General features: G+C 34.0%; 2 protein-coding genes and 2 pseudogenes across 9 annotated transcripts; 2 read left to right on the top strand and 2 right to left on the bottom strand.

Annotated features, from left to right (window-relative positions):
* Positions 1 to 5,846: 5,846 nt before the first annotated feature.
* On the bottom strand, positions 5,847 to 28,538 carry LOC146959508 (myosin). 4 transcript variants are annotated; one of them, XM_085741052.1, is made up of 18 exons: positions 28,017 to 28,538; positions 27,772 to 27,932; positions 27,585 to 27,660; positions 27,392 to 27,433; positions 27,240 to 27,302; positions 24,546 to 24,595; positions 24,436 to 24,463; positions 18,332 to 18,406; positions 18,148 to 18,258; positions 18,007 to 18,067; positions 11,302 to 11,418; positions 11,011 to 11,132; positions 10,741 to 10,810; positions 7,452 to 7,493; positions 7,310 to 7,350; positions 6,902 to 7,028; positions 6,368 to 6,435; positions 6,164 to 6,315 (listed from the first exon to the last, which is right to left on the bottom strand). In XM_085741052.1, the coding sequence occupies exons 1-18, from the start codon at positions 28,329 to 28,331 to the stop codon at positions 6,253 to 6,255; spliced, it is 1,632 nt and encodes a 543-aa protein (XP_085597178.1). In that variant the 5' UTR covers positions 28,332 to 28,538; the 3' UTR covers positions 6,164 to 6,252. The 4 variants fall into 4 exon arrangements, with proteins under 4 accessions (XP_085597176.1, XP_085597175.1, XP_085597177.1 ...); XM_085741050.1 differs by lacking the exons at positions 7,310 to 7,350; positions 7,452 to 7,493 and having other exon boundaries at positions 5,847 to 6,435; XM_085741049.1 differs by lacking the exons at positions 7,310 to 7,350; positions 7,452 to 7,493; positions 10,741 to 10,810 and having other exon boundaries at positions 5,847 to 6,435.
* An 11,478-nt stretch (positions 28,539 to 40,016) lies between these two features.
* On the bottom strand, positions 40,017 to 42,701 carry LOC146959507 (exocyst complex component EXO70C1 pseudogene; annotated as a pseudogene). Its single transcript, XR_015024963.1, has one exon. The product of XR_015024963.1 is annotated as an exocyst complex component EXO70C1 pseudogene (transcript).
* Positions 42,702 to 44,527: 1,826 nt separating this feature from the next.
* Positions 44,528 to 52,974, top strand: LOC146959506 (serine/threonine-protein kinase PBS1-like). Of its 3 annotated transcripts, none has more exons than XM_085741048.1 (6): positions 44,528 to 44,587; positions 44,794 to 44,963; positions 45,226 to 45,452; positions 45,544 to 45,733; positions 51,641 to 52,032; positions 52,137 to 52,974. In XM_085741048.1, the coding sequence occupies exons 2-6, from the start codon at positions 44,834 to 44,836 to the stop codon at positions 52,614 to 52,616; spliced, it is 1,419 nt and encodes a 472-aa protein (XP_085597174.1). In that variant the 5' UTR covers positions 44,528 to 44,587; positions 44,794 to 44,833; the 3' UTR covers positions 52,617 to 52,974. The 3 variants fall into 3 exon arrangements, with proteins under 3 accessions (XP_085597174.1, XP_085597173.1, XP_085597172.1); XM_085741047.1 differs by having other exon boundaries at positions 44,528 to 44,615; XM_085741046.1 differs by having other exon boundaries at positions 44,528 to 44,626.
* A 3,487-nt stretch (positions 52,975 to 56,461) lies between these two features.
* On the top strand, positions 56,462 to 59,406 carry LOC146959505 (uncharacterized; annotated as a pseudogene). Its single transcript, XR_015024965.1, has 4 exons — positions 56,462 to 57,287; positions 57,415 to 57,557; positions 58,556 to 58,714; positions 59,024 to 59,406. The product of XR_015024965.1 is annotated as an uncharacterized LOC146959505 (transcript).
* Positions 59,407 to 66,151: the final 6,745 nt, after the last annotated feature.

Raw genomic sequence — 66,151 nt, 5'->3', positions numbered from 1 at the left:
CTAGTGTTAATACTAGCGTGAGTTAAGTTGCGCTAGTGTTAATACTAGCGTGAGTTAAGTCACGCTACAGATTCTAGGCATGGCCTCAGTAACGTGACTAAAGACACGCTACGTGACTTAAGTCACGTGATATTTTGCACTAGCGTAAGTTAAGTCACGCTACGTGACTTAAGTTACGTACATTTTGTACTGGCACATGTTAAGTTGCGTAGGGGTATATTAGTAATTTACTTTGGGAATGAGCAGAACGGTTTGGGTAAAGAGCAGGATTCTTCCTAATTCTCAAGCACATGTTGCATGTGTGATCATATAATAATGATAAATAATCCATGATATTGTAATTTTATCTTCACTGCCCAACACTTTAAAATATGTCACACCTTCATTATATCATCTAGTCATTGACCATAGTAATAATAGACACTAATACATACTTGACTCAATAAATAAGAAAATGACAATTTATTTTAAAATGACTATAAATTAAATACTAAACTAATAAAATAAATTAAAAACTTAATTAAAATGACTCTAAAATATGGAATGACGGACTGTCATCAGTTTGCATATTCAAAAACGCTAGTGCTAGTAGTCAATATAATAAACATACAAACATCATTAAACACAAAGTAATATGAATTAAAACTAGACTTTCATTGAAATTTAAGGGAGTTCATACATATACAAATTAGGTTTCAATAAAGCTACATCAGATTCATCTATGTCTCAACCACAAGGAGCTTAACTACTCATGTTCATAAAAATAAATCGAGAGTTCTGTTGTTGCCTCCTGAACTTTCTTTCAAATCGATGTTCTTATTTGGCATGTCGTAGCTCCCAAAACGTCAATTCTCTCCAAGAACCGTGTTCCAAAACGTGATGATGCTGCTCTTTCTGGCTGTGCAATTCCTTTTATAATGCTCTAACACAATTGTTTCTCAGGTCAACATAATTGGGTCAAAAACCCACTTAATTATTTGCTCCTTTATCCCTTATGCACCGGGTCTGGTTACGGTGCATAAGGATTTTCCTTATGCACCCTGCATAAGGATTGCTAATATGGCCCATTAATCTGTAGCCCAACAAATTTGCTTCCTACACCCCCCATTCCTTCATTTCGTACTTTCTCAGAGTAAAAAAGAAAAACACGAACGAAGAAGAAAGAGAAGAATCTTGTCGTCGTTGTCACCGTCGCCGTCGTCATGGAGTTCGGAGCAACCACCTCAACACTAACAAAGAAGCACTCCAACAGCCACTCCGCCACCGGAAGATCTGCTTACGACGGCGTTTTCGCTACTCCAATCAAGCTAAGAACTCCAAGCTTCTCTCAATTCGACGATTACAACGAGGTTTGCGGTTGCTCAGATGCTTCTTCTTCGATTCCGATTCTCAAACTTCCGGAGCTCAAGGAAAGGAGAATGGTTGAAGATTTTCAACGTTCAAACCTCGATTACTCTAAGGTCTTCAGCGGTTTCTCCGAATTCTTCAGCCTGTAATTTTGTTTTGGAGGCCCATTCCTTCAATTTTGATATAAATTGGGAAACCATGAGGATGATCTTGTCAATTGTTTCGCTGCATTTTCCTCTGACATCTGCACCCATTCGTTTGAGCTTCTCCAATAAGCTTTCCTCTAACATATGCTTAATTTCTGGAAATGGTTTCATAATGTTTAATTTCGAATTGGTTTAATTTCTGGAAAATCAACTCAAATAGTTTAATTTTAGGAAATGGTTTCATACTGTTGGTTTGTTTCTTATTATAGTATGTTTTGTTTAAAAATCATATAGAAAACCATTTTACTCTGAAAACCAATATGTTGTGTAAATGGTTTTAGCAAGTTTTACTCTGAAACCATTTTGTTGTGGAAATGGTTTCAGAGCGTTGATTTGCATTGGAACTGTTTTTAACAATTTCTTTGTTTGGTTTAGAATCTAAGACTTGATATTAATCAGTTTAATTGCGAAACCAAACTAATTGTCTAATGGTTTTAGTTATCACCAGTGGCTCGATTCTAGGAAACCATAAGTATGGTTTAATGGTTTTGATAGTCATGTATGTGAAACCAAAATAATTGTGTAATGGTTTTTAATGAAATTATTATTGTTAGATGATTTTGAATAATGATTAAGATGTTATACACTGAAATTATTACTGAAACCATAATTATGGTTTAATGGTTTTGATAGTCTTCTATGAGAAACCAAAATAATTGTCTAATGGTTTTGCTATGGGTATGGTTTCTGTGAGTTGTACTCCAAAACCATTTTGTTGTGGAAATGGTTTCTGCGAGTTGTACTCCAAAACCATTAGATGTACTTAATGGTTTTGAATTTTCTTTTTCATCAATTCACAACAATTGAATAATTTAAGAAATGAATTGAAGTTGTATGAATCTCTCGCCGTCGTGTGAATTGAAGTTGTTGATCTTTCGAATCGAACCATCAACAAACAGAGAGAGACATGCATCTCTCCCAATTGTTTGCAAGTTATGTGACCATGTTGCCATTTCTCCTCTTCCACAGTAACTAAAATCAATAAATTTTGCACAAATCAATTGTAGTTAAAAAAGAAAACTGAGCAAAATTCCCAAATTAAGGAAGACCAATTTATGAACGAATGGTATCAACCTATCACCCAAAATACAAACATGATATCCATCACTTTTCATCTTGCTTGAACCAAAATATTCACCAATTTATTGTTTGGATGGATGTAGTATGGATCTCTGTTTGTTAGAAGAGGAATTAGGTTTCGAGGAAGAAACCTTCGCCGGAGAAGACAGAGGAGACGATGCATGTCTATTACATTGTAGAGTTGTTATTAGATGCAGCACTTTAATCAAAAATAACAAAACAATGTTGAGCATTGGTGGTTAATGAAAATGAGATCCTGCAGGTTGAAACACTCCCAGCAGAAAACTATGACAGAATTACTAGCTACTAGGGGGCGCATACCCCTGCATCACAACCCAAAAACGCCAAAAAAGAAGTTAAAAACCACCCAAAAACCGGAAGACAGCTGCTGCACCAGCAGCTACAGCAGTGCAGCACCCTCCAAACAGCAACCCAGGCAGCATAATTGACAGCAAAAGCCCAATATCTGCAGACTCGTGGCATTGCCGAACCTGTCAGCACCACAAAACTCTGCTGAACCAGAACAGAACAGCAAGAAAACCTGCTAAAACACACAGCTGAACCGAACAGAACAACAGAAAAACCTGCTACAACCCACACTGCCAACGATGGAATTAGTGCACTAAACAATCCCTCGAATTCCACGACCATTCATAAAAAAGACACGGCTTTATATTGATGATGAAAGAAATACTACTTAAGAATATTAAAACTTGAAGTACACAAATCGATGTTCCAACACTTTTCATTCATTGATATGTATAACATAGACAAGAGTAATATATTACATAACATGGATAGTCTTAACACAGACTTCCTAAAAGCCAAATGCTCTCACTATTAATTTTTCTCTTTTTCCTAAAGATCAAAAGGTCCCCCCTTTGTCTATTGTCTCTACCATAAAAATAAGCTTAAACAAATTTTCCCTAACTAGAAGATTGATTTAGACAATACAATTGATTTTGAACCCATTCATTATAATCTTGTAGCATCTGTTCAAGCAGCGGTGACACCGGCATGTCGACCACAGCGTGCATCATTATGTTTCCAAGACCCTCTAGTGAACAACCCAAATAGGCATCATGGTAAATGAGTGTGTATATCTCAAGTGTGAGATTCAACTTGACACCAAGTTCCAAATTTGATTCAGCATAAGCATCACCCCCATGTCATGTGATATTAGGTAGTTCCAAAGCCATTTGAACCAAGCAAGCAATATTTATCAATTGAGGAAGTTCCAAAGTCATTCATTCAACTATTTGTAAGGCTTTTGGTACCAGATGCGGATCATAATCAATATCCTGTAAACAAAAGCATATTAGAGCAAAAAAGAACAGGAAGAGATTTGATCAAATGTATTTTATAGGAACATATGAAGCACGAAACAAACATCGGAAACGACACAACCACGTCGATACCAAAAATAATTTTAAAAAATGATATAATTCAATGTAATTGTGTGTGTCGGTGTCGAGTGTCGGACAACGACATCCATCACGGAGACACACCACACCTAATACTTCTTAGCACAAAACTTATTGCATAACAATATCTAGAAGCTAATCCATCTAAACAGGACTCAAACAACAAACTGAAAGAAGAAAACGGAAGTTGGGATTTTCCAATTTTGGGGTGGTAAGAGCAATTGGAAAACATGGAAAGAATACGAAGAAGGAGAAGATGTGTGTCGAAGAAGGGGAAACCTTCTCCGGAGAAGACAGAGGAGACGAATCCGCTGAATCAGAAGCAAGAGAAGAAGGCTCCATTGAAATTGAGCCAAAGAGAAAGAAGGCAGAGGACAATGACGGAGGTGACGGCGGTGGGGAACGGAGTTGACGGCGGTGGAGAAACGGAAGTGACGGCGATGGGGTGGACGGAGGATGGAGGGTGTGGTGGAGGTGGTCGGTTGAGAGAGGAAGAGTTGAAGCTGCGTGATGCAAAACAATGGAGTTGAAGCTGCGTGATGCAAAACAATGGTAAAGAGCTGAAGCACAAGATTATAACACGTGTCCCTGATCTGACGGTTGTGATATGTTTATGCATGGTGCATAAGGAAGGACTTATGCACCATAACTTTTGCCTTATGCACCACGTTGCTTATGCCACACGTGTTCTCTCTTTTTCAAGGCCAAAGAAACATTTCATATTCTTCTTCTAATGGTCTGTCACTTGTGGCTCTTTTTGTTGGTCATATAGCCATTTATTCTTATGACTCTAAAATAGACTAAAAACTAAACATATAAAATAGACTAAAAACTTAATTAAAAGTGACTCTAAAAATAATGTATGACTGATATAGCACTGTTGTAGTTATAATATGGCAAATTATATATAACGATGCTTTTTCACACGAAGAATTTATATACTCCCTCCCTCTGTCCCTCTATATAAACACCTATTTGTAGGGATGTCGATGGGTATCTATGGATACGGATAGTATGATATTCATCCCTGATCCGTTGGATAAATATGATACTCGTGCCCGTCCCGTACCGCATAGGTACCCACTATACGGGTAATTGAGCTATATCCATGGGTATTCATGGGTACCCATGAATTTTTTTAATTTTTGGTAGAAAGAATAATTTTTTTTAATTACCAAAAAATTTCAACTTTTAAACTTTCATACATAATCCATTCAAATTTCATAAATCATACATAATTCATACAAAATTCATGATTCTTACATCGTGCATTTCAATTTACGAAGGAACGAAATACATGACATAAAAGAAAAGTAACCAAGACACAGAGAAATTACTGAACAGAGAAGTGGTGAATTTTTTCAAGAAAAATTCTCAGTTTAACACACAGATTCAAGAAAAATTCTCAGTTTAACACACAGATTAAATCGATTCCCACATAGAAATTAGAAACAAATTGAAATATTCATGTATTCATCTAAAATTAGAAAGCTCTAAAATTAAAAACAAATGATCATGCTAAGAAGGAAAAAAAATGAGAAGAAGAAAACCTAGGTGCACCAAAATGGAAGAGGAATAGAAAATTGTGACGTAAGAGAAAAGTTGTCGTACAGTAGTATAATATACAAGGAGAGTATCATCAAATCCGTGTCCACATCCATAAAATAATGGATAGTTAAATACCCGTTTATTATACCCGTGGATATTTGTTTAGCTATCCGCCCCGTGCCCGTGACGGATTTTATCCGCGGGCATGGGTATTTTTGCCACCCCTGCCTATTTGACTAAATTTTGTCCATAAATAAAACTCATTTTCAAATTACTAAATGCATTTATTATTATTTTTCCTACACATTCCTTAATTAATACGACTAATTTCTCTTGAAATATAAAAAGTCAAATTTAATACAGATACAAACAAAGAACAATCTAGTGACACATTAATTGAACTACCAACTTTTCTTAAGAAATATGAAAAAAGGGAGTATTATTTATGCCATCCGAAGCGCATAAACCTTCTACAAAACAGAGAAACAAGAGAGCTAGAGTTTGATCAGTTCCTAAATTCAATACAGCTATTATAATAGCTACCAAAAGACGACAATATGGGTAGCCTCGCTTGAACACAGTGGAATGCGACCGTCTTCAGAAGGAAAATGAAACTCACAATTCATATTGCATACATGGAAAATGTCTCAGGCACAAACTTTAGGTCTAATACTCAATTTCGGTGCAATAGTGAAGTCTTGATCAACTTCATCTATGGATCCTCCCCAAAGTCTATGTTCAATCCCCATTTTGATCAACTTCTTTTCTGGATCCTTCCCAAAGTCTATGTTCAACCCCCAATTTCCGCAGCTCCGAAAGCCCTTGTTCAACTGAAATTTGAAAATCTGTATAATTAACTGGATGAAAAAATTTCTCAAGAATATTTAACAATTCATCCCTTAGCATAGTTATAGTCATTCATTACATCTGGTATTTAATCATTTTGAAGTGCAATGTGTTGTCTGAAATATTCACCCAAAAAAATGTGGTCAGAAACAAGTGGCTTATACAAAGTCTGGCGTAAACACACTCCTGAAAGTGTGTCAATGCATTTTATCAACAAAGAAAACTCTCCATAATACTCTCCATAATACAGTGCAATATGTATGCTTATTTATGTTATTCAACTATCTTTCATGATTTAGCTTATAAGAAAAACTATCTTCCATGATTAAAGGTGATCGGTAGTAAAACATCCACCTAAGCAACATTCTTCCCAACCAATTAGCATAATACGGGGTTGATAAATCCATGTGAGATACAAAGTAATTTTTTAAAATAAATATGTTACACTACCATCAACAGCATCGTGTGAAGTAGGTGAATGCCCACTCCGACCAATCCAAAACTGAAGACGTTCTTTGGCAATGACTTCTTCTATACCATGAGCCTTGGCTCTTCTCCAAAAATAAGTCAGCCAGGCCTAACACGAAGAGTAAGTTTACTTAGAAAGCATGTTTCAGTAAATACAAATATACTTCTCAATGAGAGCAACCATCAATTGCAAGCTACGGATATCGATGAAAAGGTTGATTAAAAAGCAATGCTACAAAAATTAAAGACAAAGAACCATGCAATCCCGAATCGAGGAAAGCACGCCTTCTTATAAAAGAGAATTAGAAGTGAACTACAATAGATACAGACATTCAAATAAGTTATCACTGATAAAGAGCACGGTATGATTCATAAAATAGAACGGAATACCTCCTTGAAAAGAACATCCTCAGATTCCTCTGGACTCAATTCTACAAAGATACAATGATATTTAGCATATCGCTTATATTATCATTTGCACAAAATGAACAATGCTCGAATATTTAGGCAAAATAGGTGGGGAAGAACATACCAACGGCTTCCATAAACTTAGAATCCCCTGGTGATTTAATATCTGGCAACGTCCAAAAGTGTACAGAATCAGAATGATACGAGCACATATAAAAAAGATTTTAGTCTGACATGTTTTAAAGCATATAGAAAACAAGCCAATAGAAAGCCAGCTCAAATACATGCATGATTAATGGATCTACTGCCAAACATGTGTTACTCCTAGTTGGGTGCCTTACCTATGCTACTGATGTTTCCAGCAACCCGCTCACATCTGCCAGTGGTGGTTCACACTTCACTGGCTGTCAGTGGGCTTTCTAGTTGTCATGTGCCTATATATGCCTCCCAACACCAAATCCAGTGCCCACATGGTAATTTCCAAGCACTCGTGAGGGTCTGTTCGGCCATTTTTCAGGCTGCTGTTAGTGTTGCTTGACTTGTCATTTTCTTCTCTCTTTATATCTGACCCAACTTTCTCCCATTATGTTTTAAGTTGACAAATGCATTTGCTATGATCTATGCAGTATCTCCCGTTATGTTCTAAGTTGATGAGTGCATTTACTAGGAACTATTCAGCATTGTCGTTAGAATCGCGATTGGAATCATGAAAACCCATGATTTTGCGATTTTTCTCTGCCTTACCAATCTAAATCGTGAGCAGAATCATGAATTATGCAAAATCCCTTCGAAATCACATGGAATCGTGAAATCCGAGTAAAACCGTGGGATTTCGGCAGTTTTTTACCAATTGTGGGTTTTTTTGGGTGATTTTCGTTATTTAAAACACTTGTTTCGTTAGTTATTTCGTAATAAAGATTTGTCTTTGTTTAATTGTAAAGCATACTCCCTCCGGTCTCAGTTATAAGCAGAAGTTCACTTTTTAGATTTATTCAATAATTAATTTATTTGGTCTATAATACATACCAAATACATTAGTTATTGAATGAATATAAAAAATAAACTTTTGCTTATAATTGAGAGCGGAGGGAGTATGAATTTGCAAAATATCATCAATCTCATTTCAAGTCATGAAAATATTTTTCTGCTATTCACGCTAATGTTAGGGGGGCCCTAAACCCAACGAATACACTCTCACAAAAATGGTTTATCACATTAATAGATGTTTTTGTTAAAAGGGAAATATGATAATGGCAAAGAATATTTTAACATTGTGTTGGATGAACATTTTCTTGAAAATGGAATTGTGCAAAATAGTTATTGTCCTAATACACCCAAACAAAATGGGATTGCAGAAAGGAGAAAAATATTTGTACTAGAGGTGATTAGAGTCTTGCTTTTCTCAAATTAAGTACCAAAATATTTGTAGGGTAAAGCCATTTTAATTGTTGCCGATTAAATTAACAGGATTTTCAAAGTCCGATTCACATTTTCAAAAAATGTTTTCAACTGATTTGTATTTAAAAAAAATTTAGCTGCACAACTTTTGTTCATGAACATAAGAATCTTGACAAACTTGAACCACATGCTATAAAATGTGTTTTTGTTGGGTACTCACCAACCTGGAAGGGGTATAGATGTTTTGATCCAAAAATAAATAAAATGTGTCACAATGATTGAAAACAAACTTTTTTCTTATGATACATCTTCAAGCGGGACACTCAAAGGAAGATTCGCTTGAAACTAAGGATATAGTTTTTTATGGTAATATACCTATATCACAAAGTTCTAAGCCTTGCACTTCTGCACCAACAGAAACTGGCAAGAATTCATTATTTGAACCTACTCCTATGACTAAGGAACCTGGTGAAACATTGCCTACATTTTTTCATGAAGAATATAATGACAAACCAATTGAAACGCCACAAAATGACGAGTCATGCAAAGCAAACAAATTCATAGTAGGCAATGGGCCTTGGAAAGAGGAGTTCTTTGCGAGGAAGAACCATAAAGAAGATGATGAGCCACATCTTAACATTGCCATGAATCTGAACTGAGGGAGAATCAACATACTCAAATTGGAAATAAGTAAAATTCTCTCTGATACTAGTCCTAAGTACACAACCTTGATATCCACAAGCCGTTAGGAAACCTATTAGATCTTGCACTAAGCACCCAATTTGTTTCATGATGCCTTTTAAGTTGCACTTCTAGGGATGGGCTTAAGGACCCGAATCGATTCATATACCATAACTTAGACCAAACAGCAGTGTAAGTCACTTGATTTTTATCAAAGATGTGTGCCTCACACATCCAGTACCTACATATGCAGCTGCAAAAGTCGCAGGAAAAGAGGAAAAGCAATCGGGGCGGGCTCACATAATGAGTTCGAAATAGAAGCCTTGGGTTGGAAAATACAGATCTGTCCAGATAAAGATCCGTGTATCTATTATTAAATTAATATACATATATAGTGGTTTGAGATATTAGAAATAGAAGCCTTGGGTTGGAAAATACAGATCTGTCCAGATAAAGATCCGTGTATCTATTATTAAATTAATATACATATATAGTGGTTTGAGATATTAATTGGTGCAATTTTCAGCAAATTCATCTCTCTCCCCCCTTAAAGTGCATGATTTGTGTTTAATATAAAAGAATAGTGGTGTAGAAATTTGGGGCCTAACTCATCCTTACAAATCCTGCTTGTAAGGTGTGGAGTGCCTCCAGCCAACACGAGGCAACGAGTTTCCAACACCCCCTCACGCTCGGACCCACTGGGCATGAAGCGTGGCAATGCAGAATCCCAACGGCAGATCTTGGATAAGCTCTAATACTCTCTCCCCCCTTAAGCTCTAATACGCTCGGACCCACTGGGCATGAAGCGTGGCAATGCAGAATCCCAACGGCAGATCTTGGATAAGCTCTAATACTCTCTCCCCCCTTAAAGTGCATGATTTATGTTTAATATAAAAGAATAGTGGTGTAGAGTAGAAATTTGGGGCCTAACTCATCCTTACAAAACCTGCTTGTAAGGTGTGGAGTGCCTCCAGCCAACACGAGGCAACGAGTTTCCAACACCCCCTCACGCTCGGACCCACTGGGCATGAAGTGTGGCAATGCAGAATCCCAACGGCAGATCTTGGATAAGCTCTAATACCATCAATACCATCTAGAAATTTGGGGCCTAACCTAACTCATCCTTACAAAACCGGCTTGTAAGGAGAGGAGTGTCTTCTCTTTATAAACTCTTATCAAGAGTCTTATATAACCGATGTGGGACTAAATCCACCCCCTCAAAGCCAACACAAGCCAAGCTAACACGAGGCAACTCAAATGTCGCAATTAAGCAACTAGGGGCAGATCGCAATAAAGGTAGAATTTCCAACAAGTGGCACAGCAGGGATGCATACCTGAGACTAGTTGTCGAGCTGAATTTGGACGCCGCTGCTGGGCTAACGCTTGCACAATAGCATCCTCAACCTTAGAAAACAGAGAGAATGGAGGAGAGAGAGAGAGAAGTTTTGCTTATGCTTAGCAAACTCTGCTGTACTGAGAAAAGTATATAGCAAATACAATGAAATCTAAACAAGATCGCACAAAACTTATGATTGAATTTTCTGTTGTAAATGAACATGAAAAAAGAAAGAAAAAAAAAGATCACCAAAGCATTTGAAGAACACCTTTAAAGAAGCAAGCTCCTTCAGTCCCATTTCAACTGAAAGCATAGTTTCAATATTTCCTTCTCCAGTAAGATCATTCAAGTCTGGAACAAGATTGCTCCTCTTCTCTGTTGCATCATCACCTGCTTAAAAATAACAAAAATTGCTCATTGAAAATTCCATGCCTGTGTGTAATAGAATAACGAAAATCATCACCATAAGAACAAATTTAACACAACAGAGATTTGTTCAACACTTCTACTATGCAGGCAAACTAATATGAAATGTAGAGGCGGAATCTTTATTTCATACCTTTTTCCCAGCACTCCTCCTTGGCCTTTTGTCCTGCAGAAACAACAATCTCAAATGGAAGAGGGGCTAAGGATGACCAAAGTTCATATTTTGAAACTGCAACATCTGCACAAATACCTGTAAACCATGGCAAATATTACACCTGATAAAAGATAGCAGGAAATGAACTACGATTCTACGAATATATCCACTTGTGCACCTTTGCCACATTTAGACTAGATATATAACCAAAAGAGAATTTATATGCATACAATAATACAGTTGATTTTAAGTTGGGCCCACTTAGTGGGATAAGGCTTGGTTGTTGTTTGTAATAATACAATTGATTTTGAGGAAAATTGATACTTAAAAACTTTGATAATGTATTCCTGTGATGCCAACAGCTGCTTTTAGCCCCACCACCAAAAGAACAAAAAGGAAGATAAATCACCACCTATGGTAGCTTAGGTTATTGACAGTTAAATCCCAATCTCCAAGAAAGCCGGTGAAAACTGAATATTATATTTCAGAGATAAAAAATGTACAACCACTAATGTGTTTATATAGGCTATTCTAACCTAATGGGCCTGACTAATGACTAATGGGTCAATTACAAACTAATAATAATTGTAAAACTTCACTATTTACAATACTCCCTCTCAAGCTAGTGAATTAATATCTATCATTCCCAACTAGGAAACAATTCTTTCAAAGTTCTTGTTGTTCAGTACCTTAGTTAGAAGATCTGCAGGATTGCCTTGGGAAGAGATACATGGAGTGCAAATTAGACCACTGTCAAATTTTTCTTTGATGAAGTGTCTGTAACTTCAATATGTTTTGTTCTATCATGTTGCATTGGATCTTGAGCTATGCTAATATCATATTTATTATCACAATAAAATATCATTGGTTCATCACTCTTTATCCTCAAGTCTTCTAGAATGCTTTTCAGCCATAGTAGTTCACATATCCCTTGTGTCATTGCCCTGAACTTTACTTCAGCACTAGATCTAGATACCACAGTTTGTTTTTTTACTCATCCGAGACACAAGATTACCACCCAGAAAGTGCAATAACTTGTAGTTGACCTCCTATCCACAATTGACCTTACACAGTCAGCATCAGTATATGCTTCAAGTCTCATGCTTCCATTCAGTTCAAACAATATTCCTCTACTTGGGGTTCCTTTCAAATATTGAACAATTCGGAGTGCAGCTTGTAAATGAATCTCCTTTGGTTGGTGCATGAATTGGCTAACTAAGCCTACAGCAATGGCAACATCAGGTCTAGTATGTGATAAGTATATAAGTTTGTCGACTAACCTTTGATACATTTCCTTATCAACCGCAATATCTTCTGCATTCCTCAATTTTACACTTGGATCAATTAGTGTACTTGCAGGCTTGCATGCTACCTTGCCAGTCTTCTGCAGAAGATCAGTAACATATTTCTGTTGGAATATGAAAATTTCTTTCTTAGAGTGAGTCGCTTCAATTCTCATAAAATATTTCAATTTTCCCAAGGTCTTAATCTCAAATTAATTGGCCAAGTGTTGGGATAATAGTTGTTGCTCATCTTCATCATTACCAGTTACTGTAATGTCGTCCACATACACCAATAACACTGTTACTCCTCCTAACTTAGAGTGTTTGACAAATAAAGTATGGTCTCCTTAACATACCATAACTTTAGTGAATCCCCCAAACCATGCTCGTGGTGATTGCTTTAGTCCATATAAAGCCTTTTTTAACTTGCACACGGTGTTGACAGAAGTAAGTCCATGGTATCTAAGCGGTACATCCATGTAGATCTCTTCTTCAAGATCTCCATGAAGAAAACCGTTTTTTACATCAAATTGGTTCAAGTTCCAATTGTAGTTAGCTACTAAAGATAATATCACCATAACAGTATTCATTTTTGCCACTGAAGCAAATGTCTGAATAATCTCCATAAGTTTAAGTGAATCCTTTGGCTACCAATCTTGCCTTGTACCTTTCAATAGATCAATCACCCTTGTATTTTATAGTGTACTCCCTCCGTCCCAAATTGTAAGGAAAAAAAAAATTCAAATCACACTTATTAAGAAAACTTGTACATAAGAATTTGGAGTATAGTTTTTTGTGTTTTCTTTGGAATAAGTTTTACGGGAAGATGTAAAAACAATTTTCATTGGATATTGATTATGGAGAAAATGGAAGAGAGAAAAATGAATGTAATTTGAGTATCTTTGCATTTAATTTCATGAGAATAAGCAAAAGTTTTTCTTGGGGGACAAAAAAAGTGAGTTTTTTTGCCTACATTTTGAGACGGAGGGAGTATACCCATTTGCACCCAGCAGATTTATTTCCATTTGGTAGAGAAACCAATTCCCAAGTATTGTTTTTATCGAGTGCCTCCATATCCAAATCCATGGTTTGTTTCCATTTAAAGAATACCCTATAAAGACACACTTTAAGGCTATAGGATCAAGTTTACTTCTACCATCACTATGGATATGGACGAACAACGTACACCCAAATATTATTGGACTAAGATTATTAGAGGTGGGCATATAAGAATAGAGCGACGATAAAACTTCCATAGGAGTTTCGGAGTCAAGGACACTAGAAGGTAAAGGATTTATGAGATAAGATGCAGTTAAAACCGCCTCCTCCAAAATTTTCTAGGGAACCTTATTTTGGAGTAACATAGCTCGAGTTTGATCTAACAAGTGTCCATTTTTCCTCTCAGCAACAGTACCAAGGCGATGAACAGTGGCACACGATGAACCGTGTAATCGAGATGAACAGTGTCGTGCGGTGAACACTACCCGTAGTGAATGGTGTTTTCAGGATCTCAAAGATGCCGCAATGAAGGCGGAAACTCACAATAAATCATAATGAAGGCAAAAAAAAGCAAAAGTAACCGCAAAGACGACGACTAGGGTTTATCCGAAAGCAAGACCCCCCAAGATCGGGAGCTTTGATGCCATGTTGAAAACTAAATATAATATTTCAAAGATAAAAAATGTACAACCACTAATGTGTTTATATAGGATATTCTAACCTAATGGATTTGACTAATGACTAATGGGCCAATTTCAAATTACTAATAACAATAGTAAAACTTCATTATTTACAACAAAGCCCAATATGTATTCACACACTCATTGGTTTTACAATAATAGTGATGGTAGCTCTTCTGTTATCTAATCTTTTTAATCTTGAACTTATGAAGTCTAAGTTGATATTTAGTGTGGAAGATAGCATTTTATTTGAATTAGAGTCAATTAAGTCTGTATCTGTAAATATCTGTGTTTGCCACAGTAAAGTGGGGTTAATAGGTCTTTATCCCCTTGTAATATAGGTCATTTCCGGTTTTCCCCCCTGTAAAAATTTTTTTTTTTATTTACCCCCCTGTAAAAAAAAATTGTTTTGATTTACCCCCTAATAGGCCAAACAAAAACCAATTTTTTTTTTCAAGAAATTTTCGTTTTTGTTTGGCCTATTAGGGGGTAAATCAAAACAAAATTTTTTTACAGGGGGTAAATCAAAACAAAATTTTTTTACAGGGGGGTAAATCAAAAAAAAAAAAAAAATTACAGGGGGGAAAACCGGAAATGACCTATATTACAGGGGGTAAAGACCTATTAACCCAAAGTGCCATGCTTTGGAATTTTATCTCTGTTAGTGCGCAGCTAGTAATACTGCATGGTGCTGCTGCATCTTTGCGTGAGCTAAACAGCAATGATTTCCATCTGTGCTAACGTGGCAGGAAGAAGTGTTCTGTTAAGTTCCATGTGATGGTATTGATGGAAGAAGCGGTTCCCACCTCATTTGGACCATTTCAAACCGTTGCTCATATAAAAAAAAACGCAAAGAAAGGAAGCAGACAAAGTCAAAAGCAAGAGCAACTTTGCTTGCAGCAATTTCATCCACCATTCTAGCCAGAATAATGACACTAAAAATAGTCAATGATATTTGGGATTTTCATAAGCAAGAGAATGAAGGAATCGCAAACAATTAAGGAATATTCTGGTAAGCTCCTTGGCTTAGTCAACAATGTAAGGCACCTTAGTACTAAACTTTCAGATGTAAGAATTGTTCAAAAACTTCTAGTAACAATACCTGAAAAATTTGAAGCCGCAATTGTATCTCTAGAGAACACAAGGGATTTTAGACCACTACCTTGGCAGAATTATCAAATGCACTACAGGCACAAGAACAAAGAGGCTTATGAGGCATAAAGGATTTGTAGAGGGAGTTATTAGGAAAAACCCAAGTCCGCATAGAAAAGAGATAAGGTTTGGTTAGAGTTTATAAACAGATGCATCCCTCACTTTACGAGCCGGTTTTGAAAGGATGGGTAACACCCATTACCCAATATAAAAACCTAATACGGTACCTAGAACAAGGTTCAAAATCCTATTTTGTCTTTGGATTCAACCGTCGTCAAGGTTAACCCTAGTCTCTTCTTTTTTTCAGTTTTGTGCTGGTCTCCAAGAGACGTCATTCTTTGGTCTTGGAGCAGTCCTGGAACTGCCGACACCGCTGTCGAAGACACACGCCCCACCATCAGAACCAAAATGCATCGGTCAATCTTTCGCTACCAGAAAATAACCACGATGAAAGTACCATGCGGTAAATTTCTCTGGTTGCCTCCATGCATGTTTAAGGTTAATTATTGTTCGTAGCTCGATAGCAATCCAACAAACTTCTGCTGCAGCCACTTCGGCTCATTTTAATTCTAAGGGCTTGCCTATCTCACTTTGTGGGATCATGAATTTTAGATTATGGAGCTTCTGAACATGTAGCTGGTAATTCCTCTCTTATCTCTAATTTGTCACCTCTTAAAATACCTCACAATATTACCCTTTGCAGTTGGTAATTCCTCTCTTATCTCTAACTTCTCACCTCTTAAAATACCTCACAATATTACCCTTGCTAATGGTTCTCAGGCACACAGGTTACTAGTATTGGTCAAGTTTCACCTCTGCCATCTCTATCCTTGAATTATGTGTTATTTATTTGTACCTGGTTGTCCTTTTAATTTGATTTCAATAAGTAAACTTACTCGTTCTCTCAATTATACCATAACATTTTCTTCCAACTCTTTCTTTACACAGGGCCCGAGTACGGGAAAGACAATTGGAACCAGTGGCGGAGCCATGTAGAAGAGATTGTGGGCACATGCCTGCGCTTGATTTTTGAGAATTTTTTGTTACTAGTTATATATTTGACCAATATGAACTACATCCATCCTTCCACCACTAAAACACACGTCTTTAGTCTTCTTATCTATTTGTAGTGTTTTTTGTTGTTGTTGAGGGATTGTTTGTTTGCAGTGTTATAAAGTGACTAATACCGTCAATTGGCTCACATACATAACTACGCTTTTTGTTTCGTAATAATTATAACAACTCAATTTGTCTCAATTATTGTTATTTTTACAATTAATTACATTTTTTAGCTAATTAATATTATGTTCTCCAGTCCCAAATTAACCTTTCTTTCCCTTAAAAAAGGCTAATTTGATAAATTTATTATTATCTCGTTCATTTATAATTTCTCATTAATAAGTGTAAACATAAATAAGTAATATCAAGTGTTCTCGAGTACTCTTTAAAGATTCAAATTAATAAATTTTTCTTTAAAAAAGTTAAATACTATAATTTTCAATACATTGAAAACTCAAATTTTCATAGAAATATACAATTTAATTTAAGGTCTTAAAAATTGATTGAGGTACTCGTTAACATTTCTCAACTAATATTATGATGATCTTCCCTAAAAACAACTAATATTATGATCTTGATTCCCTCGTTTAACTGTAAGCATCTTTCACTCTTGCCTCTTGTGCTTTCAATTACTCTCTAGTCTCTTAAGTCGCCTTCTCCTATATTCCATTATTGACCTTCTAAGAGGTAACCCCCTTCTTATAGATTTCAATTTATATTTTTCATCTTATGTAATTTATAATGTTTATTATTATAATGAGAGTCGTTATATATTGAATAAAATAAAGCTATTATATTATATATAATGCTATAAATTTATATATCTAGTGCGTTTATTATTCAAAATTATTGGATCTGTTATTGTATATGGTGCCTCCACTAGTCCAAATTTCTGGCTCCGTCACTGATTGGAACATGATCCGAATAACAAGGTTTATACTACCTTCAACATTCATCCATCCACCATTTATGGTGTCTTTGCATCTCTAGATATCATTAATTGCCGTTTGGGTTATCCAAGTTTAGAGGAGTTAAAAGTATCGGTTCCTCGTCTTTTATATTTGAATTCATTGGATTGTGAGTCATGTCACAGCATCTTTTCCAAGCAGTGCCACAAAAGATACATGCATGTCACCCTTTGATATTGTTGGTTATGATGTTTGGCTCCTAGTCGGGTGTCATCTACTTCAGGATACAGATATTATGTCACTTTCATTGACGATTTCTCTAGATGAACCTAAATCTTTGTATTGCATGATCATTCACAATTATTGGGTGTTCAGAAATAAAGAAGCAATTTTGAAAAATATGGTTTGTGATCAAACATTATGGTGTAATTTGATCCTTGTAGCCAACCCCACTTGGTGGGATAAGGCTTGGTTGTTGTATTAAAAGATTAACATATGTAACCAATTGATATCAAAATGACTTGTTTGTCATGCCAAGAAGAGATGCCATAATCCAACCACCAAAAGAAGAAGAAAGAGAGGCTAAACCAGACAGTAGCTTACCATATTTTGTGGCTAAACCCCAATAACGAGCTAGCCAACACCTCTTAAGAACAACTTCCTCCTAATAAGATAGTTTATATAGTAAGAATTCCAAATAACTTATAAATTTCATTGGATTCCAGAAACTGCAGAAGTACGTACCATTTCTTTCTGAGTTAATATCATTCTCTGTGTCATTGATCGCAGAGTTTTCACTTCGGATTCAACCCCATTCAGCTGTCTCATTGTGGCTCCAGTCTCTACTTTTGCATTCTATTTGAGGAGATGGTTAAAACATAAATGGTAGACTGTATTGAGGATGTTTTAGAAAAATAGACATGATCACCTCAACTTCAGCCTGTAGAGATGTGATTTCCTTATCAACTCCATCCTTCGAGTCCCTGGAACTTTTAAGTGTGGCCTATGAAATATAAAACTCTATTAATAAGGGACTGAATAAGAAATAGTAGCACATTCTTTTATTTTGCTGAAAAATAGCTCCATCTCCATTTACTGAATAGCATATTTTAACTACCCCATAGTGTTAGTAATAGGTCTCCTATCACGAGGACTTGTGTTAGACTGAAGCATAGAAATTATTTTATAATTATAAAATGTTTGTTGAAATATATATTGTTTTCTTTTATTATTATTCTATTTTAATGGTTGTTTATTTTTCATTATGTCACTCCTTAAATTAAGGAGTTTTTTTTTTAAAGAGTACATTGATATAATGCAAATTCGCTAAAAACAAAAAGGATGAATCTGTGAACAAACTCACAGCATCCATGTTAATAGCATAAAACGGCAAAGTACAAATGCCTACACATATGACTATATTTAAATCTCCGAAATAACCATGTTTCCGGATCTGCAACGTGGATGACGCCAAATTCATTGATTGGATCTGCACTGGATCGAGGCTGATCTGACAATCTGAAGCAATCAAATACCTGAGAGAAACAAGAAAAACAAACAACGTCGCACAAAGACGACGAACAACCAACGTCGCACGAAGACGACAAAATCACAAAATAAAACGAAATAGGTGTGAAAATCACTTATTTCAATAAAAGGGAAATAGAAAAACGAGTTAGAGGGGTGATTTTGGGTCAAAAATTGACCCTAAATCACCCCTCTTTGGTGGATGAAGGAGAAGAAACTAGGGTTTCTGTGACGGCTCACAAGAGAGAAAGGAAAAAAAAGGAGCACCATTCTTATCGAATAAAATACTCTCAAGAATATAGAGTAATTTCTACATGGCATTAGAGCCCCCGATTTTGGGGGCCTTGCTTCCGCATAAACCCTAGCCGCCATCACTACGGCATCTTTTGTAAACACTGTTCACTGCCGTCGGAACCGTTCATGCGATGTACTATTCACGCGATATTGTTCATTCGCTGACACTGTTCATCCACACACGGTACTGTTCACATACACTATTCATCGGGAAAAAAACTCAATTTCATAGCTTGCAGTTTGAGTCGGATCAAAAAAAAAAAAAAGATGAATAAATGTAAGACTAGAAGAGATAAGGCGCGGCAAAGGGTGGTGATGGGTAAGACAATTTTCAACTCATCAACTGAAGGTCGTGCCTCCAAGATACTTCTGATCAGGGCAACGGTCTTCCTCAAACTCACTTTCGTCCACCAATGAACAACTGTACAATCTTCTTGAGTCTCAAACTACTTCCCGTATGTTTTCTTTCGGTTCCATTGCCCAAAAAGGTAATTTCTTAGGCTTTGTTTGGGAGTTTGGAGGGGAAGGGAGTGGAGGGCTTTGGGGGTTGGAAATATATAGAAAAATGGACAAAAAATTCACATTTTTTGAAAGAACAGTTTTAGAGAATGATAAACTAATACTTATGATTTATATATTTTTAATTTTAAGAATATAATAACAACATAGATTGGATTTGAAAAATTCATATAAACCCTCCATAACCCCCCAAAACCCTCCCCCAATACAATTTTTGAGTTCCCCCAAATGAGGGGGATTTTTTATTATGAGTAAAAAATTAACCTCCAAAGCCCTCTCCTCCCAATGTCTTCTATTTCTTCCACTTGCTCCTTCCTTTTTTCCAAAACCCTCCCCTCCCCTCCAAACTCCCAAACAGAGCCTTAGAGTCAGCCTTTCTTAGTGTCAAACCAAGTCGTACTTGGATTGTTGATTCAGGTGCTACTGATCATATGACAGGAGAGTAGTATGTTTTCTTCATATAGACCTAGTGCAGGTAATTTAAAAATTAAGATTGCCAATGATTCTCTTTCAGCCGTGGCAGGAAAAGGTTCAATCATTATTTTTCCATTATTAGCTCTTCAAGATGTCAAACTCATTTTTTTGATGCTCACTGTTTGTTTCAGGATTCAGTCTCGGGGAAAACAATTGGCAGTGCTAAGCAGAATGGAGGACTCTACTACCTTAAAGATGAACTTCAAACTAGACACCAACTTGGACAAATAAGTTCTTTTTCCGAATCCTTTTTTGTTTCAAATAAGGATAATGTTATGTTGTGGCATTTAAGATTGGGTCACCCAAGTTTCAAATATTTAAAAACTGTATTTCTGAAATTGTTTGTTGATCAGGATTTTTCTTCTTTCCAATGTGAAATTTGTGAACTTACAAAACATCACTGAAAATCTTTTCCTGCTCAAACATATAAATATTAAAACCTTTTTCTGTTATTCATAGTGATGTTTGGGGTCTTAAGTCTTTATCCAACAAAATATGGTTTATCACCTTTACTGATGATCATACTAGTCTTTGTTAGATATATTTATTAAAAGAAAAATCAGAGGTGGGACAAATTGTCAAGAATTTTATTAAATTGGTGCAGACTCTGTTTAATTCCATTATACAAGTTTTTAGAACTGACAATGGAACTGAATATTTTAACACAATTTTGTGAAGGAAAAAAATTATGGAAAATGAGATAGTTCATCAAAGTACATGTGTTAACTTACCCCAACAAAATGGAATTGCGGAGAGGAAAAATAGGCACCTTCTTGAAGTGGCTAGAGCCTTACTTTTTTCCACTAAAGTTCCAAAATACTTATGGGGTGAGGCGGTTTTAACTACAGCACATTTAATAAATCGTATGTCATCCCGTGTTTTAAACCTTAAGACTCCTCTCGAAACTTTTTTAAAATTATTTCCAATTGCCTCTATTTTAGCCGATTTGCCTCAAAAATATTTGAATGCACTGCATTTGTCCATGAACACAAATAAATAGGCAAACTTGAACCTCGTGCTATTAAATGTGTCTGTGTTGGATATTCCCCCACTCATAAGGGATATAATGTTTTGATCCTAATTCTAAATGACTGCTGGTAACTATGGATGTTACTTTTTTTGAAAATAAACCTTTTTTTGAGAGCAATCATCTTCAAGGGGGAAAGCAAATGAAGATTCATATTTTTTTGAGAATTTAATTCTTTCTGAAAATATGTTTATACCACAAAGTTCTAGGTTGTTTGCACCTAAAGAAAATGTCCCAGATAATGTAAGTGAACCTACTCCTTTCATGAGTGAGGATGTCACAAAATCAGGGGCAACAAACCAAAATTCTAACAATGAATCTTTTGAACATAAGGATAATCAAGAATTAAGTCAAATGTCACTACATGAACATCCATATAATGAAACAGAAAGAAAGTTTGGAGAAGGTGAAGGAACTTGGAAAGGAATAATTTATGGAAGAAGGAACCATGATAAGGGAGTAGAAGACTTGATTCTGCAGCACAGTCATGAATCTAAACCGAGGGAGAATCAACCTACAAAAACAGATAAAGGTAATATTCTTCCTGATTTCTATGATCCTATTCTTGATATTCCAATAGCTCATAGGAAACCAGTTAGAGCTTGCACCAAGCACCCCATATCTAGGTTCGTATCATATTCAAATTTATCCTCCTCTTTTTCTGCATCTACCTCTCATTTGTCTTGTATAGAAATTCCAATGAATGTACAGGAAGCTTTAAATGTTCCAAAGTAGAAGGAAACTGTGTTTGAGGAGATGAGAGCACTTCCGAAGAAGAGCACTTGGAATGTTATGACGTTACCAACTGAAAAGAGAACTGTGGGTTGTAAGTGGGTGTTCACATTAAAATACAACTCTGACAGTTCAGTAGAAAGATATAAGGCAAGGCTGGTTGCTAAAGGGTTTACTCAGACATATGGCATGGACTACTCAGAAACTTTTGCTCCTGTTGCAAAGTTAAACGCTGTTAGGATCCTCTTATCTCTTGCTGCGAATTTGGATTGGCCTCTACAACACTTAAATGTAAAAAATGCATTTCTCAATGGTGATTTAGAAGTGTACATGGACGGCCCTCCAGGCTTTGAAGAAAAATTTGGTCAAAGGTGTGCAAATTGAAAAAATCTCTTTATGGTTTAAAGCAGTCTCCAAGAGCTTGGTTCGAAAAGTTTACTCGATCAATAAAGAAACAAGGATACACTCAAGGGGAATCAGATCACACTTTATTCATAAAGTACAATTCTAGTGGAAAAATTACTATTCTGATTGTTTATGTTGATGACATAGTTCTTATCGGAGATGATGTGACAGAAATGGAAAGACTAAAGAGAAACCTCGCAGTAGAGTTTGAAATCAAAGACTTGGGATCTCTAAAGTACTTCCTTGGCATGGAAGTAGCTAGATCAAAGAAAGGAATAGCGGTGTCCCAACGAAAGTATGTTCTTGATCTCTTACAAGAAACAGGTATGAGTGGATGTAGACCTGCTGATACTCCCATGGACCCAAATGTAAAACTTTCGGAAAAAGGGGACACACTGTTGATAAAGGAAGATACCAAAGGTTAGTTGGGAAATTGATTTACTTGGCACATACTCGACCTGACATTGCTTTCCCGTTAGTGTTGTTAGTCAATTTATGCATGCCCCATATGAAGAACACCTTGACGCCGTCTATAGAATTCTGAGATATTTGAAGGCCCCAGAAAAGGCCTATTCTTTGGAAAAAATGGTGATAAGAATGTGGCTATTTTTACTGATGCTGTCATAAAATCTTGGCATAATATGCCGTCGATGAAATGAAATGATGTGGTTGGACTTCGTGTCTATTTATTCATTTTCATGTTTTGATGATTAGTTTTTGGATTTAATGCAATGCAAAGATTCATGGCTTATGAAGCTGCTTTTAAATGATTGAATTAAGTTTTTTATTTTACATTTTTTGTAGAACTGGTGGCTCTTGGGAAATCAACGGTGATATTCAGATGTGGTTGGCCCAAGGAATTTGTGAGGGTCTTTGGATTCATCGAGTTCTAAAGGAACTAAAGATAACAGTAGAACTTCCATTAAAACTATATTGTGACAACAAGGCCGCAATAAGTATAGCCTATAATCCAGTTTAACATGAACAAACAAAGCATACTGAAATCGATCGTCACTTTATAAAAGAGAAAATAGATTCTGGAACACTTTGTCTACCTTTTGTGCCTTCAAATCAGCAAACAGCAGATATTTTAACCAAGAGCTCAGCAGGGACAAGTTTTGAGCATCTCATAAGCAAGTTGGACATGATTGATATCTATGCACCAACTTGAGGGGGGTGTTGAAATATATATTGTTTTCTTTTATTATTATTCTATTTTAATGGTTGTTTATTTTTCATTAGAGAAATGCTAGGGTCACACTCTCTAACACACTCCACTAACACACTCCAATAAGAATTAGCCACTTCATCCACTTTTTTTATTTATTAACTTGCAACCGGTTTCAATTGTGAGCAACTATTTTTTTTATTTATTAGGGTTAATAGGGGTTTACCCCCCTGCCATTTGGGCGACTTTTGGTATACCCCCTGTAAAAAAAAAAAACTTGGAGATTCCCCCTTGCAAAATGAAGATTCTTTGGTTTACCCCCCTCAAGGCAGCTGACTGTGCAAAATGGATGATGTGGCATGCTGATGTGTAATTTTTTTAATTTTGATTTTTTTTAAAATCCCACGTGGCTAACATAATAATTTTTTTTACAAAAAATAATATTAAAGATGTGAAATACCTAAAGTACCCCTAATGCTTAAATTAAGGAGTTGATTAGTTGTGTTCTCTCCTATAAAAGGAGCTTCAATCTTATTGAATAAAATACTCTGAAAATTATAGAGTAATTTCTACAATGTTGTGTGATCGGTAACTGTTATGTAACTACTGTAGGAAGTAAGAAACTGTTGTAGGAAGTTAGAATAATAAATAACTGCTGAAAGGGAAAAGGGAGGGCATTCGGTTATTTTTATGTTTGGTTAGTTGGGAGAGACTAGGCTCTCTAATTCCATAGAGGTTGGGTAATTGTATTTCTCTTTGTTCTTGTAACCAACACTGTATAATGTTATTCTCCGATTATTGTTGATTATATTACAAGTGATATTCAGTAAATACTATCCCTCACCCGTAAATTATAGATCTATCACATTGCTTGTATCATAATTACCTCTCTTTGACGCAATGCTGCCTCCTTTCTGTAATTTAATAAGATTGGGTTCATAAATCTACCAAGTGAAGGAAAACCATATGCAACAGGTTTAACTTTAATTTACTTACCTGCTCAAGAGTTTAGCTTCCAAAGATGCTCCTTCTCCAAGGGAAGCAACCTACAAACTTGGATGGAAAGAAAAGAATGAAAACAGCATATGCAGACTTAAGAGAAAATTCACTGGTGCACAACATACAAACACAGATATCTAAATCAAGTATTGAAGTTTCAGAAGTGAAACAGTAGAAAGAAGTATTTAATTGATTAGAGGGAGGAACTACCCAAGCATGGTTTTTTTTGTCTAGTTGTTTAGGGTACAATCGGACAAAACTCAAACTCCTAGTCCAATGGCATAGGCAGTAATCATTGAACCAGGAGTTACATTCTCTAGCATAGCATTGTATATTAGAATAGCTGAGCAGAGCCTAAATACAACCCGGTCTATCTCTAGGTAAATGAAACTAGAAGGTTCAAAAGTAATTTAGACTCTCAAATTAAAAGCAAAATCACAAGCAATGCAGCAAGAAATTGAATTACAGACTCTGTTATTGTCTCACCCAATAACAAGGAGACAATCATTAAGACCATAGTCAACTCTACAAGCTACAATATTGTAAGGGGAATAGGGATAGGAATGGGATGGGCTGGTCAAGGTTTTTCATAAATAGGTCTTTTATTTTCAAAAGGGAGATGCTAACGACAACTACAAGACACTCTTTCTGGATTCTAAATTAAGAAAGTATTCATTAAAAAAGTCAAATATTTCAATTTCCAATGTATTAAATACAAAAAAAAATCATAAAAACTTACAATTTAAGGTCCTTAAAGAGTGTCCAAGGGACACTCATTAGCAAGACCCTATTAAGTTCTATTTTGAGATTTTATTATATGATTATTTAGAAAACTTGACCTTATATGTCATCCTATTTAAATTCTATTTTATAATAATATCTTTAAATATGTGAAAAACTGGTGCGGGCTAGTATGCTTAAAAGAACTGGAAATGTTACTAATTTTATGATTTAACTCGGAATAAAAAATATATATTATAATAATAACAATAAAAAATTTGGCTTAATTACACCACAGGTCCTTTAAGTTTGACGTTTGTAACATATAGGTCCTTTAAGTTTGTTTTGTAACAGATAGGTCCTTTAACTTTGTAACAGTGTGCAACTAAGTCCTTCTGTTAACTAACCGTCAAAAAAATACGCTGACGTGGCTGTGAAGTCTGTCAATTTCATCTCCTTTACCCTTTTAAAGGACCTGGTAGGCCAAGAATACTTTTTTGGTGTTTGAAGCTTGTCCCTTTTAACTAAATACTAGTAAATAGGCTTACAAAAAACTTTAGCTTTGTCTACAAAAAAAAAATAATTGGCCTGATTTGGGGCTCGTGTAGACCAGGCCATAGCCCTTGTTGTTCAGCCAAATTGTTCGGCCAAAGGACCCGTTTGTTTTGGATTTTTTTTTAAAAAAAAGGTATTTTTTAATAAAAATAATCTCTTTTATTGTTTTAGTGGTGTTTGTTTCAGATTTTTAAAAAATTAGATTTTAGGTTAAAAGAATTTTTTTTTAGAAAAAATAGTTTTGAAGCTCTTACATCTGGGTTCCTTGTTCCTTGTTATTAGAAGAAAAAAAAAATTGGAAAAGCTACTAGGAATAGCTTTTCATTTGAGACTAAAAATGATTTTTTTAACAAAATAGATTTTTTAAAAGGAAAATTCTATGGTGAAGTCATTAGAATGACTTTTCTGGTGAAGTTAACACTATAACATCAAAAATGTAGTGAGTAACACCCCACTGTTTGTACAATGACATCAAAAGTTCAGTCCTCATAGTATCATCAATTCATCAGATTAACAAGACTACACTTAATCTAATTTTATCCTACCTTGTTTTAAGCGTAACACCCCACAGAGTGTAACACTTAAGACTATCACATAATATCATCAACTCTGTTTGCATGTTAAAGATTCCAATGATAAAATAGTACATGTAGTCCAAGATGTCGCAAGCATTACTAGATAAATTACTATTGATCATTAATCAGTAATCAACAATTTAAAAATGAATCAAACATTAAAATCAAAATTAACTTTTTCAAAAAAGTCATGAAATCAGTTTCATGACTGCACCGTAGAAGCTCCCCTTTTTAAAAATCTGAAACAAACACTACAAAAATAAAAAAAATAAAGTGATTTTTTGGTAAAAAAAAATCCTAAACAAATGGGCCTATTCCTAGGGTGTGTTTGTTTCAGCTTTAAAAAAATAGATTTTGTGTTAAAAAAAATCTGAATATTTTTGTTTGCCTACTGCCCATAAAAATTCATTTAAAAAAAATGATTTTTAACTTGTACATGTGTTACCTCTTTGTTTTTGAAAAAAAAAATAGATTTTGAGAAAAGCTAATCCTAATAGCTGTTCATTTTATGGTCAAAATAGATTTTTTTGATAAAATGATTTTTCTAAAAATCCTAAACAAATACTTAAAAATGAATAAAGTGATTTTTTAAAGAAAAAAATCTGAAACAAACGAGCCCTAGTTGCTTTTCCAAAATCTATTTTTTCTAAAAACAAAAACTCAATGTAAGAGCTTTAAATCTTAAAAAAAAAAAAGACTTTTATGATAGTAAACAAACGGAAATTAGTTTGAGCTTTTCTCAAAAATCTCTAGTTTTTTTCTAAAACAAAATCATCTTTTTTAAGCCAAAACAAACGCACCCATATTCCCATAGCTAATGATAAAGAAACAAAAGCAGCACCTGCTTCTCAAGCTCCCTAACTCTGGCCTCAGCTTCTTTGCATCTCCCTTCCTCAAGTCTAAGCTGTACGTTTTAGAAGCAGTTGAGTACTTATAACTTTAGTTCATTCATTCACAAACTAGAGAGAACGTTAATATAGAAGATTGCACTACCTTGTCAAAAATACTTTCATTCTCTTCCCTAAGCACATCGACCTGCAGGGATTTGTTTTGGGTTAGTTTAGAAGGGAGCAATAGTATATGTATATGGTCCTCCACTAGACTTAACACACACACACACACAATGACTTTGTCTTGTATAGAAACATGAAAACAACATTTGCAAGAACACAAGAAAGAAATGAACCTCGTCACGAAGAGTTGAGGCCTCACGGTTGTCTCCTAAATCTTTTGGTTGAACAAGTCCGGTATCAAACAGAAATCTGTAAATTTTGCATCAAAAAAGAAAGATTATTCATTTGTGAAGGATGGTAATGTGAGAATGAGCAGTTAGGTTAGAGTAAGAAAAGAGAATGAGCAGATAGTTGGTTCACCTTTTATCTTTGGGCTTAGTATTATGAATGGGAGGGTCTATTGGCAGAACAGTAGCTGGGGTCCTCTGGTTCAGCGGTGGTTTATTATTATTATTATTAGGTGCTACTGCCGGACGAACATTAACATACATTGGTTCGTCTACAGGAAGGTTCCGAGCTAACTGATTAGAAAAAGGTGAATGAGGTTAGTTAATTAGTTAGTGATAAATGAATGGGGTTAAGTGGAAAGGGGGAAAGAATCTGACCGCATGAGAAGGAGATCTGTGAGTATGAGTAGTGGCGGACTTCCTGGTGAGAGTGAGAGGCGGAGGAGCACTGTAGCGAAATCCTAGATCGTCGTCGTCATCTTCGTCATCTTCATTGTCAGCAACCTGGGAAGCCATTACTTGTGCGAGGCGTTGAGCAGCAGCTTTGGCAGCAACATTCTGAGTCCTTTTAATGGTTGAAATTCCGGTGAGGGAAGATGAGCGAGCATGTCGTGATGGGGACGATATCACATTCCCCGATTCACTACTCCACTGCCGGATCGAAACCGGACTCTCTGTTCCTCTTCGCTCCATCTTCTAACAATTTGCCCCCTTTCTAAAATGCCTCTTTATTCGGTGCTCATTACTCATTTGCTAATTGCTGCTGCTTCAGTAATTAAATTAAAATAAAATGAAGGGTGAAAATACATTATGTATATGACAATAATAAGAAGTAAGAACAATTCTCAATTTAGATTAAGTTAGATGGTGGCTGGCGATTAAAAACTTCAATTTAAAGAAGGGTAAACAGTGTTTTTAGCCCCTATAATATAGGCCACTTTTGGGTTTAGCCCCTGTAAAAAAAAAAATTTAGATTCCACCCTCATAAAAAAAATTTGGCCCCTGAACCCCTTGAGTCAGCAGAATCTTTGATGTAGCGCTGACGTGGCATGCTGCATCACCTTTTTTGATGACGTGTCACGCTGACTGTATAATTAATTTTATTTTATATTTTTTTTGGGTACACGTGGCATTTTTATTTTTTTTTAAAAAAAATTTAAAAATTCTGGAAAATTTTAAAATAATTAAAAAATTGAAAAAAAAAATCTGAAAATATTAAAAAATTCTGGAAAAATGAAAAATTAATAAAAAAATTGAAAAAAATATTAAAAAATTCTGGAAAATTGAAAAATTAATAAAAATGAAAAAAATTTAAAAAATACGGAAAAAAGTTTAAAAATTCTGAAAAAATTAATAAAAATAAAAAATGATTAAAAAAATAAAATAATCTAATAAAATGAAAAATAATGGAAAATTCTCAAAAAATAAAATTAAAATTCTGGAAAAATGAAATTTTTGAAATTTTAATGAAAAATCTTAATTAAAATTTTCGAAATTTTAATTAAAATTCTGGAAAAATTCTAATTAAATTTTAATGAAAAATAAAAATTGTGAAAAAATTCTGGAAAATATTTAAAAAAAATTCAAAATTTTCTTGAAGATTAATCATTTTTAAAAAAATGAAATTTTTGAAATCTTCATTAGTATTTCTTGAAATTTCAAAATTTTCATTAGTATATATGTCGAGCTTAGGTTTTTTCAGTGTATTTATTTCCAAAAAAATTTTAGGGAATTTTTGTGTATTTATAAACCGAGAATAAGGGAAAAAATATGTGTATTTATAAACCGAGCTTAGGTTTTTTGTGTATTTTTTGAAATTTCGAAATTTTCATTAGTATTTTTTCCGAGAATTTTTGTGTATTCCGAGCTTAGGTTGAATGACAAGTACTTTTCGAAAAAAAAATATGAATTTTTTTCCGTTATACGGTTGAATGACAAGTACTTTCCGAAAAAAAATATGAATTTCTTTCATTTTTCCGGTATTGAAAAAAATTTGGAAATATGAGTTTTTCGAAATTTATTAATTTTTTCATTTTTTTTAATTTTACCATATTTTATTTTTTATTTTTAAAATTTTCCAGATTTTTGTTTTCATTTTTATTAGTTTTTCCAATTTTTTAAAAAAATTTCAGATTTCAGAATTTTTTTTATTTTTAAGAATTTTTTTCGTTTTTTTATTTTTTTAAAAAAATATTTTTTTTTAATTAAAAAAATCAGAAATGCCACGTGGACATTCATTTACACACGTGGCATTCAAAAAAAATTGAAAAAAAAAATGCCACGTCAGTGCCATCTCATAGATTCTGCTGAGTCACAGGGGTCAGGGGCCAAAACCAAAACAAAAAAATTTTATGAGGGTGGAATCTAAAAAAAAAAAATTACAGGGGCTAAACCCAAAAGTGCCCTATATTACAGGGGCTAAAAGCACTGTTTACCCTTTAAAGAATATGTGTGCTTATCCTTAGGTTGTTTGGAAGTTTGGAGGAAAGGAGAGGGGAGGACTTTGTGGGATGATAAATCTTTCATATTTTTTAAAAGAACATTTTTTGAAGAACAATAAATTAATACTTATGATTAATATATTTTTAAAAGCAAATTACACTTTTCTCCTCTCATGATGCTTGAATTGCACTATCATCTTCTCTTATGTTAAAATATATGTTTCTCTCCCCTTTTATTCAACAATTAATACAAAATATTTCACTCCTCTCTCCTCAGAGAAGTTTGAATTACAATCTCCTCCATTTCTATGTTAGAATTTACACTTTACTCCCTCGATATTTTTTTATTTCTAATAATTTAGAAAAAAAATATATAACACACTTCAAAAATATATATTGCATTTTAATATAATCAAAATTAGAAAACATATTTTTTGCTATTTTTAATCCCAATTTCACTAGAATGTAGTTTTAAACCCGGTTATAAAATATGAAACAACCAAAAATAAAATTAAAATATGTGAAAAATTACTAAAGTCGATTAAGTGTGGTTATTTAAAAGTGAATTTTATACTCCAAATTATAAAATTTATCACAAAATATTTTAATTTAATTATCATTGACATTTAAATTGTAAAGAAATTAATTTATTTTTCTTAAATGGTGATTCAAAATTATTATATATTATAAAAATATTTATTTATGTTAAAATAGATTAAAGTGTAGTGCTTATTTAATTATTAAGGGTTGTGGAAAATAATACAATAAGTGGAGGCACGCATGTTTTTAATCACCATCATCTAAATTAATCTAAGGGTTAACAACTATTCTCACTTGATATGCCCTTTTAAAATCAAAATAGTGATGCATTTTGAAAGATAGGTATAACAAAAATGGACTATAAGAAATGGTGGTGTCAGATCCATTAACATACTATTTTAACACATCCAATCATATTTAGCCATGTCGTCCACTTTTAATTTTGACTATAAGAAATGGTGGTGTCAGATCCATTAACATACTATTTTAACACATCCAATCATATTTAACATACTATTTTAGTTTTGAAACTTAATAATTTTAGTCTTACTTCATCATTACTTACTAAAAGACTATAAACATTTATTTTTTAGCAGAAAGAGAATCGGTGTTAATTTGATCTTGATCCTTACGAAGTAAAAGATGTATTGTATCAGACATGCACAACTTTTTTGATAATATCCATAAATGACTTGTTTTTTGCAAGATATGTACATTACTATACAAAATTTAGGATGCATGGTACACATCGGTACTATAATGCATTTCTCCTTCTGAATCAGAATGAATATGTTTTCAAACTCTTTCTTTCAAATCAAAAGTATATGTTCCCGCGCAGGTCTCATAATATCCACTTATTTTTAATATTAAATTCACTCTTAACTTTTCATCTTCTCTACTGAAGCCCACAAACACAGCTTCTCATATGCTAAAGAATCCTTAAGAAAAAATCTTCCAAAGAAATTGGTTTCTTTCACCAATTGAAGAGCTCAAAACCCCTTATTATAAAAAACTTAACCTACCGCGTTGTCACTAAACCCTAATTAACAAAAAAATTCTATCCTAAAATTACATTGATTGTGTCATTAACAACCAACTTCCCACTCATCCGTTGACCATTTACTCTAACCTTGTAGTAATTAAATTAAAATGAAAATAGCGATACATTTAGGAAGATACGTATAACAAAATGTACTATAAGAAATGGTAGGGTCGCATCCACTGACATACTCTTTTAACACATCCAATCATAATTAGTCATGTCATCCACTTTTAATTTTAGTCTTGAAACTTAATAATTTTAGTTTTACTTCATCATTACTTGTTAAAAGAGAATCAATGTTAGTTCCGTAGAGGATAGGGAAGGTCACCTTGGAGTTGTCTCTAGGACGGACAAATCACAAATGGTGGTTGACTCTTTTGTGGAAGAAGAGTGAAAGTTACGTTGGAATGGTTCTAAAATAGAATGGTATTATTAGAATTGATAAATGAAAAAGAAAGAAAAATCGAGGGTCTGAGAAATCAATGGCTAAAAGAAAATAGGAGAAGAAAGGGAAGAGTTTGTAGAAAGAATGATTTGTTCGGCTTATTACTACAAATTGGAAGAAAAAAGGGTGAACGGCCCCTAAAAAAATCATTGAGAACAATAAATAATATTAATTATTATGATATTTTTTAATGTATTATTTATTACTCCCTCCGTCTCTCAATAGATGACATGTTTGACAATATATTTATTACTCAAGTACGACACATTTAAAGAGGCTTGCTTTGCCCTTGGTTTGTTAGAGGATGACAAGGAGTTCATAGATGCGCTGAATCAAGCAGCTCAATGGGGGACCGCAAACTTTCTCCGAAAATTATTTGTGGCTTTATTGGTATCAAATCAATTTTCTCAGCCAGAGGTTGTTTGGGAAAAGACTTGGCAGCATCTAAGTGACGATGTTTTGAGACGTGTTTTACGTGTGCAAGGTACGTAAATGTGTACCTACCTCAACCCGTATTCTCTCATGTCAACTTTACGTTGAAATATCCAAAGTTACATCGTGGAGTGGTCTGCAGATTTTGATGACGGATGAGAATGGAGTTAGCATGGATAGCACTTCCAATGTTGTTTACAAAGTAATTTTTCGTAATGTAGCAGCATGATTTGTTCCCTTTTTTAAGTTGTTTTATTATTATTATTATTATTATTATTATTATTATTATTATTATTTTTAACATTGTATTTGCACAAACAGATTCTTAATTACAATATAATTGAATGTTTAGTTTTCCATCAATATGACCCGTGCGGCAGCACGGGTGCAAGGTCTAGTAAGCTTTTAGAGTAAGGGATATATTAAAGATAACCAATATATCTCTACAATATTTGCAATTAATATTAAATCTAATATTTAATACTATAAACAATGAGCGGTATCTAACGACACATCATTGCTACCCAAGTAACAAGAATGTCAAATGATCTGACGAAACCATTTTCATGATAATATTTATGTGTATGATTATTCCTTTGTCCTAATATCTATATTGATCTCAAGGCATAGATATTGTCACCCTTGTAAAGATCAATATTTATATTTCTTGATCCCAAAATATACTGAATAACGAATAAGTCCAATATCTCATATTGACTTAGTTCGGCATGGCCATGCAATTTTACAGTCATATTTCATCAAGAGGCCTAAAGATATATCTCCTGTTACGAGGGGGGACAAATCCCATCTAGGACACTCATGTCCCTCAACATGATTCATCAAGTACCCATCAACCAACGTTATGGTTATCCTTTTACAGACAACGTTAGAATAGCAACAAAGCACTTGAGTCCACGTCTAAGGATCATAGTGGTTTCAGGTCTAAGAGCGATATACACTATTATCATTGTGAGAGTATCTTATGACAATTTCATAACATACTATGTAGTATTCTCACGGTGGGTCAATCCAATATAAATATTACTCATAATATTTATACTTATGTATAGACTTAATATCTCATATCTATGACCCATGAGATGTGGTCATCAGTCTACATATATAATAGTCTCGACGCTTTATTACTATCCTAATTCATATTAAAGCTTGACTACGGATACATTTAAGAATATCGTTCTTTATGATAATGTAATCTCATGATTAAGTCACACTTAATATATTATTACATGAACTATCTATTCTAGGGACTTTATTAACATTATTATAATTATAATAAAGAGTGTCATATATTATTCAATAATAAAAGTCATGATACATAAGATAAGTTTAACATAAACTATTGGCCTCTAAGGATTACACCAACACTATTCAGTTATATTTTTGTCTCTTATCTTCTCCATTTCTATTCTTGTGTTTATGTTCATTATGAACAAACCAGTTTTATGGTTAAGTAATAATTATGTTTGTAAGTTTAGTTTGTTACAACTTCTTTTTTAAGAAAGTTTGTTACAACTTTTGAAGCTTCTTTCAAATAAATTGTTTTAACTCAAAATCTTTGAAAGTAAAATTTGATCTCTTTTACTTTTAATATTATAGTTCCTTAAGACCGATGGGGTATGAGAATGGAACTCGTTTGTTTAATATGAGTCAGTCCCTATGCATTGAAAGGTGAGGAGATCAAGATAAACTAATTTGCACTAGTAGTACACTTACAATTGTGTTATTATGCATCTATTAAATAGTCTAGATGTAGATAGTAGTTATAAATTGTATCAACGCTATCTAAATGAAATTTTTTTTAGCAAAAGGGATCACAGTTTTGACCCTCATTTTCTTAAGTTTGATATTTGTGACAACTAAGTGTGTAACGCCCATTTCGATTGTTTAATTATCTTAAATGAGTTTTAAGATATATTTATATGATTGACGTGATTTATATGAGTTTTTAGATTATATTTATATAATCGGTGTGATTTATGTGATTTATATGAATTATGTGATTTTAGAGAATTTTATGAGATGTTGTGACTTATTTTATTATTTAATAAAATAAGATTTGAAAATAAAATAAATATTGAGTTGTGGGGCTGTTTTGTGAATTTAGAAAGTTTTGTGTAGAAATATATTTGTTATTTTGTGTTGAAATATATATGTTATCTGGTGTAGAAATATATTTGTTATTTTGTGTATAAATATATATGTTATCTGGTGTAGAAATATATTTGTTATTTTGTGTAGAAATATATTTGTTATTTGATGTATAGATATATTTGTTATTTGGTGTTAAAATATTATATACATATATATTTTGATGAAATATGCTATTATGTGTTATTTGGTGTATTAATATTATTTAGTGGGAGAATATATTTAGTGGAAGAGTATATTTAGTGAGAGAATATATTTAGTGGAGAAATATAATTATTTAGAATAAAGAGGCTTTGGGGCAGAATTGGAATTAAGAGAAAATAAGTAGGTTGAAATTTATATATAAAGAGGAGAGTCGGAGTTAGAAAATAAGGATTATGTGCAAACTGTTTTGGAGAAAGATGAGAAACCTAGAGAAGAGAAGAGTCAGAGAATGAGAAGATTGTAGAACCTTGTTGTCAATTAATCTAAGGTAAGGGTGAGACTAACTCTCAGTAATATTAAGTCTGTAATTCTGATAATTAGATTTAACATGTTGTAGGTTGAGTTTGTGCGGTTTTGAGAATTAGGGTTTTTAGAGAGATTTGATGATTAGATGATGAAAACTTGTTGAATTGATGTAGAAATTGTTACATACCTTAGATAATCATTAGGATGATAATTAAAATCAGTTTTGAGATAAGAACCAAGAGATTAGGTGAATTTTTGGAAATGAGATTATTAGTAATGAGATATTGTTATATATGCACTTTATGTATTGTTTACGATGCTTATGATGATGTGATTCATTCTTTAATGTTGATATGATATATAAGAATTGTTTATATGCTGCATATGTTGCTGTTTTGTTGTCGTTGACCATTAATGTCATAAAGTTGTAAATGTCGGTCTAAGTTGTAAAGTTGTAAGATGTCGTCCAAATTATTGGGGTCATATAAGATGTTCATGATGTTCAAGATGTTTAAGATGTAAGATGTTGAGTTCATGCATACTCATTCAAAGTTGAGGGCTTGATGCCCTATAGCTTTTGCTCAATTATGTTGGGGGCTTGATGCCCTGGAGCTTTTGCTCAATTATGTTGGGGGCTTAATTCTCTGGAGCCTTTTTACGCTCAATTATGTCGGGGGCTTGATGCCCTGATTGGTACCACATGCATTTGCATTGTCAAGATGATTTAAGATATTAAGAGTTGCATAGTCGAGTTGAAGTTGCATAGTCAAGTCAAAGTCATCAAGTTGTTAAAGATTAATTTACGAAGTTGATTATGAAGTTGATGTCGATGATTAATATGAAGTTGTTTATGATGATGATATGATGTTACATGATTATTATTATGATGTGTTGATGATGTTTATGTTGTTAAATGTAATTGATGAATTATATGCTTAACATTGTTGTTTGTGAAATCTCACCCCTTCTGCTTGAAAATGTTGCTCTTCGTATGGGTAACTTGCAGGTAACCAAGATTATTTGCGGTCGTGAGTAGACTCCTCACAAGTGTGTCTTAGGTGCTCTGATGCGTAACAGGATGAGAATTTTGTTATTGTCTTTCTATTCCTTACGTATTACTTTGAAAGTTTTTCATGAATTATTGCTGAACCAAGAAATTATGAGATTTTATGTTGAGGCCCTTGTGCCAAAGATTTATTTAAGTTGTTGAAATTATTCTGCTGCGAAGTTTAAAATAATATGATATTGGATTTTGAAGGATAAATATTTATTTATTCAGTTTATGTTTTTAGAAAAAGAATGTGACATTCCGTTTAAGTTGAATTACTCTGATTTTTATTATGAAATTTTTATGTTGGGAAAACGGTGTGTTACAAAGTGTCCCATTTTTTTTTTTATATTGATCAATGAGAAATGATTTTCCTATTTTTTCTATTAATCAAATATAAATATTTATCTTTTACCTTTTTATATATGAATGTCAAATATGTTTCTCGTGTTCTTTTTATGTATTTACTAGGTATATAACCCGTGCGTTGCACGGGTTTGAATATTTTGTTTTTAATTTATTAAAAAAAAATCAATTTGGGGGATTTCTATTGAATTACCCATTGACTCAAAAAATGGCTATTAAAATATTATTAAACTTACTATTATCTCATCAAGTGAATATAGATATAGTGTAGATAAAAATTACTTTTGATATAAATAATATTTCATTCAGCCCTATCAAAAATCAATTGAATCTTAGATGAATAGTGAATTATAATAAAATCTTCTTTATATATATATATATATATATATATATATATATATATATATATATATACACACACACTTGGTTTAGTTTATATACACTTTTTTTTACCTTTATTTAAATACATTTAGATTATAGAAAAACAATTATAAATTATAATTAGGTATTATCAAAATTATATTCTAACTTGAGTAAATGAAATTATTTTATTTAAAGAAAATAGAACGAAATGACTCAATTAAAAAAATATAAAAATAAGTCAAATGACTCGTTTTTCATATGTATCATTCAAACACTTCATGACGCCATGATTTTTAGTAAAAAAAAATAATTATTCATCTTCCACTCCAAAATAAAATTATTCATCTTAATCCCTTTTACAAATAGTTTTTTTATTAAATTTAATTTAAATAATAGTTCCACGTTTAATTTCATGCATATTATTTTTATGTTTGGTGATAAATACAAAACAACTTTTTTATTAAAATTAAATGTTGAATTTTAAAAACATGTGAAATCCGATTTAAGCACAATCTCTGCATTATCTGGCACCATAATTAGTGCAAATGAGACCATATTATGCCTTTAACCACCTGCATATATAATTTTTTCAATTCAATCAAGTCAATTGTAGTTAATGGTTTAAGTTTATTTTAGTTGAATATTTTTTCTGATTGAATTGTTTTTACCTTATTTGCAATAAATATAATCTTTTATTGTATAAATTCATTTAGCGTTTTTCCTAGGCAAATTACTACAAATGTGTAATTTGGATCATATCCTTTAACCTACAAATGTTTTTTCTAGCTTTTTTAGATGTATCACATCATCACAATTCTAGCTCAAGGATAAATAAAGCTTAATTTACAAAGATATATCGATAGATAGATGTCTAAGTAGATTCAAGATGTCGAACATAAAATAGTGAAAGATATGCTAACAACTCTTTGGTTAATTTAATGTTTATCTTAATTTTAGCTTATTAGGAAAAAGGTTAATCTCTAAAAAGTTAAAATTAAATAAAGTATGGCTAAAATATTTGTATATGAGAGAGTAACTTGAGTCCCTCTTACAATACTCAATACATATAAATGGCTAGAAAGAGTGAAACAAAACTACAATACAAAATTCAAGAGTGGCTATCCAAGAGTTGCTTGAGAAAGTGACGGTGACCTGAAATCCAAAATCTGTACTATAAACATTTAGCACTTGTAGACAAAATCACATAATTATAAACACAATTGTTAAGGATAGGAAAAAAATAGGATTTCAAAGGATAGTATGATAAAACTACTTTTAAATATAATAATAAGACAATAGAAATTAATACAAATGGTAACATACCTTGTATATAAGTGCCAATTTTTTCCTAGATCATTGAGTAAGAAACCATGTATAGTAAGTAGTAAGAGGTTGACTACACATCACATACCACCAGAAAACAAAAGCTTGAAAAACAACCATATATATACACATATGAGCATGTGAAATTTTTTTGTTGAAAAGTTGTCAATTATGGCCTTATAAATGTAATGTAAGTATATAGAAGGTGAAGGATATGAAACCGATTGATAAAAGTTATAATAGAATACTAAAAGGCTAGAGTTAAAAATACTTGCAAATTTCCTTTTAAAAAAATAATACTTGCAAATTAATAAGTTAAGAATTGCATTAGAGTTGACACGACAATTACATTTGTTTTTTGACATAGCAATGGTTCATATATATTTCACATTTGATAGTTGGTGGGCAAGGGCAAGTAGCCATAAATTCATTTATGATAAAATGAAGTTCCAAATTAATCATATTATGATAAATAAAAAATAATATTGCATTCCCAAACAAAAATTCTACCCAAGTATATTTAATATTCTAAATAATTTGATCACTTACACGTTTTTGTTTTACTTTTATACTATATATTTATATTTGCTTGATTTTGGAATAATATATACTATAATTTAATTTAGGGTCTTGTTAACAAGTGCTCCCGGGGCACTCTTTAAGCATTTCAAAAGGAGAAATTATTCCATAAAAAGTCAAATATTTCAATTTTCAATGCATTGATTACAAAATATCTCAAAAAAAGTTACCTTATAAAGGTCTTAAAGAGTGTCCTAGGGGCACTCGTTAACATTTTCCTTTAATTTAATGCATCAATTTTATGTTATAGGAGTTATATAGTTAAGACGTTGAGTGTCACATCATCTCAGTGTTGACAATATTAAAAGAATTAATCGCACAATAATCAACATGCCAACCCCTCAAAAAAGATATCAAAACATTAATTTCATCTAATTATTTTGCGACAAACATTTGTCATGTGTATGAATTTTATAATGAACTATAATTAATTTACTTAATTTTTTAAAAAGATATAAAAATACTAAATTCAATTAATTAGTGACCAATATTGTATCTCTTGCATGAGAGATAGACTTAAAGTAATAAAAAAAACTAGAGAATAATGACTTATGTATAAAAAAGAAACTGATAAATGCATGCCAAAAATGTAACTAAGGTGGTATGATATTTATCTCCACTCAACTCACACACACACGTATATAAAGTGTGATGACATATTCTCATCTCAAAAATGACAATATTAAAAACATTAATCGCACAATAATCAACATGCCAACCCCTCAAAAAAGATATCAAAACATTAATTTCATCTAATTATTTTGCGACAAACATTTGTCATGTGTATGAATTTTATAATGAACTATAATTAATTTACTTAATTTTTTAAAAAGATATAAAAATACTAAATTCAATCAATTAGTGACCAATATTGTATCTCTTGCATGAGAGATAGACTTAAAGTAATAAAAAAAGGAAAATGCTACTTTTCAAGAAAAATAGCTTCAAGAATTTTTCAAGAAATAGTTGGCAAATTTTAATTGGATGATTTATTTGTCCACTTCCTATTTTTCAGCCACACCTCCTTGAATTGTGGCAAATAGTGCATTGTGATTGGCTATTCTTTATTCTTGAAGAATTCTTGATGTTATTTTTCTAGAGATATAGCATTGCTCATAAAAAAACTAGAGAATAATGACTTATGTATAAAAAAGAAACTGATAAATGCATGCCAAAAATGTAACTAAGGTGGTATGATATTTATCTCCACTCAACTCACACACACACACACGTATATAAAGTGTGATGACATATTCTCATCTCAAAAATAAAAGGAAATAAGTGATGAGTTTCATGTCCTCCTTCGAGGCATGGACGTAACATTTCCAACAAAAAAATCGTCAATCAATGTCTCAATGTCGTCTGGATGATACTTTATGTACTTATCAATATGTCTTCCTGTTTCTAGATGATGTTTAAATCTTCCCATAAAGGAGCGATACGCAGGTATGACCAAGGCAGATATTGAAACTCTTAACTCTGATTGAAGTTGTTCATCGCTCACCATCCAACTACTTTGTGTCTTGTGAATATCTTCAAACATGGAATTGAAACACTTAAACCTCTCTCTCAAAACCTGCTTAGACACCTTGTTCCCTTGTTGATGAAGGCCATCTGGGTTAAGGCACTGCAACACCTTAGTCCAAGTCTCTCTCTGATAACTCTTATGGTGGAACTTCAAACTTGTTTGCCTCCTCCTACACCAGTTATCACCCATGGACTCATGAAGATCAACACACCCTTTAATCTTTTGCACTATGTATCTCCCATTGTTCATTAGAAAAACACATCGTAAAGCCATATCCCTATATAACTTGGACTTCCTTTCAGTATTTTCATCTAAAAGGTCCATAATTGTCATCAATTGAACTACAAAAGGTGATTTGTTAGGCTCCCCATCTAAATTTTGATCCCTTGTTTTATCTTTGTTTTCTTCGTTTTGAATATCTACGGTGGATGTGGATGTACCCTTATTATTACTATCATCAACATAATGGTGTCCTATAGTAGCAAGATAATCTTCTGAACAATATTGGTAAAACACTTGCTCCAACGTCACTTTGTATTCACATGCGTATTTAAGATAATTCATGACATAACGAGTCAATGGATGAACCGCTCCGTGTGGGACTGGAATCCTTTCATTATCACCCTTGATGGAGTTTTCCAAATCATAAAACATTGAAACGACAGCCTTTATTATTGCATGCTTTGTCATAGTCATCTCGTATGCCAAATCCTTGGCACATTGCTCTAAACCATCATCATTAATGAGTATAATGACAGGTTCCACGTCATCCCTCAAGGTCTCATACATATCTAGGAATTTGAACAATTTCTCCGATGATGGCTTGGTTAAAACCACCGCTTGAGCAAAATTGAGAAAATTGATGATGACAGCTCGTGCAAGATCACCAAACATGCCATGAGATATAGAGGGCTGATTTGGGAATATTGAATTGTATAATTTCCGTTCAATGTTGAAGAGGACGGTAGTGCAATGCCGAAATGCTTTGTTCCATGTCAAAATTTCTCCTTCTAGTGATTCCCATTGCATTTTATAAACATCCCCCATCCTTGCACATGTGTATCCTAATTTTTGCATCACATTTTTAAAAGCATTTCGCCTGAAATTAGTAATGGTCATGCAACACTCTGTATGATAGCCCGCGTTAATCATGGCGGTGGCAATTCTGTTCATGACAAAAAGTTCTTCTGTTGAGAAAGCTGGCAATAAGTTTCCATCTTTGTCATCCTCGTCAACTAGGTTGCTGGACCTTAGAGATTCCCTCTCGTCTTGCAGATCAAATTGAAGTTGAAGGGAACCAAAGGACGAAGATTTCACGGGTGGTGGCGTTGGTCTTGAAGTTTTTGATTTGGGGTGATGTAGAATAGCACAAAGGTCATTCTCTAAAATAAACATTGCCTTTTCTAGGGCAGAGCTTGTTTTATCTAAGAAGAAACCACTTAAACTCATGGTGGTAGACAACTGGAGGATCCGATCCACTCCATCTAGAAATAAATTGTCGTCATTTAGATCTTGCCCAAACCTGCTTCTTCTACCTCTACGCCCTCTATTGTATTTATCCATCATAGATTCTAACGATTTATGCAACACAACCACGCAACTGGGAATTTCTTCCCTCGAAATTGAATTTGTAGTTTTTGCGTTGTTGAGGAAACAATCCACATCTTCCAAAACCTGTGGGAGAGGGATCAAATCATCTAATTGCTCGTGGAGTTTGTCCTTTTCTTCTTCCCATTGTTGACTCCCAATGTCAACAATATCACCGCTTCTTGACGAGAAGCTCCACAACTTGTCCATTGATCGCTACCAAACCCAATGTCTAGGTAGTTACTAATAATTTTGTTCCTCCACGAGCGTATTGATATTTATTATCACTAAAGAAATAATTATATATTTGAGTATTGCATGAAAATAACATGATCAGTTTTAAGATGAAAAATTCGTTTTCATTTTAGTCACCTCTCCAAATTCTAATTTAAGATTGCTTGCTTGTCTGCAGCCAGACAATTTAAATGTTTGATTGGGTTGATTGTTCATCCAATTGATGTTGCTTAATTATTTTTCCTCCAAATTTTTTGTTCATATTTTTCTTTCTATTTTATCTCACTCTCCAACTATTTAGGTGGAAAGTTGGCTCGCAAGGTGTTTTGACCAATGACTCAAATGTGAAGGCATTCCGATGTTTGTGCATTATCCATGTCCATCATTTTACATCTTAATAAGGGAGGTTCTTACTTTTAGATTGAGTTATAATATTCTAACAATCAATTTTTGACAACTTTCACACGGTATGTACAAAGTTATAAAATATTATTATTTCTTTTTATTTTGTTTCATTTCGGTTTCCTTTTTCTTTATATAACAAAAATTTCAATTTCTCTCTCAAGGTAAACAATTTTCCCACTCTCCTCAATATTTTCCCTTTTTTTGTCGATCAACTCTTTCCTCTCTTTTCCCTAAAAATAAAATAAAAATAAAAATATTTCCTCTCTCATTCAACCCCTCTAGAAAGTTAACTAATCGCCTACTCTATTCGCCTACCCTATTCATGCAGTGAACAAATTTTGGTTGATGTTAACCTGTTGAAGATGTTCAAGTCTAACTTTGATGCAATATATTATTATTGTGTATGGATCTATGTATCTATTCTAATTTTATGACTTTTTTGTATATTTAGAAAAGAGATGTGATGAAATGGATATGATGTAGGAGAAAAAATAGTTATAAAGGGCCGAAGAAGAAAGTGACATAGAATATGCAGTTCAATTTAGAAAGAGTCGCGCATGGGGTGAGAAAGTGTTGGAAAGATACTTGGTCAAAAAGTAAAAATAAAATCTGAATGATTTTATTTTAATCCAAAGGCTATTATTGAATGCTCTCATCTCTCACATTAAAAATCCTCTCATTTGATAAATATATATAGTCAAGATCCGTTGATACCAAATCTCAACCATCTATTTTTTTAATCTAAAGGTCCATAATTGTTTGTTAACATCACATTGTGTGTCAACATTTAGTAGACATGTGAGACACAACATTGCTATGCATGACCTTTTAAACTATTTGTAGAAGGTCAACAATCTGTTGCTAGGAAGTCGAATACGTCTAACACAAATGATATAAATCATGTTGATTGTTATAACACACTTTCTTTTTCTTATATTTTACCACTTTGCTTGAAAGGACTTTGAAGACTACCTATCCCACGGTTAAAATCATGGTTCGTAATCCCGCAAGCGTGAAGTCTTAAGTCAAGTCCGCACATGCGTGAGAGAGCCGTACACCAGAACATCTACCGACCTAAGTGTCGATCTTTTTTTTTTGTGGATTAGTAAAAAATTTCACACGTGTCTCATTCTTCATAAATATTTATGTCCATCTAAATATATATAAAAAAACATTCCTAATGAAATAGTGATTTTAAGAGGAAAAAACAATAGTCAATATTAATTTAATTTATTCTTAGTTTTTCTTAAAATAAATAGTGTTTTCAAACGATTTTAAGTGTTTTTAGAAAGCATCCTAGAAGCTCCCATAGTTTAAATTTAGACTAGTAACAAAAAAGGGTTAAATATGTTTTTGGTCCCTATAAATATACCAACTTTTCGTTTTGGTCCCTCTAAAATTTTCCTTCAACTTTTAGTCCCTATAAAATTTTCAATCACTACTTTTGGTCCCTATTTTTAAATTAATTTTTGTATTTTTTAATGAAATTATGCAGAAATGTATTGTAGAATATTGTAATAAAAATTCCCATAAAAAATTAGAATTTTTTAACAAAACATGAATTAAATATGAATTTTTAACCGTAAAAAATGTAAAAATTCATATTAAATTCATGTTACGTTAAAAAATTCTAATTTTTTTTGGGAGATATTCTTATAATATTCTGAATTTTTATGCAAATTTTTATTCAAAAATATGAATTCTACATATGATTTTACTTTAAAAGAGGGACCTAAAGTAAAAAAGGAAAATTTTTAAGGGACCAAAAGTTGAAGGAAAATTTTAGAGGGACTAAAACAAAAAGTTGGTATATTTATAGGGACCAAAAACATATTTAACAAAAAAAAATGATTTAAAAGAGTAATTTAAAAAAGTGTGTTAATTGATGACGGAATATTTTGGGGGGTTTATATTGATGGAGTTAAAAAGAGAAAGCCGCGTGGTAAGTGTGTGATCACTACAAGATCATTCCCTTTCTCGCTCGCTCGCTCCCTGCTGTCAGTCTAATCAAAGTCTTTGCTAGTTGTTAGTTGTTTGTAATAATCCCAAAAGCTTAAGCTTAGCTTGCTCTGTTTTTGTTTGTTCAGCCACCACCAAGGCTTTTCAATTTTGATTTGTTAATATTTTATTTATTTATTTATGATTTTTGATATTGATAATTAGAGAATCAATCAATCGAATCTATCTATCTATCTATTTGTAGAATTGGGAGATGAGCCTGCCCCTGCCCTTGAATTGACTGAATGGGTTGTTTTTCGTGTTTCGATTCGAAGGAGGATGAGAAGTTGAATCCTAATCAGCATCAACATCAGGAAACCCATCATCATCACGATCATAATAATATTTCTAGATTGCCCTCTTCCGGACCCTCTGGTCAGTTTTTATTCCTTTATATTATATTCATGATGATCATGAGATGATCTATCTGTATGTTTCTCATTCTGATCTGATGATTGATTATGTTATCCCAATCCAATCCAATCCAATCCAATTCTTTCTTTCTTTCTTTACAAATAAATAGATAAATATTATATCTATCTAGGAGATCAGATCCATCTTAGTTTAAGTTAAAAGTTGAAGTTGACTTCACATGACCATGAGTTAGTTAATAATTATGCCTTTTCCTCCAATTCAGGAGTGGAAAAGCTGCGGTCAACAAGTAATGGATCTTCCAAAAGGGAATTGCAATTGCAATTGCAATTGCCTGCTGCTCTCAAAGACGGACCACCTGGCCAAATTGCCGCTCAAACTTTTACTTTCCGTGAACTTGCCGCTGCTACCAAAAACTTCAGGCCTCAGTCCTTTTTAGGGGAAGGTGGTTTCGGAAGGGTCTACAAGGGACGCCTTGAAACCACGGGTCAGGTATTATATCCTTCTATGCATCCATCCTTCTTTCAACTTTCTTATCCTACAATTACAAACCATTCTCATTATCTTATCTTATCCTATACAGGCTGTTGCTGTTAAACAGTTGGACAGAAACGGTCTCCAGGGTAATCGGGAGTTCCTTGTCGAGGTTCTCATGCTCAGTCTTCTACACAGCCCTAACCTTGTCAGTCTCATTGGATACTGTGCCGATGGCGACCAACGCCTCCTAGTTTATGAATTTATGCCATTGGGATCGTTGGAAGACCATCTTCACGGTATCTAGTTAATATTTTCCATGCTGCTCCTTTCTAATGTATATGACTATAGTTGATTGTCACATAGAAGCTGGCAGTAGGATCGCATGATCATGAATTGAAATTGTAGTTTGTTTAGCAAATCATCCGACACATTGATTAGGATGATTTATCGTGGCATCCCTCAAAAAGCGTCAGCAACAATAAGGGTCAGCTATAAAATGAAAATCAAATTGAAATTAGTTTAAGCCTTTATACAACTTGGTAACTTTTCTTGTTTAGTAATCTCTCTCCCTCCCTCCTATTTAAGTTTGTGTTGAGGTAGAGATGCGTACGTGTACAGCCTCTCCACTCGGGGGTAAGACTGCATACATCTACCCTCCTCAGACCCCTGACGGGAGTCTCGTGCATTGGGCTGCCTTTTTTTATTTATTGAGGTAGAGGGGATCGTTGAGGCTTAGCTTTTGGATTGGAGCCAGGCTTTTTGACAAAGAAAACTACATGTTAGTTCGTTCTGAATAAAAGTAGAATGCCTTAAGACTCCTTCCAAAATTTCATATATTAAAAATAAATAAATTAAAGGAATGTTTTAAACAATAAGTGTTTTCAGAATTATTAGTTAAACATGTGAAAATAATGATAATGAGATAATAATTTCAAATTCAGAAGTACAAGCTTGAAGGTACTTTATTAATTGTTTTAGCCTTCTTCTCAAAGTACAAGCTTGACCGTGAGTGTGTGCGTGTGTGTATAGACCTGGTCCGAAAACCTTGATAGGAATTCCTACAATGACGGTACTTTATTAATTGTTTTAGCTTTCTTATATGGAAATATATTTACTAGAGATGTTTGCAAGAATGAATAAGAGTTGAAGTGACTGAAATGATTTAGAATGAATGACTTGTTTATTACACAATGATGTATACAAGCTTATATACAAGAGAGAATCTCTCAATAAAGCATAATATAAGAAAACTAAATCAACCATAATAAATAGAGAATAATCAACAATCCCCCTCAAGCTGGAGCATGTATATCATATGCATCCAGCTTGTTACATATTCAATCAATCTGAGGTCCTCGTAGAGGTTTGGTGAAGATATCGGCTAGTTGATCATTGGAGCTTACTGAAGAGGTTTTAATGATGTCGGAAAGGATCTTCTCTCTGATAAAGTGGCAATCAACTTCTATGTGTTTAGTCCTCATGAAAAACGTGATTTGACGAAAGATGCAATGTCGATTGATTATCACACTTAAGTTCCATATGACCCAATTCACAAAATTTTAACTCTTCTAACAAGTGCTTCAACCATAAAAGTTCACAAGTATCATGTGCCACAACACGATACTCCGCCTCAGTACTTGACCTTGCAACAACAATTTGCTTTTTACTTTTCCATGAAATTAAGTTTCCTCCCATTAAAACACAATAACCTGAAGTAGATCTTCTATCATTCACATCACCGGCCCAATCTGCATCTGAATATCCAATAATATTGTTATGGCCTCTGTCTGAATAAATAAGTCCTTTTCTAGGCGACCCTTTAATATACCTCAAGATTTGAACTACAACAGTCGAATGGCTATCATAAGGTGAGTTCAGAAATTGACTTACAACACTAACAACAAACAAAGTATCTGGTCTAGTCATAGTGAGATAATTCAGCTTCCCAACTAACCTGTATCTGCCTGGGTTAGAATACAACTCTCCTTGATTCAGTAAAAGCTTCACATTGGGGTCCATAGGAGTATCAGTTGGTTTACAATCAAGCATCCCTGTCTCTTCCAAGATATCAAGAACATATTTTCTCTGAGAAATAACAATGCCTTCTTGGGACTGAGCTACTTCAATCCCAAGAAAATAACGCAATCGACCTAAATCTTTGTTTGAAAGTGGCTGAATAAATGCTGCTTTAGGTCTTTAATGTGTTCTTGATCATTACCGGTAATAACAATGTCATCTACATATACAACCGAATTGATGACTTTGTTCAAAGATGAATGTTTAAAGAATACATAATGATATGTTTCACTACGAATCATGGCAAACTGTTGAATAACCTTGCTGAATTTTGTGAACCAAGACCGAGGTGATTGTTTTAAACCATACAATGATTTTTGTAACATGCAAACAAGGCCATACTCCCCTTGAGCAATAAAGCCGGTGGTTGCTCCATATAAATCCCATCTTGTAAGTCACCATGCATGAATGCATTTTTAATATCAAGTTGATACAAAGGCCAATGTTTCACAACAACCATTGACAAGAAAAGACGAAGAAAGGCCATTTTAGCAACGGGATAAAAGGTATCAATGTAGTCAAGGCCATAAATTTGAGTGTATCTTTTTGCTACTAATCGAGCTTTCCAACAGTCTACCTGTCCATCAGGGCCTACTTTATAGCAAAGATCCATCGACAACCAACTTCAGATTTTCCATGAGGAAGTGGAACAAGCTTCCATGTACTACTAGACTCCAATGCATTCATTTCAGCAATCATTGCTTGTTGCCATCCTGGATGAGCCAATGCTTCCTTGACGGTCTTAAGAATAGAGATAGCAGACACAAAAGCATGATGCAATGGAGACAAGCTATGATAACTCAAAAATTAATATAGGATGCAGATTAGAAGTAGACCGATTAGCTTTATGAAGAGCAATAGGTAAGTCGATTGATGGATCAGGTGGGTCAACAACGGGAGAAAGGATTGGAACAGAACCTGAATCATCAGGAATAGTAGGGGTAGTTTCTTGAACAATATTGTCAAAATCGGTAGGAGCACTCTCTGGAGCTGCAACATGTCGACGTCCATAAGTAACACCATAACGACGGAACTCAGGACGACTCTGGCTGTGGAGGTCGCCAAGTATGGACAAATGGTTCAAATCGAGGAATTGGTAACACCTGAGAGTTAGAATCTGATGTAGTTGGTGTTGTAAAGGAAGGTGTATCCTCAAAGAAAGTAACATCTGCAGAGACTTAAAAACGCTGTGTAGATGGACAATAACATTGATAACCTTTTTGAACTCTCGAGTACCCCAAAAACACACACTTGACAGCTCGTGGAGACAATTTGTCACGACCAGGAGAAAGATCATGAACAAAACAAGTAGAGCCGAAAACTCGAAGTGGGACAAAATACAAGGTTTCCATAGGAAACAAGAGAGAATGTGGAATCTCATTATCCAAAACTGATGATGTCATACAGTTGATCAAATAACAGGCTGTGAGAACCACATCACCAACTAGATGACAATGTTTCCGCTCAGCGACACCATTTTGTTGCGGTGTGTGCAAACAACTAGACTGATGTGTGATACCATGTGTAATAAATAAATAAGGAGTTGAATTGTGCACAAAAGTATTCTTTGGCATTGCCACTTCTCAAAACTTTGTTGTTTTACCAAATTGAGTCTTTATCTCTGAACAAAAAGTATTAAATGCACCAAATTAGGACCCCAAATATCAGAATGCACAATATCAAAGGCATGCCTGGATCTTTTACTGGCACTGCTATTAAAAGATGTTCGAACATATTTGCCAAGCTGACACGACTCACACTCAAGAGACTTTAAATGTGAGTTGTGGAACCAACACTTTTAACTTATCTAGACTTGGATGACCTAAATGACGATGAATGATATCTGGAGATGCGGAAACATTGCATATAGTTGATAAAGGTGATTGAAGGTAATAGAGACCTTGTTGTTCAGAGCCTGCTCCAATTGTATTTCCCGTACTTTGGTCTTGTATAAAGAGAGAGCCAGAAGTAAATGTTATTGAACGATTGAGAGAACAAGTTAGCTTACTGATTGAAATCAAATTAAAGGGGCAACCAAGTACAAATAACACTTTTAATCTAAGGATAGAGATTGTAAATGTGAAGCTTGACCAATACCAATAACTTGTGCCTTAGAACCATTAGCAAGGGTAATGCTATGAGGTATTTTAGGAGGTGACAAGTTATAAATAGGAAACGGGTTACCTACTACATGATCAAAAGCACCAAAATCTAAAATCTATGACCCCATAGAGTGAGATAGGCAAACTGTAGAATTACTGAAATGAGCCAATGTGACTGATGTTGAAACCTCTTGAGCAGCCATCATATACAAACTAAATAACGGACTAAACAAACCGTAGAGTGTTCAACAATAGTGATGAATGTGCAGATATACACAGTAGACAAATGTTCACAATCACAGAAAACTCCAAAACTTTTCTCAAACGTTGTCTAGCATTGCAGAAACAGTCAACCAACTGAAAGTTTCAATGCTAAGAAACAGAAACCATGAGAACCCGACACAGCTGAAGCGAAAAACTACTGAAACGCTCCCCAAACATGAGACCCAATAACTGGAAGTCTGGAAGGGATACCAAAAGAATCAGGACCAAAAACCGAGCCTGTTGGAAAAATCGCCGTAGAAAACGGACCATCAGAGGGCGGCGCATGGCCTACACACGCGCGTAAGGTGGACCATTGTTGGCGGCGCATGAGAAATAATACGGCTGCACGGTTACTGGAGATGGTAGATCGGAGGGCTCTGATCACGATGGTGGAGTGCGTGTCACCATCAAGGCTCTGGTGATGGAACCCTAAAATCGAAAATAAAGCCAGAACCGAACCATAGTGCTCTGGTACCAACTTAGAAGTCGTGGTTGGGCCTAACACAACCGCTGTAAAAAACGGACCATCAGAGGGCGGTGCATGGCCCACACACACGCGTAAGGTGGACTATTGTTGGCGGCGCATGAGAAATAATACGGCTGCACGGTTACTGGAGATGGCAGATCGGAGGGCTCGGCTCTGATCACGATGGTGGAGCGCGTGTCACCGGCAAGGCTCCGGTGATGGAACCCTAAAATCGAAAATAGAGCCAAAACCGAACCATCTAGTACCAACTTAGAAATCGTGGTTGGACCTAACACAACCCCACAAAACTGGCTTTTGAGGTGAGGATTGCCCTCACTTATAAACACATTGTCAGGCCATCTCCTATCCGATGTGGGACACTTAACACATTCCCTCATGACCAATACTATTGAGCTTGGTTCGTGTACATAACTGGTGGGTGGCCCGATAGCGGAAACCTGATAGCAGGTGGCCCAATGGATCTTGAAGAGACTCTGATACCAACTTAAATGATTTAGAATGAATGACATGTTTATTACAATGATGTATACAAACTTATGTACAAGAGAAAATCTCTCAATAAAGCAAAATAAGCAAACTAAATCAACCATAATAAATAAAGAATAATCAACAAAGTGAAATGCCTTTTAAAAAAAAAAAAAGAGTTGAAATGAAATGCATTCCCATTGTAAGATCTGGAACCTGAACATCAATTGAATTTCTTGGTTGATAGAATATAAAAGTGAGGTCATTATTGTGTCATCAAGTCTTGTAATTGCAAGATCAAGGTGTCATAAAGTATCAGATTTTGTCACTAATGACTAATGAAACTTTCACAAATCTATGCCATAGATTCTATAAGAAGGATGGAGAAATGCATCTTGAACTGCTTAAGGGATGCATGTTAGCTCCTTCAAGAGATAATAGAAAGAATAATTTTCACACTAGAAAGTTTATATGTATGATCAACTCGAAAAGGTTTCCTGAGAAGCCTGATTAACTTAGTGTCTGTGTGGAATAGCCTTCCTTTTAGATTCCGAATTACAGAAAAGGAATACCATACATTTGATAATCATTGTATTGTCTGCTAGAGGTGTTTTGGTTTATCCTTTACTGTTTTTGTCTTCTGATGATTGGGAAGTCTCCCTAAATTTGGGAAGAATAGAGGATAAATGCTGTTTGTACATCACTGCATTCTTAAAACATAATGCATTTAACTTCTTTTATTGACAAGAACATAATGCATTTAACTTGATAAAAACTTGTGTTAACTCATTGTTTATCGACTCATGCAGATCTCCCCCCGGATAAGGAGCCATTAGATTGGAACACTAGAATGAAAATAGCTGCTGGTGCCGCAAAAGGATTGGAATACCTACATGACAAGGCAAATCCTCCAGTAATTTATAGGGACTTCAAGTCATCTAATATATTACTTGATGAAGGTTATCATCCAAAGCTTTCTGACTTTGGTTTGGCAAAGCTTGGTCCTGTTGGGGACAAATCACATGTTTCCACTCGTGTCATGGGAACTTATGGTTACTGTGCTCCTGAATATGCTATGACTGGACAACTGACTGTAAAATCTGATGTATATAGTTTTGGTGTAGTCTTTTTGGAGCTAATTACTGGCCGTAAAGCCATTGACAGCACCCGCCCCCATGGAGAACAAAACCTTGTCACATGGGTAGTTCTATGATATTTTCCTGTCATTTTAAGTTAATTTATCTTGCATCAACTTATGATCGCATAACAATGGAGTGATAATGGTGGTTTCATATTTTTGAGCAGGCACGGCCTTTGTTCAATGACCGTAGGAAGTTTTCAAAGTTGGCAGATCCACGGTTGCAGGGGCGGTATCCCATGCGAGGTCTTTACCAAGCTCTAGCTGTGGCATCAATGTGCATTCAAGAGCAGGCAGCTGCACGTCCTCTGATTGGGGATGTGGTGACTGCCCTCTCTTATCTTGCCAACCAGGCACATGATACCAACAATGCTAGTATTGGTAATAATAAGGGAACTGGTGATGAGAAAAGGAATAGAGATGATAAAGGTGGAAGAATATTAAAAAATGATGAAGGTGGAGGATCTGGACGCAGATGGGATTTGGAAGGATCTGAGAAAGATGACTCCCCACGTGAAACTGCAAGGATGTTAAACAGGGATCTTGATAGAGAACGTGCTGTGGCTGAAGCCAAGATGTGGGGAGAGAACTTAAGAGAAAAAAGACGACAGAGTGTGCAGGGCAGTTTTGACGCTTCTAATGCCTAGTTTACATTCTGCAAATCCGAGCACTGTCTTCTGTAATATCTTGATTGTGGCCATTCGAGGTGAATTTTTTTTGGAATCTCATCTTTCGTAGAGCTGGTCTAGGACAAGCCTGAATGGTCATTTTGGCGTTGACCGGGCTCTAATTTGTTTGCAGTGGATGCAACGAAACATTATGAACCTGGTACCAAATCTGCCTTTTATGCACTTCGTTTTCCTTAATGTATTTAATTTGCCCGGTGGTCATGGGCATACCGAAGTTGTACATTATTTGCTGGTATTAGGAGCGCAAGGTTACAAAACTGTTGTTTTAAAAAAGATGCTCCCGTAAAAAGATGCAAGAATAAAATACATGTTCTAACTTCCTTGTTTTTAGGTTTTGCCCGAGCTGTTACGAGAGATTCCAACAATATTCTGAGTAAGCTCTAACAGTTTGCTATAATTTCGTTATCCAACTAACATTCAATTATTGGTAAAAAAAGGAACTAGCATTCAGTTAGAGGTGGCAAAATTAATAATTTATCCATCATCTATCGTGTTCATCCATTTATTGTACGGATCGTTAGAAGTCCATTTGCTATACATACAAGTCTATTGGATTATAATTATTTATATAAAACTAAAAAAAAAAAAATGAATTGCTTTACCCCCCTACATTTTATAAAAATTGGGAAATTATACCCTATACCCATACGTTTATACCTTCACCCCAACAAATCATTGATAATTCCAAAATTGCCTTCTTTATCATTTAATTTTCTACATCCATATTCTTCATCCTATGTTCAACATTCATGAGTCCAACATGAGTTCACCCCCACATACCATGGTAGTGCATATTTTTTGAAAAACTATTTTAAACATGTCTTGTTCACCCTCACATAAAATTTCATTCACTGAAGTTTCCAGTTTTTTTTTTTTGTGAGATTTTGGAAAACTCATAGCATTCTTCCAGTGTGTTGATTTTACCGGAAAAGTTCAACAATGATTTATTTACATTGATTCGATTTAGAAATTTTTACTTTGAAAACTTTTTTTTGAACAGGTTTTACTTTGAAAATTTGTTTAAACTGAATTGAATTAATCATTGATTTTTATGTTGGAAAAAAAATACTGAATTGATTCATAAGTTTTATATATTTGGAACATCACAAAACAAGCACACTTGGATAAAACTTTATCCTCGATTGTACCGGAAAAAAAAAATCTTCAGCAAATCTATTGATGATATGAATTTTCGAAACAAAAAAAATTATAATATGAATTGTTGTTGATAGAGTAAATCATCACGTCAGACAATTGAAATCAAACCTAAGTCTAACAATATTTTATACTTTTAAAAAACAATAGAATTCTTGACAAAAAAAAATAGAATTTTGCTGAACTAAAAAAATAGAATTTTTTGCATATGCTTTCTGGATATATAATTCGGAAATTGATATGCACCTTGAAATGACCTTAAAAGTTTTCTGGCGTTTGAAAATTAATTGAATTGGAAATGTTTTAGCCAGTTTTCCAGAATTGGAGTGTGAAAGTATATGTTCAAAATCAAAATAGTTTTCCGAGAAAGATGTACTGCCATGGTTTGTGGGGGTGAACTCATCTTAGACTCAGGAATGTTGAAAATAGGGTGAAGAATATTAGTGTAATAATTAAATGATAAAGAGGGCAATTTTGGAATTATCAACGATTTGTTGGGGTGAAGGAACAAATGTATGGGTATAGGGTATAATTTCCTAAAAATTGATATGTTCGTAGTGGGCGATTCTACAAGAGTCAAATATAAAGAAAAAATAATATATATATATGGGTCATATAACATGGGTCATGGTTAACAACTGAATAATTAAAAAAAAAATACTAACTTAATTTGAATGCTCCATAGTTGTATCTTAGCAATTTCACATGATCTTCTTTAATTTCGATCACTTATAATATTGTTTTCGGTCACTAAACTTAATTCGAATGAATCATCATGCCCCAATACTCCTTTGCATCTTTTCCTTTTTAATATCTATTAATATTCTATACATACACTTGAGAGTAAAAAACGAGACAAGTATGCTTGGCATATCAAAATCAAATATGTAACAGAAGTTACATGTGGATGGCAAAAGGTAGAATCATAAACATTTAAAGAGTAGCAGAGCCAGAAATTTTGAATAATGGAGGCACAATATATATAATCTGTAACATTAAATATACATTACATTTCATTTTTAAAAGCAAAAATATACATCACAATTGTATTTGAAATATTGCATGATTTTCTTATTTTCAATCTCAATAAAAACATTTCATTTTTTAAAGCAAAAATATTGCATGATTCACTCAAAAAAAATTCTCTATGTATATAAATAACTAAACAACCATTTAACTATTAATCTCATGCGATTTCGCAACTCATTCTTGATAATAACAAAGAGAGTTTTTTCGACTATTGTAGTCACTGATAGTATCAAGGATGAATCCAAAAGTAAATATTTCAACGCATGATGAATCATACTCCATCTAAGATTACTGCATAACATATGAAAATTATTTAAGACAGCAAAATATAAAGGGGACTGTACAACCATTTTAATCTTCAACAAAACCAACATAAGTTTATTATAGTGGGTGTAGGTGGGATGAGATTCGACAAACAAAATGAAAATATTTGTGCAGGCAGGAGCTCACACAAGCTTGTGTGTGGCTCCACCACTGCATTTAAACATATTTATTTATTATAATTAATTAATCTCTCTGTTTCTTTTTAAGTGTCGTTTTAGAATATTAACATGAAAATAACGAAGTGTATTTTTGCACTTTTTCTTCATATTACACCTTCATTTTAATCCACTAATATATTCCTATTTTTTGCACACACTTTCTCGTTCCAATAAATTTAATATGTTATTTTTATCTTTATCTTGTCTCTCTCTCTCTCTCTCTCTCTCTCTCTCTCTCTCTCTCTCTCTCTCTCTCCCTCTCTCTCTCTCCCTCTCTCTCTCTCATAACAAATCATTGTCAATTTTGTAGATATTGTTCTTCTATCTTGTCAAACGAGTCTTCAACTATTTCTCCCTCTTCACCTCCCATCAGGTTGAAAGTAACTAACATGACTATATTCAAGTCTCCGATCAATGACAATATAACTTTGGCGTCGTCAACATTGCAGATCCAGAGACATGAATATTCTGGAAACTTGAATATAGTCATATTTGCAGGCATATGTACTTTGTCGTTTTATGCTATTAACATGAATGTTGTGAGTTTGTTCGCAGATTTATCTTTTTGTTTTTAGCGAATTTGGATTTGTATTATATCATGTATTTTATCAATTTGAATGAATAAATATCGTTTACTTTTGTAAAAAAAAAATTAATTCATATTCTATATCAAATATACAAAAAAAAATTGAAGTAAATTGTCTTTACCGCCAAATAACAAAATATCTTTTATTTATAACAATTTATCTAACTCAAGTTGAAAATTAGGTACCATTTAAACATTTTATGTTCAGACTTTTTTTTTTTTTTGGTTCAATTCTATGTTCAGACTTTATTTACTTTCCGACATAACATGATAGCCAAAATAACATGAAAGTGGATCAACTTATACATATTTGATTATGGGAGCTGTTAGTTTTTGAGGAGAGAAAAAGTCCTTATCCTAACCCCTTACATAGCAATCCTATAACTAATAGATACCGCAACATTTTTATAGGGAGAACAAGTTAATATCTCTGATGAAAGACAAAATTCGTTGAAGGTGCTTTAAATTTTTTTTAATAAATAATTGCCTATTATTTGAGAGAACGGACATCCTCAAGTCAGCCTTGTTGAGCAGAGCATTCAAGTTAAAGATATTATTGAATTGTTGATTTGGTAGTAAATGATTACTCCCTCAAGTTTGTGTCTTACGATGCTCACAAACTGTTTGTTGATATGTTCGACTAAAATTCATTTGTGTTGTTTGTCTTAAACGTGTGCGGTGCAGAGTAGTTCGATGGAGAGGAAGGGGTGCTTGACTGTGATGCACGGTTGTGTAATTATAACCATGGACGTGGAGCAGCGGGTGTTTAAGGACGGAGGTATCGTTGTTGAACAAGATAAAATCAAAGCAATAGGACATTCCCATCATATTCTTTCTGACTTCTCTCATCTTGCCGATCAAGTTATTGATCTCACCGGCCACATCTTGCTCCCTGGACTCATTAACACACATGTTCATTCTTCCCAGCAACTTGCCAGAGGCATTGCCGATGATGTTGACCTTATCACCTGGTTACACCACCGCATTTGGCCTTACGAATCAAACATCACCGAACACGATTCTTACCTCTCTACTTTACTTTGTGGTATCGAGCTCATTCACTCCGGTGTAACCTGTTTTGCTGAGGCTGGTGGCCAACATGTTTCTGGAATGGCTACAGCAGTCCAATTGCTTGGTTTGCGTGCTTGTTTAACCCAGTCAACTATGGATTCTGGCCACGGTTTGCCCTCATCCTGGGCCACTCTCACCACTCATGATTGCATTCAGTCTCAAAGGGACAATTATCACAAGTACAACGATACAGCCCAAGGTCGCATCAGAATCTGGTTTGGAATTAGACAAATTATGAACTCTACTCATCGCTTGCTTCTTGAAACCAAAGATGCCGCTACACAACTCAAAACAGGAATACACATGGTAGCTAGCTACCTAACTCATCTCCGTTTCTTCTTTACATTGTTACATTACAAGAAGAGATACTTATCACATACTTGTTTACCTTGAGCTTTTACATACATTTTGTTTTTTTTTGGATATTTGTCAGCACGTTGATACCTTATGAGAACCAACTAGTGGCGGATGTTCATAAAGTTAATCATGGAACTGTTACATACCTGGACAAGGACAAGATAGCTTTCCTTCAAAACAATCTGTTAGCAGCTCACTCAGTTTGGGTGGATGATAATGAGATAAATTTTTGCCTCTTAAATTCATCTTTCAACAAAACTCAGTTCATGAATGAAATTTCTGTTCTTTCTTATTTATAATAAATAGTAATGGTGGTATGGAAATAAACGTCCACAATTGTTTGCAAGTATGGACATATATGAACTTTGTGGATCTAGCTACAAACTTTACTAGAAATAATCCTTTTACCCCATAAATGCGACAACTTTAAAATGCATAGTTTGCAGTAGATATGCTCAATTCGGTAATGCAGTTTTCCTTGTTGATAATTATCATACTATGTTCCGCACTCCCTGCCCTCCTCATTATTCCTAAAGAGACTAATTGAAAGGAACCTACCAACTTCCTTAAGAAGACTGACCGAAAAGAGAAGTCTTGGGGAAGAATAAAGAACAAGAAAAGTTTCTTGAGGTGTGTACCTTTATTGGTAAAGTTTTAGCAACAATCCAACCCAGCTAAAAATAGTGAGACAAAAAAGGTGTAGGAAGAAGCAAAATGAAAGTTGATCGAACCCCAAAATTCAAGGTAAAGAGATTGTATTATAATGTAAATGGGTAAGCTTAAGAGCTCTATAACGGTGGTAAAGCAGAAAAGGAAATGATAAACCAGAGTTCAGAGATCTCCTACCACAGCTAAGCTAAAGATAAACTCTCCTAACAAATTCTTAAAAATAATTCTCAATGGTTGATTCACTCCCACTTTCCTGTCTTTTATAACCCCATTCACATTACAATCAATGTCACCTCATTAATAATTATGAATGGATGATTTAATTCCCTTTTCCTCTCCCCATTCACATGACAATTAGTGCCACCTCATCAACTAACTTTTACTCTCTATCACTGGCCCCGTTTTGACCTTTCAGGTTCCTATCAGAAAGTATCAATACATACTAAGGGGATAAACTGACCTTCCTAGGTTGTGTTTATAAGTTACTGGAATGGTAATTAATCATAGATTAGTGTAAGGAACAATAATGATTATCGCCCAACATTTTCAGATATCTCTTCTTTCAAGGGGAGGGGTCAAAGTGTCTCGCTGTCCAGCTGCTGCTATGAGAATGCTTGGATTTGCACCTGTTAGGGAGATGCTTGATGCTGGTATCTGTGTCTCCTTGGGAACTGATGGGGCCCCATCAAACAATCGCATGAGCATCGGTTCATCTCAACTTTATACTTTTAGTATCCTTTCTTTTTCATTTTTCTATTTTTCCTCAGTATTTCTCATTAGTATCTTGTATACAAATATGGATTTTAATGTGAAGAGTTTTTCATTTTCAATACACCAGTAGAATACACCATGAAAACTTTGGTGTAAGCCAATGTACACCCAACCCTCCCTCCCCACACTACATATTGGTGGGAGTCTCATGCTTGAAATGGAAAATGCTAGGCAGTATACTCTATAAAAAAATGCAAGATAAGGTTTACTAGGTGGAAACTTTCATTAATAGATGGTATTTGCAGTTGATGAAATGTACCTAGCTTCTCTAATTAACAAAGGACGGGAAGTCTATGCTAATGGAACTACAGATCCAACAGTACTGTCTGCCGAAACTATTCTTAGAATGGTTACAGTTAATGGTGCAAAGTCAGTATTGTGGGATGATGAACTAGGTTCTCTTGAGGTTGGGAAAAAGGTTGGTTCCGATTATTTTATTCTCGTTGTTGTTGTTATTGTGGTTTCCTCTTCCTCTTTCAACAAGGACTAACTACTAGATACCTTTTATGTTTCGAAAATAAACAAACTTTTTTTTTTTTTGAAAATGGCAAATATTATTAAGCTAGGCTAGCACAAGGCGCACTAAGCCCGGAAAATAAACAAACTTGAATACCTTTTTTAGTTGGACACGACATCTACTACAGATATTTGAATACTTGAATTCAATGCAGACAACTTTGGCACGAGCAAGCAGGATAGTTAATAATTTTTTATCCTTGTTATATTTTATTGTACATAAAGTACAATTGAAACATAAAAAACTTGATATCTGTTGGCCGTTAAGATAATTCATTTTGTGAACTTTGGCAAACAATGAAGATATGTAGGGGAAGTTCTCAAGATCATATGGGCTTGAGGTGTGAAAATTCAACCATCACTATTGACCATTGTGTAAAGCTTGTTGCATCCAATTTGATAACTGGCAACTTGTTTGCTGGCTTTCTGGCCAATACTTCCACAGTATATTTCTTTTCTACACCACATCATTTGTAGATGATAACACAACAATTTTTTGCTATTGGCAGCTGTCATTAATGTCCAATAGATAAGAGATTTTATGTTAGGCAATCAGGTCTATATATTTTAAAGGAACTACCTACAATTTTATTTTTTATTTATTTATTTATTTATCAATATTGTTTCAGCTTATATATTTATAAAAAGACCATGTCCGACTTTCAGTTGCCTGTCGCAAACTGCCACCCATCTCTTACTGGAAATCTCAATAGAAAGTTCATGGTCCCGGAATCATCCAACCATAAAAGACCCATTCTTAGAAATCATATCATGCATGTTGCCTACCCTGTTCTTGTTTGCAAATTCATTTTGGGGAAATCAATCTTAATTCTCATCTATTTGATAAATAGGATGCATTCACGAAGGCTACTTTCCCCACCCCAACATCAGTTTAGAAGTATGCATCCGAAAAAACCACCACATTTACATATCTAATTATTTAAACGTGTACTTCTGAACAATTTGTATGGTCCAAAATCCAAAGCCACACTGTCAGAAACATGGGAGAATTCTAGTGGCATGGGAAGGGTGGAAAGCAGAGCCCTGCATTCTCGTGTTTTTGGTTGTGTGATTCTTGCGCAACAAATGACACAGCATTTCCTTATGCTCTTATTATGAAAAGTCCACAATTTTTTTTAGTCATGTTGCCTTTATCATATACATAGCTAATATTGAGCTAAACTTGATTTTCGTGCAGCCAAATGTGATTGCTCATGTTATGATCCAAAAACATCTGCAATCCTTTAAATTTTTATCCTAACTTGATCGTTATGGTTTCTCGTGTCATGTCAAGTTCTATGTATTGTGTGTCATGTACCACATCAGTGTATTCGGTCTACCCTGATGTAGTAAGTCTGCTAAACAACCAAGTCTTGAGCTAATATATTAGGACGTTGGGCGACCAAATGAATGGATAAGCCGCTAATCCTTTCACTAGGCAAGGAGAAAACATGACAAGATAGTTTCAGATGACTGACGGAGTGGTAAGGAGTTTGAATACGTGGCCCCATTACCCATATGGCTAAAGACACAAGCCTCGTGAGGAGGCCCATTCACTTTCTATACAAGGAGCCTCTGCCTTGCCCTATTTTAGCTCTCTCTCATCCTGTATTCACTATCATATTATACTGAGACTGACTTTGGCTTCAGAGTGCCTTTTATACAGAGTAACATAATTCGCTCTCCATACCAGAGAACCGCGAATTGGTTCGCGCGAACCGACTCGCGGTACGTTCACTTACTGATTCGCCTGAATTTGCACCAAAATTCGTGAAACCCAGCGAACCGAAGCAGCATGAGCATCAACGCACGTTTTAACACTCTCAAACGCGATTTTACTCTCAAACACATGTTTGAAATCAATTTTGGTATATCTTCCAATCTTTTCATGTTACCCTTGAGTTTGTGTCTCTGTGCTTGCTTGCGGCTGCGCTAGGTTGAAGAAGATAGACAATTGGGCTGTCATGTTTTTGCACCCGACCCATTTAACTTGGACTTTATCTTGGGCTTTTTTTTTTTATTGTTTCAGGACATGTTCAAATATCAAATGGATGGCAAAGGCTACGGTGGGAGACCTCTTTAGGTCTCCTACCGTAAGAGACTTGTACTTTTTTTTTTTTTGCAAAATAGATATTAACCATTGGATGTACTTGATTTTTTTGAAGCCCATCATATTATCGTACTCTCTTTTAACACTAGATTATTTTTACACTCATCTTTCTCTCTTCCCCTCCATGTTTCTGCTTACTGCCCACCATCACCAGCATCCTCTCAAATGTAATGTTAGAACCTACATGTTTCTTAGTGTTGGTTAGAAAATCCAATTGAACCCAACCAATAAATTATGCTCACGCATAAGTCAGTTGGAGGAAATAAAGCATGTTTCTTACATGTAAATGCATAATAACTATAATAATATTTTCTTCCATATTTGTAACTATTTGTTCTGAAATTTTCTGGATATTATGCACGGATAAACACACATAACATCCTTTTTTAATATTTATTGAAATAAATTGCATTAATTTGCCCTGAGTTTTACAAAACCCATGCTGCAACAGATCTGAAATTTCTCACTTGCGAGTAACAGACCTGCCACCATCGTCCCTCTCTATGCCGTCGTCTGCCGCCGCCGTACCTATCGTCTTTGCCTCCCTCAACCTCCTTCTCTCGCTCTCAGGTCTGCCCAAAACAAAGAAATATTACGACCGCGGATCTGAGATTTGGACGGGACAGTGGTGAGGGAAAGAGAAAGGGAGGAAGAAAGTGACGGAGGATGTTTCCGACGGAGGAAGAGAGGAGACAATGGAAAGAGGAAGAAAGTGTGTTTTTTCTCCTGGGCTGTGTTTTTTTTCTTTCTTCTGGGTTGTTTTGGTTGAGAGGTTGAAGATTGTGTGAAAAATTCTAGTGTGGAGGGATCATAATAAAATCAGCGTTCTTCATTAATTTAATGGTGACACATGTCATTTTTGTTTAAAAAAAAAAAAGTCTTTTTTAACGTCTCCTACCGTGGGAGACTTATTCAAGTCTTCTACCGGAAACGGCGCTGGATTTTGACCCACAATTAAAAATGAATCAAGTTGCACTTTATGAAATAGTTATTTTTTTAAAATACTTATTTTAATTATTTTGAAGAAATAGTTTTTAAACGTAAGAAACAATATTTTCATAAAAGTTTATTGATACTTTACTATACTTAAATTAAATAGTATTCTCTCAAAACAATATACTTAAATTAAATAGTAATAGTACTACGAACCGACGCATACCGAAGCTCTATACTCCCGCACGTACCGAATTCTTCTCATGTCACGAACCGCGAACCCGTACCCGTACCGCGTACCAAAGCGAATTACGAATTATGTGACTATGCTTTTATATAATGTTGTGAAAGGACTGTTATTAATAATATTCGGCATTTTTGTCTACAGCGACAGTGTCTGTACTTGTCATTTGTTAGGCTGACATTGTTGTTGTCAATCCTTCCACTTGGTCTATGATTTTATTAATAATATGATTTTTTTTATTGCCAAAATCATATTTAATCATTTAAATGTTGTTTGTTCAAGATATTTAGAAAAGAAAAAAAATCATATTTTGCTAAAAATGAAAAGGTACTACTTCTAGCTTTTGGAAAAATTGTATTGCAATAGAAGAGAGGTGTTGAGAAAGGTTAAAACATGGTGGAAGTTAAGTTAATGTGTAGCCGTTTATGGAATTTCCTTACAATTATTAAAAGAACCCGTGCCCTCTTGGCCATGGTTAAGAAATCTACAAATAGAAATTTTGTCTTAGAAATATAAGATGTTACTTTTGATAAAGCAATAATTGCACAACTTTTATATAAAAACTTATTTGTTTTAAATGCTTAACCATTACCCTTATGTAATGGGGATTGGGATTTCCTGCTGTTAGAGCAGGACGCTGTAACAGATCAGGACCGTCCGATTTAGATCAACGGTTGAGATTATTTAACTGTGTTAAACTGCTGTTTAATCTGAACCGTCTGTTTTGATATCAATGATTAGGATTTATTACAGCATGCAACTGTGTGCATTTCTACAGCAGCAAATCCCAATCCTATGTAATGGTTATCATTCTCCTCGTTAAAAAGGACAAATTAGCCTAGCCAGTGTTTCAGATTTTCAATTGCCCCATCTCTGTTCAAATTCATTTTTCTTGTGCGACGGTTTGCTTTCTCTTCCGCCGTCATGCTCATAGCGTCTTCTCCACAATGTATCAAGTAAGTTTTCTTCTCATTTTTATTTGTTCTTTGTTATCTGGTTTTTCTCCATTAAATTTTAGGCTTCCATTGTTATGTTGAGTTTTCCCATGTTATTTGGGTTGCGCATTAGTTTAAAACTGTAGGTATTTGTTCCTCTTCGATTTTCCTCATTGTTGTAAAGAATTATTTTCTTTGAATGTTTTACACTTGTTGGGTTTTGAAGGATGCTTTGTGTGAGAAGCTTAATACCCACAAAATGACCGCACCAAGTGTTGTCCTGGCTCCACTAGAGCTACTACCTTTTTCTTGTGTGAATCTATTTTTCGTCGTTCATACCCTATTAATAGCAAGTTAAAACTCATATTCATCGTGTAATTAATGAAGGATTATTGAATAGAAGAAAGAAATCAAACAATTTTTTTAATGAAGGATTATTGTTTTTTTTTAAGAATTTTAATGGAGGTTTATTGAAGAGAACGTAAAATAGATGCAAGAAATGTAAAAGTGACTGTGCGTGGGGGAGAAATGTAAGGGATTGAATCAAAATATCATCTCAAAGTTTATATTAACGGCTATGATTGAATGCTCTCACATCTCATTTTAAAACTCCTCTCATTTGATACACCCTCATAGACCAAATACACCCTCTGATCACTAATATAAGCAAAAATTTGATTTTTAGATACATTCATTAAATGATGTATGTAATGAATCAAAAAAGTTAAATATTTATTATAAATAGATTCAGAGGTAATAATTTTTTTCCTATTATACTTTTGACCATTTATTATTGGGTCTTGCTAACCGGTGTCCTGAGGACAATGGTTAAAGATTTCATTACTAGAAACTTTTTCTTGGAAATACAAGTTTTTATGTGTCTTTGTTTCAAGTTATATTTGTAAATTTCTGGGAATAAAATCATAAAAATACATATGCCTATGTTTGTTACAAGTTTACTAAATTTTATTCTCAGGTATAATATGTTCACGGGAATAGAAAAGTTTTCCCAAAAAAAAAGTATGAGAATAAAATTATGTGGAATTGCCTATTATAATCCCTATTTTTAAGGTTCCTTGGAATATTATAAAGTTAACCAAACATATTTTTTCTAAATACCGGAATAAAATTCTCATCTTTATATTCCAATGAATGTTATTCCTAAGAATAAATTTGTTAAACTTGAAACAAACACACACTTAGCAAAAATTACACCATTTTTCGATGCAAATTTACTTATTTTAATACTTTAACCAACGCCCTAAGGGCAATGGTTAACATTCTCCTTTATTATTTTATATCATCTTTCCATTTCTTTAATATCTTTTTCCCATATCAATTGTAAAGGATAATCTTGTAAAATTACTCACAATTTATCTTTTCAATTTAAAATTAACTACATTTCTTAATATGTATGAAAATGTCAAAACAACTTACTAGTATAATAAAATACGAAGGAGGTAGTGTCTGTAACTGTATTACTTTCAAAAGAAAAAAAAAGAAGAAGAAGAAGAGAGAATTCACTTCTATTTTTTTTCTTCATACCATAAACAAGTTAAATGTTATTTTGTCTTTCGACCTTCTTTCTCATGTGTATTATTTTATACTCCATATATCTTAAAATGAGTGATTTAGTTCAATTACATGTATTATTTTTGTAATATATTTTGACCTTATGTTATACTAATATATTAAGACACATGATGATTTAGAAGATTTTGTTGAATTTGTTTCGACGAATATTTTTAAAGAATTTAATCAATATACTCGATCAATGCACAATTATTTTAGATATGCGTTAATGTGTGAGCTATAACCACTAGACTGTTTGATAAAAAAAAAAAGACATGTATTTAAAACCTTAGAAGAAACCGATAATAGTAATTTGGAAATTTCTTAAAACAACTTTGGTGACAACCACTTTTCCTCTCTTTTTATTAGATAAGAGAAAATAAAAAGAAAAAAAAATCACGCGTCAGTTTAAAAGGGAAAGTTATTCCAAAAGATGTTTAAAAGTGGTTCGAGATACTCCCTCCGTCCCATATTACTTGACCTAGTTGACTCCGTCACGTATGCCAATGCACAATTTTAAACTTAAATTTCTTTAATAATCTAGTAGAAAAAATTACGAAAATTTGATATTTTGAAAATATTAATCGAGATGAATCTAACAACATCTTATATGCTATATTTTGTTTTTATATATTAATAGAAAAATAGAGTCAAAACATGTTACATGAATAGTGCAAATATTCTAAATAGGTCAAGTAATATGGGACGGAGGGAGTATATCATTTCTCCATGACATATCGTAGAAAGAAAAGCTGCTAAAAAGTTGTTTCCATCTTTATTATAATGTGGTGGCCCCCACAAAAAAATGGTGGTGAATCCATCCATTGGGTTTGAGTTGAATAGATAGATTAGGCATCGCATTCTCCTCAATTTTAACGCACGCGCGATATCCTTCCTTCCTTCTTCTTCGGTGTTGAACCAACCGATGGCTGTTGCTGCATTCAATGTTACTACAACACCGCCACTTTTCTCACTGATAATATATATATATATATATATATAGAGTAATGATATTTTGACATCCATTTGATGACAACTTTGTTGACAACCTTGTTTTTCTCAC

This window comes from Medicago sativa, chromosome 1, assembly GCF_051527215.1.
Source record: "Medicago sativa cultivar Bolivia chromosome 1, Bolivia_mono, whole genome shotgun sequence".
Lineage (NCBI taxonomy): Eukaryota > Viridiplantae > Streptophyta > Magnoliopsida > Fabales > Fabaceae > Medicago > Medicago sativa.
The sequence above is the reverse complement of the archived record's forward strand: the minus strand, read 5'-3'. Positions and strand labels throughout refer to the sequence as shown.

What these genes read in the sequence shown, in the direction of transcription:
- LOC146959508 (XM_085741052.1), bottom strand. Translation starts at nt 28,331, where the DNA reads ATGGAGCGAAGAGGAACAGAGAGTCCGGTTTCGATCCGGCAGTGGAGT. An exon ending in ACTAAGCCCAAAGATAAAAG is followed by an intron (nt 27,661 to 27,771) that starts GTGAACCAACTA and finishes CAAAATTTACAG; the next exon opens with ATTTCTGTTTGATACCGGAC. An exon ending in TAAGTTTATGGAAGCCGTTG is followed by an intron (nt 7,351 to 7,451) that starts GTATGTTCTTCC and finishes GTATCTTTGTAG; the next exon opens with AATTGAGTCCAGAGGAATCT.
- LOC146959506 (XM_085741048.1), top strand. Translation starts at nt 44,834, where the DNA reads ATGGGTTGTTTTTCGTGTTTCGATTCGAAGGAGGATGAGAAGTTGAAT. An exon ending in GCCCTCTTCCGGACCCTCTG is followed by an intron (nt 44,964 to 45,225) that starts GTCAGTTTTTAT and finishes CCTCCAATTCAG; the next exon opens with GAGTGGAAAAGCTGCGGTCA. An exon ending in GTTGGAAGACCATCTTCACG is followed by an intron (nt 45,734 to 51,640) that starts GTATCTAGTTAA and finishes CGACTCATGCAG; the next exon opens with ATCTCCCCCCGGATAAGGAG.